This window comes from Malus domestica, chromosome 05, assembly GCF_042453785.1.
Source record: "Malus domestica chromosome 05, GDT2T_hap1".
Lineage (NCBI taxonomy): Eukaryota > Viridiplantae > Streptophyta > Magnoliopsida > Rosales > Rosaceae > Malus > Malus domestica.
Genome location: NC_091665.1, coordinates 41,635,650 through 41,700,221, shown reverse-complemented (window position 1 = coordinate 41,700,221; position 64,572 = coordinate 41,635,650). Strand labels below are relative to the sequence as shown.

At 38.6% G+C, this 64,572-nt stretch overlaps 9 protein-coding genes across 11 annotated transcripts; 4 read left to right on the top strand and 5 right to left on the bottom strand.

Moving 5' to 3' along the window:
- The first annotated feature begins 5,578 nt into the window (after positions 1 to 5,578).
- LOC103419700 (protein STICHEL-like 3) lies at positions 5,579 to 11,790 on the top strand. The gene is made up of 7 exons (XM_008357795.4): positions 5,579 to 5,922; positions 6,092 to 8,621; positions 9,070 to 9,289; positions 9,603 to 10,130; positions 10,639 to 11,113; positions 11,231 to 11,294; positions 11,551 to 11,790. Exons 2-7 carry the CDS (start codon positions 6,546 to 6,548, stop codon positions 11,647 to 11,649), a joined length of 3,462 nt encoding a protein of 1,153 aa, XP_008356017.2. The 5' UTR covers positions 5,579 to 5,922; positions 6,092 to 6,545; the 3' UTR covers positions 11,650 to 11,790.
- Positions 11,791 to 16,459: 4,669 nt separating this feature from the next.
- Positions 16,460 to 19,601, top strand: LOC103434916 (U-box domain-containing protein 17-like). The gene has a single exon (XM_008373288.4). The coding sequence runs from the start codon at positions 17,017 to 17,019 to the stop codon at positions 19,174 to 19,176; it is 2,160 nt and encodes a 719-aa protein (XP_008371510.2). The 5' UTR covers positions 16,460 to 17,016; the 3' UTR covers positions 19,177 to 19,601.
- Positions 19,602 to 23,066: 3,465 nt separating this feature from the next.
- Positions 23,067 to 25,750, bottom strand: LOC103434914 (uncharacterized). Of its 2 annotated transcripts, XM_017332200.3 has the most exons (5): positions 25,639 to 25,750; positions 25,267 to 25,455; positions 24,439 to 25,058; positions 23,737 to 24,252; positions 23,067 to 23,565 (listed from the first exon to the last, which is right to left on the bottom strand). In XM_017332200.3, the coding sequence occupies exons 2-5, from the start codon at positions 25,397 to 25,399 to the stop codon at positions 23,437 to 23,439; spliced, it is 1,398 nt and encodes a 465-aa protein (XP_017187689.2). In that variant the 5' UTR covers positions 25,400 to 25,455; positions 25,639 to 25,750; the 3' UTR covers positions 23,067 to 23,436. The 2 variants fall into 2 exon arrangements, with proteins under 2 accessions (XP_017187689.2, XP_008371509.2); XM_008373287.4 differs by having other exon boundaries at positions 25,267 to 25,748.
- Positions 25,751 to 29,043: 3,293 nt separating this feature from the next.
- Positions 29,044 to 30,705, top strand: LOC103427906 (transcription repressor OFP5). The gene has a single exon (XM_008365992.3). The coding sequence runs from the start codon at positions 29,298 to 29,300 to the stop codon at positions 30,501 to 30,503; it is 1,206 nt and encodes a 401-aa protein (XP_008364214.2). The 5' UTR covers positions 29,044 to 29,297; the 3' UTR covers positions 30,504 to 30,705.
- LOC103427868 (heat stress transcription factor A-4c-like) lies at positions 30,658 to 34,221 on the bottom strand. 2 transcript variants are annotated; one of them, XM_008365949.4, is made up of 3 exons: positions 32,946 to 34,221; positions 31,726 to 32,803; positions 30,658 to 31,081 (listed from the first exon to the last, which is right to left on the bottom strand). In XM_008365949.4, the coding sequence occupies exons 1-2, from the start codon at positions 33,159 to 33,161 to the stop codon at positions 31,757 to 31,759; spliced, it is 1,263 nt and encodes a 420-aa protein (XP_008364171.2). In that variant the 5' UTR covers positions 33,162 to 34,221; the 3' UTR covers positions 30,658 to 31,081; positions 31,726 to 31,756. The 2 variants fall into 2 exon arrangements, with proteins under 2 accessions (XP_008364171.2, NP_001315815.1); NM_001328886.1 differs by lacking the exon at positions 30,658 to 31,081 and having other exon boundaries at positions 31,606 to 32,803; positions 32,946 to 33,507.
- A 12,523-nt stretch (positions 34,222 to 46,744) lies between these two features.
- LOC103434918 (BES1/BZR1 homolog protein 3-like) lies at positions 46,745 to 50,391 on the top strand. The gene is made up of 2 exons (XM_008373290.4): positions 46,745 to 47,370; positions 49,349 to 50,391. Exons 1-2 carry the CDS (start codon positions 47,152 to 47,154, stop codon positions 50,123 to 50,125), a joined length of 996 nt encoding a protein of 331 aa, XP_008371512.1. The 5' UTR covers positions 46,745 to 47,151; the 3' UTR covers positions 50,126 to 50,391.
- A 777-nt stretch (positions 50,392 to 51,168) lies between these two features.
- On the bottom strand, positions 51,169 to 54,886 carry LOC103434917 (uncharacterized). The gene is made up of 5 exons (XM_008373289.4): positions 54,123 to 54,886; positions 52,826 to 53,677; positions 52,355 to 52,555; positions 51,909 to 52,104; positions 51,169 to 51,680 (listed from the first exon to the last, which is right to left on the bottom strand). The coding sequence occupies exons 1-5, from the start codon at positions 54,234 to 54,236 to the stop codon at positions 51,478 to 51,480; spliced, it is 1,566 nt and encodes a 521-aa protein (XP_008371511.1). The 5' UTR covers positions 54,237 to 54,886; the 3' UTR covers positions 51,169 to 51,477.
- A 2,880-nt stretch (positions 54,887 to 57,766) lies between these two features.
- On the bottom strand, positions 57,767 to 58,960 carry LOC103434919 (uncharacterized). The gene has a single exon (XM_008373292.4). The coding sequence runs from the start codon at positions 58,840 to 58,842 to the stop codon at positions 57,976 to 57,978; it is 867 nt and encodes a 288-aa protein (XP_008371514.1). The 5' UTR covers positions 58,843 to 58,960; the 3' UTR covers positions 57,767 to 57,975.
- Positions 58,961 to 60,715: 1,755 nt separating this feature from the next.
- Positions 60,716 to 61,853, bottom strand: LOC103435115 (uncharacterized). The gene has a single exon (XM_008373505.4). It carries the CDS (start codon positions 61,801 to 61,803, stop codon positions 60,763 to 60,765), a length of 1,041 nt encoding a protein of 346 aa, XP_008371727.3. The 5' UTR covers positions 61,804 to 61,853; the 3' UTR covers positions 60,716 to 60,762.
- Between the last annotated feature and the right edge of the window lie 2,719 nt (positions 61,854 to 64,572).

Below are 64,572 nucleotides of genomic sequence, written 5' to 3'. Positions count from 1 at the left end.
TGAGATTTTCTCTTTGTCAAACAAAACATGAAAGTTTGGATTTCATTAGCCTTCCTTATGTTTTTCCTCCTCTTAGTCAAACAAGGACTAAAGCCCGTGTTTGACTTGTGGTTGAACTTTGATATCCAATGACTCTAGTCCTTGTTTGACTAAATGACAGAAAATTAGTTTGTAAACTTAGTGTTTTTTTAATAAATACATGGAATTTTCATATTAGGAAAAAGTGGAGTGGGGACAACTGCTCCCTATGGGCACAAACTACCTCCGTCCATGGTGGGAGGGGCGTGTAGAAAGTGTGAATTCTATATTAGGAAATTAATATGAAAAAAAATCTTCATAAAATTTATAAGGAGTTGAGTCACTATTTTTATTATCAATTAGTTTGATTGTAAAACTAAAATTCTATCCCAACGTAAGGACAAAAGAGAACAACTAGTTCAACTTAATTCTCATTTAGTTAAATTTGTTCACTCGTAAAAAAATATGCGTGGGACAAAATTTTCAACCCAAATTAGATGATCCACCGATATGTATGGGCCTGGTGTGTTACCTTACCTTCACAATTTTTACTTTTATTTTGTTTTTACAGATTATTTTGAACTTGTTTGAAAGTGTTTTTAAGATGGCTAAAAGCGCTTTTGATGAAAGTTTATTTGGGATCGAAAAACACTCAAAGTGGTTCCTACAAGATGCACAATTATGTGCTTCTTGCAGGAAGCACTTCAAGTGTTTTTGCAGGATTCACTTGCATTTTTAATAAGGATCGGTTACAAAAACACCCTTATCAATACACTTTCAATCATTTTAAAGGTATTTCCAAACAAGTCCTTAGTGATAAGGGCAGAACTAGAACTTAAAACAAAAATCTTGGTTTTGGGTGTCCAAAGAAAATTCAAGGGGTGTTTGGGTGTCCAACAAAAAGAACACTCTTTCTTCACTCCATATCTTGATGAGGTAATAAACTAGCAAAAAAACAAAAAAACAAAAAAATCTTTTCAGATTCATACCAAACGTGTGGCTACTTGCACATATACAATGTTGCGTTAATCATTAGTTTCTAAATTATTTTCGCTATCTAAAATAAAATGTTTAGTATCAAACTCAATATTCAGCCTTTAGCCGCCCCTATTAACTTTACAAAATAAAAATAAAAGAGTGCGAACTAGCCGTCGCAAAGATTCACTTTGGCATGCAATTAACTAATCATTACTCAAAACAAATTTTGAGGAACTAGTTTTTGCATAGATTAGAGATTGCATCACTCCCTAAACCAAAAAAATATGAAGGCTTGGAACACATGACGATACTGTTGTCCCTCCGGAACTAGACATACAAGGAGCTTTTCCGATGGATAAAAATGATGCTCTCCACCCTTTTCTTCCCCCAATGGAAAACAAAAATAAAAGGTCAGGAAGGCTTTTAGCAAAGTCAGCTGCATGCACTTGATAAACTGCTTTGGTCAAGATTAAATATTGGGCCCTATATATGTTAGCCATGTAACGACAATTTTGCTCTTGCTTTCTATAACGTTTGTGTATTATTTGCCCACCTAATCATTTGCTTTGGAAGATAACAAAGTAATTAAATTGTTTAATTACTTGAATTGTAGTCAAGCACTTTCACTTTGGTCTCATCAAATTGATTTTAAGTTGGTCTAAGTTTTTATTGAGGTTTGAAGAGGATCTGTAGTTTAGTCCTTAAAGCATCAGTCAAAGATTTGTTGAGAAATAAAGAAAGGATGCTTTCAGAAGGAAAATGTCAGGAGACACCGTTAAGTAATCTATGAATTTTCTCATCTTTTTTTTTTTTTTTTTATGTATGTTATAGTAGAAATATTGGGTACAGACGACATCATATCCAAAAAAATGAGATCATCGAAATTATCTTTGTAATTGTACTACCGACCGCACCTCAAAATTTCACCGCTTATATAGGTGAGAGGTGTTAAGAATTTGCCCTTTTCTTTCCTTCTTTTTCCATAATCTTTTCAAGGGGCTGGTGGTTGAAACAAGAACCAGATTAATGTCCACCCCCCAATACAAATATGGTGTGAATTAGGTCACCAAACAAAAAGGCCATATGGACATGGACTTCATGTTGCCCTTCAACTGCTTAAAACCCCACCTCTCTCTGCCTTTAAAACTTGCTTCCTGCTGCTTCTTTATTTCTGCTATATATTCTGCATTGATATATACATGTGTGTGTGTGTATACACAAATATATTCTTGGCTGTCTGCAAGCACCACATTATGTGGTCCTGCCCTCCTGTTTTATTTTATTTTCACCAATGAGAATCCAAGAAATATCACATGGAATGACCGCCGCACCGATTATTTAACCAAATACTGAAAATATATCCCAAGTCTTTGGTATGAGATAATTCACCAAGTATTAAACCATGCACCATCCTTACTAAATTCCTTTGTCCCCTTCACTACATATATCTCACTGACCACAATGGGGCCTTATGTCATGTAACCTCATAACAACTTCACCAATGTCTCTAATCCATTATTTGCAGCCAAAGTTTCAAGTTTGATCTCTCTCTCTTTTAATTGTTGCTTTAATTTAATCAAAACTTCTTACTGATTTGTATATATTTGCACCTGAGATTATGAGTTCTATTTACCCGTCTCATTATCGCTTGTATAAAAAATCAATACCTATTATGACATGAAAACATGTATAATGCATTTACCCTTTTCACGTATACAATTTTTTTTTTTGTATTGGCAGCACTAATAAAACAAGCATATGGTCCCCTCCCCAACCATTATTATATAATCTCAGTGGCCACTTAGTAGGATGGGGACTTGGATTTTGTTCATAAGAACTTCACAGCCCTGGGGCCTACCTCTTGTGCTGCTGACTGGGTAATATTATGGGTCTCTGGGTTTTGCTGGCTACAAACCAACATGTGTTTTGATGAGTACTTCTGTGCATTGTAAATTCTTGGCCTGTACTCCTGTTTAATACAAGGATAGTGCTAGAAGAACTAAATTTGTAGCAAAATTTTGTAAGCTAAATGATATAGAAGTTGATAATTGGATTATTACTTAAACGTTAATAAACGTACTCGTTCTTATTAGTGACATATTATTTAGTTTACATATTTTGTCTACAAATTTAGTCTCACTAACATTACTTTTAATACAATTATTAAAATCCAGCTAACAATATTTTGATTTTATTTTCTGTGCTTTTATACATTAAACTAATAACCAACAAAGAACAAGAAAACAAAAAAGAAACACATTTGAATTATGTTTGTACCGAAGGGAAATCTGTCTTCAACAGACAGGCTTCATCAAACATCCCACAGTAAGCCGTCATGAGCTTCATGAGGCATCGCCTACACCATCCACTATTTGGTCAGCCCCTCCATCAATTGCGACGGAGCATGGTCCGTCCAAGGAACCCGGGCAGCTTCGGAAGGTGGAAGTCCGGGCAGCTTTGGAAGGATTATATATCATATATGTTTGGATAGAATCAACTTGCAAGGAGGAAGTTGTGGTTCGGGTCTCTGAGTAGCAGACGACCAACTTCCCTGGTTTTCATTTTTTCTTCAAGACGGCTTACCATGTCCTCCATCTGACATGGAACACAGTTGGTTTGTCTGTGGGAGTGGGTCTGATCTAAGTGCCGCTTTGACTGTTGAATGAAATAAGTCCTTGAATCGACTCACGTTGATTATCTGGCTGTACAAATAATACTCTTGGTTTTGGAGTCCCGTAATGTTTAATGAAGTCAAAATGATGGCTTACCTTATCCTCTCTAATTTCTTGTAATCAGGAGTGAAGGAGGCGACATTTAGCATTTGTTGCAGCGTCCTGTACCTCTGTACCCTCCTTCATTATCTTATTTATGTCTTTAGTTTTCCTCTTACTTACCTCTCTGTGGGCTTCCTTTGAACTCTTGGCTTTTGCTCTGGTTATGAAAATCTTCAGTTCACCCCAAAAAAAAAAAAAAAAAAAAAACTGTCATTTTGTACTACGGTTTAGTAGTATTTCTCTTCACTTTTAAGTGAGAGGTCTTAGATTGAATTTTCGTCAAAGATAAATTTAAACTATATTATTACTAGCTCATTATAAGGCTTAATTCGTTTTCCTACCCGGTAGTGTAAATAAATGAAGTCAAACCTTGATTAGGAGCCTAATACAGTATTACAGTTTGTCCACTGCAAATTACAGTTTGTCTTGCGTCAAAAGATTCCCTGGAATAACAAAGTGGCAGATAATCCTAGATAATTTACCCTTATAAAAATAAAAATAAATGAAATAAAAATAAATAAAAATTCTGTCAGGTTATCCTTGTTATCCTTAACAGAAGGCATCATTTCTACTTGTTAAGAATCAGAGACATCAGCCTCATCATTCATGATTTGAATCTAAGACATCACCCTCTCATCATTCATGATTTGAAGGGTGCACGTGACGTCGGCATTGATAGTTTCCTTTTCTACAAGCCCCCTCCGGCAACTACCACAGCTACTATCCCATAGCCAAGCTAATTGAGCATCTCTAACCAATCTTAACAAGAATATCAGCAACGAAATTTGCTTCACAAAAAACATGTTTAAATTCCATGTCATGAAATCGACAAGCGATCTTTTAAATGCTCTTGATAATGGTATTGAGATAGTTGGTCATTTGCTGTAACGAGTTCTTCTATTAAAGTTAAAAAAAATAAAAAATAGCATGAGATACATTTTTTTTTCCTTATGATTTTATGTGACTACATGAGAAGTTTTTAGATTTTCGATAACTAGATCACATAACTGTTTAGCATATGACACTTACTAAAAAGTATGTGGGATCGAAAAACATAGAAGGTGGAGTGTCTTGTGTCTACGGCCAGACAACCATGTGATCCGATATCATTTAGATTTCAGAATTTCTCCTACTCATGACATCACACATTTTGCCTATTGGAACGTAGGGATTGTGGCTGTGTCACAATATCACAAAGGAGTTAATTGAACAACTGCAAAATTATTACTTAAATTAAGCATAGTGCATCTCCAAGCGATAAATCAGGGTTTATTTCAAAATTAAATAACGTATCATTCCACTATGGTGAGTCTGCTTGATTGTAATCATGTGCTGGGTAAAATTCTCCTTAACCTCTTCAAGTTCGGAAAAAGTGGATAACCGAGGCTTGCCAAATTTACCATATGATCGATTTTAAATGTCTTGTGATTGTTATATTTAGATAGTTTTGTTAACGTCAAATTACCTAATAGAAAGTCATTAAGAAATGTAGAAAAATAAATATTTCATTAATATGACTTAAAAAAATCCCTTTAAATTAGGTTCAATAATTGGAAGCCAAATTGAGAACACTAACACACACGCATATGATATAATAAATTATTGATTGGTAGATAAAATGGTTAAGCGTGAAGTTTTTGCACTCAAATTTAAAATGTCAACCTTAAATTATATAAATTTTAAGGTAAATGCCAAATTAAGGTCTCTGCAATTTTCAATGGAACGGAGTTCTTAATTTATTTAATTTTTTTTAAAGAACATAAAAAGGAAATTTAAGTAATAAAAAGTTGGTCTGCACCCTGCATGCTCAAACAAACGGATTCACCGCTTTATTTGCGATGTGTTCTCTGTTTGCAGAGGTGTCTCTCTGTGTCCGTCTGTAACAGATCTCACCAATCTCTCTCTCTCTACACTCTCAGATTCTCTCTCTCTACTCTCACTCTCACTCTCTTGTTTTTCTCACTACCCTCTTGCTGCTGAACTCTCTTTCTCTCTCTCTCTCTCTCTCTCTCTCTCTCTCTAACCTTCTCTCTCACTCTAAAGGTGGTTGGTTTGAAGGGGAAGAGGCCTCGTGAAGTTCATGTGAAGCTCGGTGGGAGATCTGGGTGGGGGACTTAATGTGCAAACGGGTCACTGGCTTTTCTGATTTCAGGTGATTGGAGTGCTTCCTTCTTTCCCTTTCATCTTTTCCCTTCCTTTTTTTTTCATCTTTCATGTTCTTTCTATCTCAGCCTTATGTTTATTCTCTCCCGTTTTCCCCCAAAAGTTAGCCTTTGGTTGTAAGTTTTGGGTTTTTGTTTAATTGATGCATTGAATCTCAGCTGTGTTTTTTGGTGGCTGTTTCTGCTTCTTTGGGGTTCCATTTGGGTGAAATGCTTTCAAGATTATGTCTTTAATGCTGTTTTGATGAGCTGAGGGGATCACTGTGTCGTTCTTCGCGTTGTTGCGGTTGGGTCCATTGCCTTTCAGTGAGAAATTATGTGTTTTGAGGGGTTTGTTGTGTGTGGAGCGGATGGCGGAGGGATCATTAGAAATGGTGTCGTTTAATTTGAAATCGAATGTTGTTGTCTTGTTGGAGGATCTTTGATTGCTTGAGTTTTGGCGGCTTTGCCGAACGACCAGTGGGGGGATAGCATTGGGGGTCATTGAGGGAATTTTGTTGCTTTTATGCTGCCGTTGTTCCGGAGATTCAGGTGTTACTAAGTAATCATGCGAACGTGTTTGTTTCATTAATTCAAAAGAGATTCTGCCATTGGACACGTTGACGGTCTGATCATGACCAGGGCTGTTCGCAATAGGATACTCAAGGATGCGAATGGTGATACTAGTGATCATCTGCGCAACCACATTCATTTGACAAATTGCATTCACTTGAAGAACCATATGCACAAGCAAAGCCCCATATTGGCGGACAGGTCACTTATGAGGGACCTTGTCGTCCTTCAGAGGTCGCGATCTCTCAGGGACCCTTCTGCCAGTCCGCCCTCATGGCATTCGCCTTCCATTCTTGATATGCTTTCCAGAAGAGGTGAAAATGATGCCTTGGTGCGTGAGGGGAGAAGGTCAGTAGGAAGTGAGTATCGAAGGGATGCCAGGAGGCTATCAGCAGGTTCTCCACCTTTGGCAAGTTTAGCGACACCAAAAGTTGCTCAACGTGAGGCTAATGCGGGAAATGATGGTGTGGCCGGAACCAGTGAACATGGAAGCAAGAGTGGAGTTAGGGATGGTGGGAAAATTAGGAGAGAAGAATCTAGTCAGAAGAGTAATAGAAGTGAAAGTTTGGGTGGCAATGAGGAGCCTCCGCTAGACCAGAATGGTAACGATTTGACTCATGACGCTCTTTCTGGGAATTCAGAATCCAAAATTAGAAGAAGTAAACAAAAGGGAAAGCACACCCAAGGTGCTCAAATGAAGACTCTCTCAGAGCAATTGAATGATGTTAGGATGGATACTGATGATGTAGCGTCCTCTAATATCCACCTGCCTGGAAGACGGTCCAGGCAGGGAAGAATCTCTGAGGAACAGGAGGTCAGCGCTCGGGGCTATTGCAGCGGACTAAGTAGGGTAAAAAGGCGGAGATTTCGAGGTGCAAGAAGAAGCCGTGCTTCTGTAGCGTCCAGAGACTTTGGAGCTCAGCATGGTTTATCTGTAGCTTCTAATTCTATAGCTCAAGGGTCAGCTCACCGAAAGTATCACATGGAACAGGGAGCGGATGAGTATGGTGAGCAAAATGTCACAAGGGCTCCTAGAAACGGGTGTGGGATTCCCTGGAATTGGTCGAGAATCCATCATAGAGGTAAAACATTCCTTGACATTGCTGGAAGGAGCATTTCTTGTGGTTTATCTGATTCAAGGTTTAAGAAGGGTGATCTGGCTGCCCATGGTAGAGATATTTCTGACATGCCCATGGCAACTGATAACTCGAGCGTTTCTACTAAATCTGAACCTGAGGCACTTCCTTTACTAGTTGAAGCATCTGGATCACAGGCAAGCTCTGACAATGCTGGTTGGGTACATGACTATTCTGGTGAACTTGGTATTTATGCAGATAATTTATTCAAGCATGATGTCGGTTCCGACTATGCTTCTGAAGCTAGATCTGGTGATCAACGCAAATTGAGGGGACACCGCCGTCGTAGGCACCAAAATCTGACGCAAAAATACATGCCGAGAACCTTTAGAGATCTTGTGGGGCAGAATTTGGTGGCACAAGCTCTTTCAAATGCTGTCATGAAAAAGAAAGTTGGGTTGCTATACGTGTTCTATGGTCCTCATGGCACAGGGAAAACATCATGTGCTCGCATATTTTCTAGAGCTCTAAATTGCCAGTCTCTGGATCATCCCAAGCCTTGTGGCTTTTGCAATTCTTGCATTGCACATGATATGGGCAACAGTAGAAATATAAAGGAAGTTGGGCCTGTTAGTAACTTCGACTTCGATAGCATTATGGACCTACTTGACAATATGAGTATTTCCCAACTGCCATCACAGTGCAGAGTGTTTATCTTTGATGATTGTGAAACATTGTCCCCTGAGTGCTGGAGTGCCTTATCGAAGGTCATTGATCGAGCACCCAGACATGTGGTTTTTGTCCTTGTCTGTTCAAGTCTTGATGTTTTGCCTCACATAATCATATCCAGGTGTCAAAAGTTCTTTTTCCCTAAGCTAAAGGATGCAGATATTATTTACAGTTTGCAATGGATAGCAGCCAAAGAAGATATAGAAATTGACAAGGATGCACTGAAACTTATTTCGTCAAGGTCGGATGGTTCATTGAGGGATGCTGAGATGACTCTAGAGCAACTGAGTTTGCTTGGCCAGAGAATCTCAGTTCCTCTTGTTCAGGAACTGGTAAGTTCTTCCCTGTTCTTTACTGATCCACCAGAATGAGAATTGCTAATGGTTTTCCCGTGTATATATATTGCCTTGAAAAATGATGATTATTAGAAATAATGAGGATCCCTACTTCCTCTCGTTCTGTTTCAAGCTGTTTATTTATCTCTGTGATTTCTTGAAATGGGACGTTTTAAATTTTCTTCTTTTATCCATTTGCGATATAAATATTAAGGTAACGTATTTTCTGCACCTCTTTGCCTCATGTTTTTTTATTACAGTTTCTCTTAGCAAATTCCTTTTGGATTCCTTCCTATTTTTGCTTCGTGTTTGATGTTACAAGTATTATATTATTTCCATATAAAGATATCGGAATGCTTTGAAACCAGCATGGTCTTGTAAGACAATTATCTTTGCTCTTGTTACTTTAGATGAACTACCTGAAGATTTTGACTTCGTTTTGCAGGTTGGGCTTATATCTGATGAGAAATTGATAGATCTTCTTGATTTAGCATTATCTGCAGACACAGTTAATACTGTGAAGAATTTGAGAATGATAATGGAAACTGGAGTTGAGCCATTAACTTTGATGTCACAACTTGCAACAGTAATTACAGATATACTTGCTGGCAGCTATGATTATAGAAAAGAAAGGCGTAGAAGGAAGTTCTTTCGGAACCAACCATGTGAGTCCAAAAGTTTAGTAGAGAAATCGAATAGTCCATTTTTTTCAATAATAATTTATTTCAGTGATTCTCATATTCGGTTCCAAATATATACTTATCATAGAATCATTTATGTTCTCTTCGGTTTTCACCATAGAAATATTTAGCATGCTTGAACTACTCTTGGTTGCGCGTAATGCCCTAATGGAAACCTCCTTAAGTAGACATTGAAAACCCTTGCCGTTTGAAATTCAATGGTTGATTCCTGTAAACTTATATCCTTTTTTGTGTTAGTATTTTTCAGTAAACTAAAAAACAAATTAATTGGTTGCAGTATCAAAAGAAGACATGGAGAAGTTGCGTCAAGCTTTGAAAACTTTATCTGAGGCCGAGAAACAATTGAGGATGTCAAATGACAAGTTAACATGGCTAACCGCTGCACTTCTCCAACTTGCTCCTGATCAACAGTATATGTTGCCTAGTTCTTCTGGAGGCACAAGTTTCCATCAGAGTCCGTTGGCCTTAAATAATGTGAGCGCAAGGGATGCGGTCAGGAGAGATAGTGAACAAGATGAGATGCCAAATTATGAGAAAGGCTTGCCAGCAAATGCTCGAAATTCTGTAAGTTCTGGAAAAGGTATGAGTTTAGATAGAAAACGTCATGCTGGGATGGCTATGGCTTCTCAGCAGATGGCTACAAGCTCCGCTGAAATAACCAGGGTAAATGGGAGGCAAATCCATGGCAAAAGCCACAAAGGAATTGAAGAAATTTGGTTGGAGGTGCTTGAGAAAATTCCGTATAATCGTGTAAAAGAATTTTTGTACCAAGAAGGGAAGCTGACCTCGGTTAGTTTCGGTGCAGGTAAGCAATAACTGCTCTTTTATGAATGCCCTTTCCATTTAATCCTTATAAACATGTGCATACACACATTTATCCTTCCGCGAAATATGTCAATCGACTATGCAATTACTGGTAGCGGTGGTTTGTAGGTTTTGAAAATATATTTTGGGAAAATAGTTGTTTGTAGGGTTTTTGGATTATGATCCTGAGACATGGATGCAAAGTTGACTTAATTACATGACATTTTACATTTCATAAACTTGCTAAGAACTCTCAGTTTGCTCTGTTTCACAATGAGATAATCATACGCTTCTCGTTCAAATTTTTCATCCTTGTTTTATTACCTTATATTCGATTCATGTTTCAAGAAATCTGAAAGCAAATTGGCTTGTAGTTAATGTCTAACATTTCAGATTTGTATGCCTAAAATAAGCCCCTTATTCTGCCACATGCCAAATTTGATCATAACTATTCAAATCAAATATCAACACAGCATTATTTCCTTTAACATGTTTCCTTCCTTTTGCAGCACCCACTGCGCAGTTGATGTTCTCTTCGCATATGACCAAATCTACCGCAGAGAAGTTCAGAGCGCAGATTTTGCAGGCATTTGAGATTGTTCTAGGGTCTCCCCTGACAATTGAGATTAGATGTGAATCAAAAAGAAATAGTAAAGAATGGGCCCAGATGCCTATTATTATACCAGCTTCAAAGGATGGTTCATCCCAGATTAGAGATGAAAATACGTTCAGCGCCCGTGAAGTGGGGACGAGTGAAATTGTTGAAGTAGCTGCTTCTCCTAGGGAAAGCAAAGGTAGTGGTCAAATGCATAACCAAAAGAAACCAACCATGGCGATAATTCCAGAAAAACAACAAAGCCAGAGTCAAAGCATTGTTAGGAGCAAGGTGTCCCTTGCACATGTACTTCAGCACTCGGAGTTGCAACGTGGATGGTCACAACGTAAAGCAGTTTCTATTGCTGAAAAGCTCGAACAAGATAATTTGTAAGTAATGCAATTCCATCGACTTCATCTTTTCGTTTCAAAAAACTTGTATTTCATATCTTATGTTCTTGATTAATTGTTTCATATGAAATGGCACTGATTCTTTCTAAATCACAGGAGACTGGAATCTCGATCGAGAAGTTTGCTTTGCTGGAAAGCGTCTAGAGTAACTCGTCGAAGGGTAAGTCGTTTGAATCTCGTTATCCTTTCTTGCAATGAAATTCCTGAGCAGTCTGGCGTGCCTTGCGACATAATATGCAGGCCCTGGCCTTACTCCTCGTTTTTAAACCTAAGTTTACTCCTCATGCCATAGTACTTAGATATACAATTTCTAGCTGAACGCTACTTGTATAATGCTCGGGTCTATCGTTGCATCCTTGTTGATTGTCATGCCGGTCAGTTTGAAGATGAAACTTACGAATGCATTTCACATGCAGCTTTCGCGGTTGAAGATAAGGGCACGAAGACCGCATTCATTGCTGAAGCTCGTGTCCTGCGGAAAGTGTCTCTCTTCAAGGTCACCAAGGGCAGTATAAGAGAGACAGGTTTTGGCTATAGCTTTAAGGGTTTTGTACAACCTCATCTGTTATTTATTTCTTGTATTTAGCCAATTTCATTCAGTTTACTAGCTCAATTTATATCCTTTTACATTGAATAAAAATGATATTTCATGAAAACATGGTAGGGGAAATAAGTTTTAACTTCTGCAAGTTTCGGTTTACTGTTAACTTTTACTTCTCTTTTCTACAGCTATAACCATTCTTTCTTTTTACGCAAGCGATACGGGAGGAGGGTCGAGTTAAAACATTGGTACAGGGGTGAACGCTTTTGGCCAACTGATATTCTCATTTAAACAAACACGAAACTTGATTAAATTAAGTTGATTACCTACTTTTTGTTAACCACGATTTCGGAAAATGCCAAAAAGTTGAGGGCCATTTCTAAAAATATCATATCCAACCGATCCAGCCAGAGGATCATAGGGTCAAAAATAACCTAAAATGACACGAAAATTGTCTCCAACTGAGAGTTAGGCCAAAGGGTTTGTGGACCCCACTAGGCTAAAACCAACCAATTAGGCCAGCAGGCTGACCATCTCCAGCCAGCCCACTTTTTTTTTTTTAAATTATAATTTTTTTTCCTACACAATTTCTCACATACTTTTCACCATTTTATATTATCTTACTTCATTTCTAATAATCTTCCTATGTTCGAAAATCTTATGTTAATATAATAGTTTAATTTAATTAATTATATTAATTCAATTAAAATAATAAATTATATTTGGCTTATGGCCCTTTGGTCCTCTCGGTTGGAGATGGTTTTTTTTTCACAAGGTTATGTTTGGTCTATGGCCCTTTGGCCCTTTCGTTTGGAGATGGTATGAAATATGATATAACACTGTTCATTAAAATATAATTTATTGAAAGACTATAGGACCAAGGAGAATTTTCTGATATTCCTTAGATTGGAGATGACCTTAGTTGTTTTGAGTGAACCCTACTTTACTCCCAAAGCAATACGAAGAGGAAGAGGTGGTGTGTATTTTGTAGTTTTTGTCAAAGGTTCTGGTATGAATCCATGTACTCTCAAGTCGTAGTCGTTTTGTTTGGCATATATATATATATATATATATATATATATCTCTCTCTCTCTCTCTCTCTCTCTTAAACTAATACTTAAATGTTGACCTAATTGTCGTTTGGTCAAATAATGGGCAGTATTATCTTTCAGTCAGTCACACTTTCAAACTCCGTGGTCGGTTTCTTTGAATTTGGAAGGGAAAAGAGATGCCAGACAAGGGAACTCTTTCAATCTTTTTGCTTTTCAGGAATAAAACCCAAACCCTTTTCTCCCTTCCTTTTGGCCTTTTGTTTTTGTTGCTTCCTACGGAAATTATGGTTGTAAATCCGCTTCATTCCTACCACACGTTTTTATCACTTCAATACGATGATATTCTGAGTGATTTTTAAATCGAACTTATTTTACAGAATATACATATAATTTAACTAACTGACCTAACTCATAATATATTGTAGTCATCTTTCTTTTCCTCAAAGTGTGATTAAAATTTTACGTAATAAGGACAATCATTGGGTGGCATATGCAAAACATGTGATTTGATTTATTTATATATATCACAATTAGGGATGGGCAAATACCTATCAGTTATGGGTAACCACGGTTATCCGTCCATTTAAATTTCACGGTTACGTTTATGAGTAACCGTTTAGATAAATAAACGGTTATGGGTATAATCGTTTACCCACGAAATTTAAATTGGCGGTTATGGATATTAACTGCGGTTATAAACGGGTAATCATTTACCCATTTATTTTATATATGTAAAATTAACACAAACCATGTTCCCTATCGAACAAAACTTAGATCAATGCTATTGACTATAGTGCATGATTTCTATAGCTAATATAATATAACTTAACCACTTTAAATTTCATGGTCCATTATATATATTATGTTAATATTTTACATTCCGAGTTAAATAACCTAAGAATACTGCCTTTTAACAGTTTTCGTAACCCATGAATACTTAGCAAATTTTATATTACCTTCATTGCTAATAGTTAAAAATATCGTCTGTAAAATATTATTTCAATTATTGGAATGGTATAAGTAAGAACTTAAAAAATTAAAATGCGGAAATGTATGATGAATGTACCTATAACGGTGTTTAATTATTAGAAAAAGAAAATTATGACAAAATTTTCTTTTTTAATTTTCAAGTTATTAAAAAAACATGTAGACGGGTGAAAAATGAGTCAATGGTAAAAAAGAAAGGATAAACGGGTTTAAAAATGATAAATAGGTAACAGGTTACGGTTAAATGGGTACACGGTTATGGGTATGGTTAACCGTTTATAAACGGTTATGGGTATGGGTATAACCGTTTAGACAATTACCCAATGGGTAAACTTGTTAGATAAATAACCGCGGTTACCCGTCCGTCATAACCGTTGTCCATCCCTAATCACTATAAAGGCAGAAATTTTGGGGAACCCAATGCCTTCCTGCTTGCTTTACTTGGTGAAATTCAATTCGTCTTAAGAGAACCGGTAGGATTAAGGGTGCGTTTGTTTGTCATCACTAACGTTCATTAGGCTACACTTTTTGTTAGTGTAGTCCAATATTTATTATGTACAAAGATTAAGTTTAATGAAACTAGAGAGGACTCGCTTCGACTGACACCCTTCAATTGCCAAAACGCGTTATCTTGGATCGATTGGCCGATCTATCATGTTTAGGGTTTGATTATGGGCAGGATTCTTTGTCTGCTTCTTCAGTTGCGATTGAACTTACTCTTCTTTTCATATTAGTATTCAACTAGAGTCTAGAGTGATGGGGTATGGGGTAATTTATGTTGAAGTTTAACCGTCAAACTCACACGAACATTGTATACTTTCTTAGCAGTGAGAGTTAACAATAACGTTCTTATAATATTAATAAATGCATACAAGTATTGCAACATGAACCAAACAATAATACCATGCGACGATATTGTGAAGTTATTGTTTCGTTCTAATTGTATTCTTAAAATAATTGTGTAATGATTCAATTTTTGAAACTAAGTTTATACTAGCAAAATACAAGTATTTCGGTTAGTTAACATTATTCATACCTGCATTTGAAGTTTCGAGTTTGATGTCTCCTACTCGATTATCATTTGTATATTTTAAAAAAGGAAAAATAATTTAATACCTACATTATTGGATAAGTTATTAGGTGTTGGTTTTAGAATGGTCAAAATTATTAAATATGCCACAAAATTATAGTTGAAATCCTAATCCAATGCTCCAACATTTTGACCCAAAATGAAAGCGAAAAGCATGAAACATATGTTTCAGTTTTATTATTAGATTTTTCTAAATCCTCCAAAGATATTCATCTATTGTTTAGAAAATACCACCAACTAAGGGTGGCAAATTAATTGTGTTTGTGTATGTTATGTCGACTTACACTTTTATTTAATTTCGGTCTTTGTTTTGTTTGATTTATTTAATTTGATAATTATAAATAAATAGGAATTTGTGAGAACTTAAAACGCAAGTGCTTTTAGGTCAAGCTAATAATATTAATATTAATGTTGTCTAAATAAATAAAAAATTAGTGTGTTCGAAACACCAAATGATATAATGCACGTCATTAGATAAGTAAAAAAAAGTTTCATATCTCAAGCGTTTCTCAATTTGTATAATGATGTGTATGTATCACCACATGTTTAGACACGTTGAAAAATCTCTCGTTCAAATTTCAATGCGCGTAAAAGCTGCGTGGCCCCCACAGTTTTATGTAGTCAACCCTTGAATCAACAAATCCGAAGCCAAAATGCTTGCTTAGTTTACACCTACCTTTACTTTGAGCAAAGCAATCATGAAAATACTATTTTCTCTTCGCCCCTCCTCCGTAACAGGTGCTTTTTGGCTACCGAAGAATTAACTTCCTTGTGACCTAGACTTGTGGAGTGTACATCACTCATCGTATTGCATGACAAATGAGGGGGGGAATATATATATATATATCTACAACGAAGTGTACATCACTCATCGTATTGCATGACAAATGAGGGGGGGAATATATATATATATATATATATATCTACAACGAACATTTCATGTTTGAAAATTAATCTTTTTTAATCATTTGAACGAGATGTTCAATTACATCAAGATACACTCATTTAAAACTTACGACTAAGGATTTGACATATTTAGACCGTGTACATGCTACAATGGCAAATTTACGTGCACTTGGAAGAACACCTAAGAACCACATAAACAGTTGGGTGATGTGATGTGATAGGGGAATTTAGGGTGATAGCAAAAACTGTGGGCTTAAACGATGGCAGTTTGAGGGAAGGGATTCCCAAAAGTGGCAACCAAAGTGAATGACAAGTTAACTTCTTCACGTAAATATCCAGATCAAGAACATAGCAGGATTAATTTTGGAAAACACGTACGTGTTCTGCACTTCAGGAGAATGACGTTTATGATTCGGTGTATTACCACCGTGGTATTTGGTTTCAACAATACAATACATAACGTAGTTTCTAGAGTCCTATGACCCGAAAAAATTGTTGTCAACTCTCGTTTGTCTTAATTCAACATTGGAAGAAAAAAACTATTTATTCAATTTTTGTTGTTTTACTTTATTGTCTGTCACTGCTCGTTAGATTGATTGAACCATGGATAAATATATTTTCTTAGAGTAATGCTATTCACACAGTATTTTTTACTTTACATGCATTGTTGTTAAGTTTTGTTCATTAAACTTCTTCACTTCATTTAATCTAACAGCTAAAAATTGAAAATGATGCATGAGAGATAAAATAAATGTGTGAATAGCATCATTTTTTCTTAAATCATAAATTCTTAACCGAACGAGAAATGATATTATTGACACGAAACGTAACTGGAAAAATATACATGTGAGGTAGACATTCATCTCCCACCTTCCCCCGTTAATGGTGTATGACTTCATTAAGGATCCAAAGTCCAAAGGCGTAAGTAAAGTGGAAGAAAATGCGCGTCCTTTTTAGTCACGGAAAGCAGCTGCAGCGGCAAGAAGACGAGGAAATGTGGACATTGGGAAGCTGCCGCTGCTACATCATTGAACGCTGCACAGCAACCTCTACAAAATATTAACTCGTATATTTGCAATTCAATCGAATCCTCGCTCTCCTCTCTCTTTCTCGCAAAACCTCTCCTTCACCGAGTCGTCCGAGTCGCCCGAGTCCGATTTCGCAACTCGGAATCGTCACCCACCATTAAAACAATTTCGCGATTCATTTCCTTGGAAGATTCAAAAACCCACCAATCAAAGCGAGAGGCTTTGGATTCCTTGGGAAATTTTGACTGTGCCCAGTTGGTTGTTTCTTCTAAAGTTTCATGGCTTCGGCGGCGATATTCTCATCGATGCGGAGGCGGAGGTCACCTTCTCTGGAGGCATTTTTAGCTCCGGTTGACCTTTCCGACGTCGCCCTTGTACAGACCCTTGTCTCCGTCGCTGCCGACATAGTTTCCTCCTTCTCAGACAAGTTCTTATCCATCCAGCGGCGGAATTCGAGGTCCCTGGTGCGGAAAGTTGAGATCTTTCTCGTGCTCTTGGAGTATCTGAGGGACTCCGACGCTGCCCTGCCGTGTACGGCGGTCATCTGCCTGAAAGAGCTATACTTGCTGTTGTACAGATCCAAAATACTCCTCGATTATTGCGCACAATCCAGTAAGTTGTGGCTTTTGCTTCAGAACCATCCAATTTCCGGCCATTTTCACGATATGAATCAGGAAATTTCGACCCTTTTGGACGTTTTTCCGATGGAGGACGTCGGATTGGGGGAGGACGTGAGGGAGCAGATTGAGCTCCTGCAGCTACAGGCCAGGAGGGCGAGGCTGTTCATCGACGAAGGAGACGAGGAGCTGAGGGTTCAGTTCTTTTCGTTCCTTGACGAATTCGAGAAGGGCCGGGTTCCTGACTCGGCCGATTTGTGGTTGTTTTTGGTTGAAAGATTGGGGATTCGAGACGCCAAGAGTTGTAGGCACGAAATCGAGTTCTTGGAGGAGCAGATTGTGAACCACGAAGGTGACGTTGAGCCCACCGCTTCTGTGCTCAATGGGTTTGTGGCCTTCACTCGGTATTGCAGGTTTTTGCTTTTCGGTTTTGAAGAAGACGAGGTTGAATCGGGGATTGGGAACAATCAGAGGAAGCCCCGAAGACGAAGAGGTTTGCTTACTCAGGAGATTGCCGAGACTTTTATAACGATTCCGAAGGACTTTTGCTGCCCCATATCATTGGATTTGATGAGGGAGCCGGTGATCATTTCGACAGGACAGACGTATGATCGGAGTTCGATTTCGAGGTGGTGGGAAGAAGGGCATTGTACTTGCCCGAAAACAGGACAAATGCTGCCCAGCACTCGCCTTGTTCCGAATCGGGCTTTGAGGAATTTGATCATGCAGTGGTGCACTGCTTATGGAATTCCGTATGACCCTCCAGAGTTTGCAGATGCATCAGCAGACAGCTTTGCGGCTGTTTCTCCCTCTAAGGCTGCACTTGCAGCCAATAAAGCGACCGCGGGGCTTCTAATCCAACGGCTGGAGGATGGATCACCATGTGCACAAACTATAGCTGCTCGCGAACTTCGGTTGCTGGCAAAAACAGGAAGAGAAAACCGTGCTTTCATTGCGGAAGCCGGGGCAATTCCCCACCTTTGCAAGTTACTCTCGTCTCCAAACTCTGTTACCCAAGAGAATTCTGTAACTGCAATGCTCAACTTATCGATATATGAAAAAAACAAAAGCCGAATTGTGGACGAAGAAGGGTGTTTGGGGTCCATTGTTAATGTTCTGAGGTTTGGTCACACGACTGAGGCGAGGGAGAATGCTGCAGCAACTTTATTTAGTCTCTCTGCAGTTCATGACTATAAGAAGAGAATAGCAGACGAGGAAGGGGGAATCGAAGCTTTGGCAGAACTGTTGAGAGAGGGTACCCCAAGAGGAAAGAAGGACGCCGTGACAGCTTTGTTTAACCTGTCGACTCACACCGAAAATTGCATGAGAATGATAGAGGCTGGGGCTGTTACAGCGCTTGTAAGCGCATTGGGAAACGAAGGGGTTGCTGAGGAAGCAGCTGGTGCATTGGCATTGGTTGTCAGGCAACCTATTGGGGCTAAAGAGGTGGCAAAAGAGGACATTGCAGTGGCAGGTTTGATAGGGATGATGCGTTGCGGGACTCCAAGGGGTAAAGAAAATGCAGTTGCAGCTTTGCTCGAGCTGTGCCGATGCGGTGGAGCTGCTGCAACTGAGAGGGTGGTTAAGGCACCAGCTTTGGCGGGGTTACTTCAGATGTTGCTTTTTACCGGTACAAAGCGGGCAAGAAGAAAGGCAGCTTCTCTTGCTAGAGTGTTCCAAAGGTGTGAGAATGCTGCAGCAATGCATTTTGGTGGTCCCGGCGTGGGATATGCACTTGCAGGTAACTCGACTGCAAATAGGGATTCGAGTTTCGTAGGTGATGTTTCAGTGCCGATGCCCATTTCCGTGCATGTTTTATAGTGGTAACATCCCTCCCAGATTCATAGTATGCCTTGCTCATATATATTTTCATTTTTGCTGAACATATTTACACATTCTTTCATTGAAATTGGAGGTCATAAAGAAGTTACAGGAGCATCTTATCTAGCGAGCTTTAAGAGAATGCTTTCTGTTGTCGAGCTTCTAGTGTAAGATTCGTATACACTGTAATGTCCAGTGATTTGGAAAACGAAACCAGAAACTGTTCAGAAAATTTGCAAGACCGTTGCAAATTGATAAACTGCATTTTCAGGGGGATGTTTCTCATTTTTTTTTCCTTCGTAAAATATGCTTCTGATGCAGAAATTTAGATTGCTTTCGATGTTCTGTACTGAAGAATACTCTGTGTGGCCCGATTCTTGGAAATCTTATGAACTAGCATAATAAAAACTTAAGTCTTATATTCAGTTTAAGCGCTCACTGGCATTAAAAAACGCTTCTGATCATGTTTGTTACAAAAACTTAAAAAGTGCTATATGGTGATAGTAGCGTTTTTATGTCACAAGCGTCTTCTGTTACTTTAAAGATTTAGAGCCCGTTTGGAAGTATTTATAAAATAACTGAAGATACCTTTGATGGAAATGTTTTTGAAACTAATTCTTAGTAAAAAAACAAGTAAATTCTGGAAATGCACTTAAAGTGCTTCTTGGAAGCAGCATATGATTGGTGCATCTTGCAGAAAGTGCTTTTGGAACCCAAATTTTTTTTCTCCAAAAGCATTTTTAGTCATTTTAAATCCGTTTTCAAACGTGCCCTTGATATTTTAGAAGAGCTAGAAACCTGTCCTTGTTAAAAAGTCCGAAGAATTTACTTTTATGAAAGAGTGTAGAAGGAAGGGGATGAAGACATTTTCTGGAGACTAGAAATAGTGGTTAGTTGTGTGACTTGTGAGTGACGTAATATTGGACATAATTTTCTTCTTTTGACCAAATGCCAAGTTTGGTGAGGTGACCCAACCTGTTTCATCCACGCCGTAGATTCTTATCAGCCAAGCATTAGTCTGACAGTCTGAGTCACGTCATTATTTTGGTACTCTCTTTATTATTTCGGGTAGCCATTTTGTCAATCTGAGGCGTGTGGCTATCGACATTCACGATTACGAATCGACTGTTGAAAGTAAACCAGGAACACCAAAATCTCTATAATCTTATCGCTTTCATTGAGTTGATTGGAGCATCTTGGGTGAGATAAAGCTTGGAAGATAGTCATTGGCTTCTTCTTTTTTAACCAATCTTTTAGAAGAATGTGTTTGGATGGGCGTTAGGCAACCACTAAATTCTGTTGGAAAATTCCACTTGGAAGCAGAATCTTGTTTGCAATCGAGAGCTTTCGTAATGGCAACTGTGTGTAGTGGAGGAGGAAGCATGCCTTTCACTAACCCAATCCCATCTACTTGTTACTATCAGATTGAAAGGAGGGGAACCTACTCAAAGTTGATGCACCAAAAGACTCCATTTACTTAAATTATATTTGGAGACTGAGATCAAAGACATGTTTTCTGGTTAGAGAATAAGGTATTAACATGGTTGCTTGATTAGGTCAATTCTTACACCGAGTCAAATTCAACAAGACCAAAATATAGAGAATTTTATATTTTTGTGAAAAGTACTTACAGATGACGTGGTAAGACATCTCTCGTAGTAAAGCTTAAAATCCTAGGCCCCTATTTATTCATCATACTGGCTTGCTTCACATACAAACTAAGGTTCTAATCTCTCTCTCCCTCCCTCCCTCCCTCTCCCTTTTGAACGGCTCAAATTTTTGGTCCACAGGCTCCGGAGTTGGAGGAGAGAATCTCGAATCATATATTTGAAGCCAAATCACAGCAGTTGGAGTAGTAATGATGGTTTCTAATGATAATAGCACACCATCCATATTGGTTACAGCTTATAACCCATTTTCTTGGTCCTCTTTCTTGACCTATAATAAACAACTAATAAAAAACGATGGGCTATGTTTTAAGGGAGTTGCTCAACTTGAACTTTCTTGGGTCCCAAATAATGATTTCAAAGATCAACTCATTGTTTAGGAGTGGTGTTTCATTGGGCTGAAAACACAGTTCGGTATATAAAGTCTCATAACACAAATAGTTGAATGCCTGAAAGAAATTTCAACCACTTAGTATATCAGCCATGTTTCTAGCACACTGAAAAATTTCTCCTTAGTTAGAACCACTCTTTATCTCCAAATCACATTTTTTTGGTTCAATATCTCTAAATTACATTATGGCAAATATAAAAAGTAGTTGGATAAAACCCTAAAAAATTCATTACGTTGTAGATGTGGCTTCGGTTAATTGACCGGGATAGTACTTGTTTTGTTATATTCAAGTTTGATTTCTTTATGTGTAACTTCATATTAGAGTAATGTTTATGCACACGTTAAACTGTGATTTGCCTGCATGAAAAAAGCAACATTCTATTTGCCATTTGGTAATAGCAAGAGGAATATCACTTTGTGTGCTTGTTCTCCATCCATGGGGGGAGGAATTCTCTTCTTCACCTTCAAACACGCCAACCCTCATGGCACGCCTCTCTGGTTTTGTTCAATTTGTTCATAATTTGTACTGCCTGGACGGCAAGAAAAGTCTTGTACTTTTAGTACAATTTAATACGTTGCCTTCAAGGCAGGACGTTTCGGTCGGTTGAGTCATAAATTCTTAACGTTGTAGTTGGATTAGTGCATTTTTTATTATATATAATTAGGTTATTTTAAGAACGTTAATTCCTCATTGAATTAATGCCCTTCTTTGTAGCCGGGCATCGGATGAAGATGGTTGGGTGTAAAAATGAGGCATATTATAATATTACATGGTTGAAACTTGAATGTTGAACTTTCAGCCCAGCAAAAGTAATCAATCTAGAGATCTGCCCATCACGGTAGGAACAGGACAGACAGAAGAGGGTGTGACCGTACGTAATGCCGTCACGTTCGTTGTGTTATTAATTCAGTGTTACAATTGTATATGTGATCGACGAGTTTGTATTTTATAGTACTTCATTATTAAATAAAACCAGTGTTATAACATAGATGAATTGTAATATGACGTGACTGTGTGATGATCATACCAAATAAAGGGGTTTATAATGCTTCGAGTAGTGTTTGACCATTCCAAAAATCAAGGACCTGGCAATACAATAACAATTCTACGGCAGGAAACAACAATTCTAGACGAGAGTAGTGTTGTAGTAGTCTTGGTCTTATTAGGCTTTATCAAGGTATTCTTGTTGGATTTAATACTAACAACTTTAAAAATGAGACCTTGGGTATCAGAAAATTTGTTGACACGGTCCTAACTAGGAGAAAAACTTACATGCAATCGAGTGATGAGATATTTGTAGTGTAGTCACGTAATGAGAATTGTAGGATGTAGGAACATATGCCCTGTCACAAGTTAGTATCTTGACCATCAACATGGTCAGGCACTATCACAAGGAGTGTGACCCGTGCATAGAGATTGTTCTTAAGTGAGGTCGAATGGCACATGAATACATAGTTTGTTCACTTGTAATAGTGCAAACCGACGATTTTCTCCCAAATGAGGAGAAGACCTTATGTGTGGCAGGCAGCCCCGCATATAGCAATAAGTAATGTCGGTCTGCTCTTTAGTGATCAAATACCAGGAACCTCGCTTTGTGACCGAGAAGATAAGAGTAACGCAGAGTTGGGTGAGACAAAATACAAAGAGTCGTAAGAGATGAGTCAAAACTTGCATGTAGGATTTTCGAAATTTCAAGTCTTTTTTCTTTTTTCTTTTTTCTGCTTCCTTCGGATACCTATTATAACCTAAGGTTTTAAATATACTAACTGCATCACCATATGAGAAAGTCCAACTAAAAATTGAATAGTGGATCAGAATGAACCATAAAATGTAATTTGAAGCCCATTTGGCATGTTTTAGACTGGAAGTTGTACATTTTTCAAGCAAAACATGGATGCTTCATTTCACATTTCTTAGATTGCCATGAGCAACAAACTTGGACTGAGCTCATTTCATTTTAATTTCCATACTGGAAAAAACAAAAATGAAGCTACAAATCACCTCAGCCTTTAGCATTTGTCCAAAAAAATAATTAAACATCAAAATCGGATGTCCGAGGATTTCGAAATTTCCAAAATTGATTGGAATTTTTTTGTTTTTTTGTTTTTGTTTTTACAAAGGTAGCCTGTGTGCCGAAAAATTCCATTGGATTCAAGCTCAAGCTATAGCTGGTGTCTGCTTATGCCTCCAAAAATATGCGTTCATTGTTTAGGGACAAGGATGTCAAAGTCGCTGACAGTCCACTCAGCAACTTGATCTGGATCTTTGAAAATTTCAGTCCCCAAATCTATGGACATCCATTGCCTTCTAGCTGGTGGAGTTCCTGGATCCTGCAAATATCACCAACTTAACTTAGCAACTAATTGTACAAATGTGGAACACGATGAAATTGTCGACATTATAATACAAAATCCGTCCTTTAACAAAGAACGGATGTCCTGCACAGAAAATTTATATATGTAAAAAATTTAAAATTTTCACAAGGGTAAACATTATCAAACCTGGTAAAAATGAAGTGATTGTGACAACCTCCCAACATCGAGCTCCCATGTTTTTGGATCCCCAATCCAACCCTCCCCTTGCTTTGTAGGGTATCCGTACTCACCCCAAACCGGGTGTGGCAAGATCTGCATTATCTCCTGAGGCTGAGGATTGCTATAAGGATCACATAAACTAAAAGGAGGCTCGAGATACTCCGCATTCCCCGGCGAGCAGTACAAGTGGTAGGCGGCGTAAGGGAAGCCGGCGGTGTCATTGCGATGAATCCGAGTGCCGTTAGGGAATGTGTGGTAAGGCGGGCACACGTTGAGGTTGTTTGGTTGGCACCATGAAGTTATGTTAGGGTTTATGATCATTTCACTGTATCTAGTAACATCTGAAGTCACATCGCCATCACAAGGCTTCCCACTGTTCTTCCAACAGCTCCCAATGTCCATGAGATAAAATTGACTGCTAGGACCCCCACCTTTGATCACATTTAAATCGAACCTCACTTTAAAATTTGGCGATTCCGGAATCTGCATTGCAATCGAAAATGTGGATTGTGGAGTGAGATAGGTATCTTCATCCCCAAGAAATGTTTTGCTTGCAAGAAAAAGCTTTCGGAAGGAAAAAAGTATGCTTTTCTTAAGGATGCCACAAAGATTGACTAGTAGAAACGTTTTCTTAGGTAGAGCTCAAGAAATATGAAAAGGGTTACTCACAATTTTGGACATCCCTCTTGTAGGGTAATGGTATCCACCGGAAAGTCCACGGGTGGCGTCCGATCTGAAGTAAAGCATCAGCCAAGGATACTTTGCTGAAGTCCTCAAGACATGGTGGAAAACCCAACTCCCCTCTCCAAGTTTCTTTTCCCAAGTGACAGAATGGTAAGAAATGTTTCCAACCATCCCTTGGCTCAAATCTGCATCCTTATCCCACGACCCGTAAAACCTTCCCTTTAGAGTCAAATTAGGCACCTTCAAATTGGTGTAGTCATGATAAATAGAAGGCTGGTTCATGCATCCATGTCCGAAGCAAGGAAAACCGCTTCCTTCGGGTTTAAAGGGTCCAACTTTGTGACCATTTTTGGGGCATTTGGCTGCGTAAGTGTCCATGTTGCCGCTCTTGAGCATGATCATCCAAAACTGCCATGGATTTGGGGTGTCTTCAACTTGGCATTTAGATCCCAAATAAAGCTCCTTATCCACCGCGTAAAGATCTACGTTGAACTGAGCCTTTTGCTGCAGACCAAGAAAAGGCTCTCCCATCTTCAACTTGTTGTCTCGCTCTGTGACTCTGTGGACTAATGCGTACGGCATCTTGTTGCAAGAGCATGATTCCCCTGCCACATATAAAAATTCATACAAAAGAAACAAATTTTAAGAATAATTCATGCTGAGAAAATCAGCATTTTCATTGGTGGTATTGTACTTCTCACCCCATTCAGGATCGAGGGTGGATGCTTGCATCCTGTGACCTTCGCTGAGGAGCTAATCTCGCATAATCTTCTATTTATTAAAATAAATAAATATGAAGAGTGTTAAACATACCTTCTGGCTGTGGAGAAGCTCTGTATATGTCAAAGCAATCAGCAGCTCTTGGGCTGCCAGTTCGAGGTTCTTCTCCAACCTCATTGCACTGATTCCACGACTCGATCGCCAACCGGAGATTGTCCCGTCTCATTCCTGAATCGCCCACCGCCGATACATACTCATTCTTCGCCGCCACGGACAAAAACCCTTCACAGAAAACCAGAACAAGAAGAAGAAGAAAACAAAATGGGATTTTTCTGTGAGCCATTTGATAAAAATTGAGCTATGAATGTTTATTTGCTGTACATTTTATATACCAAAAAGCTACTACTAAAGGGTTGATGAAATTGGATGATTTGGAGAGTTTTTAGTGTGATTAGAGGGAATTACTTTGTGATCAAGATTTTAGATTTGCAGTTTGCATGGATCATACTCATTCTTGTTAATAAATGCTTTGTCTAGTTAAGCTGATAACTAAAAACTTTAGGAGGTTTAGTAGTACTGTGCGGCACTCATTCTCATAAAAAGCCTTACTTTTATATCATCTGTGTCAGAGGTGGATTGTGTGCCCTCTCATTTCCATACTCTTCTCATCCCCTCTTGTTTTGTGTGGTCATAGTTAAACCACGTCAACGTTTTATATTCCTATTATTTTTTGTTTTATTATTTTTATAAAAAAATCAATATAAAATGTTGACGTGGCTTAACCGTGACCATACAAACAGGAGGGGATAGGAAGAGTATGGAAATGGGAGGGCAGACAATCCACCTCCATCTGTGTCACGTTGATAATACAGATTGGATAATGCTGGGAGACTAGTTTGTCAAATCAAATTTGTAAATTATGTGATGTGTCGTCAGTAGGAAATAAGCATGTTAATTAACGCTAAGTAATGATTCAATCGTCAACAACCATATCCTATGCTTTATAAAATTTGGTTTAAATAGATGATCTCCCATCATTACTCATACGGGATTCAATATGTAGGGGCTTAAATTTTAAAATTTATATGGAATTCCCTAGCATTACTTATACGGGATAAAAAAAAATAGAGTAATGCTAGCGGAAAAAAATTATGTAGGGGCTTTCAGACCATTTTTAAAAAATAAAAAAAGAAATTTTGGTATAAACAAGGACTAGAGAATTATGCGAGTAGAACTACACATCAAAGACAATTAATCATGCATTCATACTACTACTGCAGCCTACCCTGTCCTCTGTCCTCATACACCATACCCACGAAAATTTATACCAAAACACATCATTCGTGAAAAAAGTTCTTATAAAATCATGAATTTTTTTGTTTTTCGTCTCATCCGACTCTACGCTGATTTTACCCGATTTAAAAACCACCATAATAAGAAAGTCCTAGGCAAAATGTTGTTTGGCAAAACGAGATGTATCCATCTGCCAGACTGCCACATGATCAATTTTGTTAATTAAGAAAAGGCAGAGTTTTTCTTTGTTAGATTATCGTCAGTAGTGACTAGTTTGGTGCACATTCTCTTTCATACCTGAAAACTTACTTTCCCAACCGACACAAACAAACAAATCCAGTCTCCTCATTTTCTTTGGAAAGTTTTTAGGATGTAACTCTTCTACTAATTTATTTGAACTAACTAACTACCCTCTTAAATTTCATTTAACTAAAATTTGGAGCTAACTACTAACTTAGGACCAAGTAATGTTCAAGCCCATTTCCACTCATCCTTTTTAAGGCTGGTTATAAATTAGTCAAGAGAAGGGACCAACTTCATACACTGTGTGTTGTTGTTTTGAAACAACAGACAAATAAATGTTCGGGGTTTTATTTTTTCACGTCAAACGTGAGACTTACACGCAACCAAGATGTTAAGGTGGCAGTGTTTCAAATTTATTATGTGTCGCCATGAGTTTGAATTTTCTTACATAGCGTAACGTGATTGATTTAAAATATTGTCACATTGGCGTCCCCGTTATATATTGATTCATCTCTGGAAACAAGTAGGACAACCTTGGATTGGACCAGTTTAAGATGGGGAAATCTATACGTTTTACCAGCTTTAACCTTTAGCTATCAGATGTTGGTGCAAATATAAGTAATACAAGTTACTTGATGAGCAAGATTTTGAGAGGTGGAGGAAGAACACCATCCGGTTAGGAGGGTCAGATAATCATTGGGCCACATATGGGATGGGACTATAACTTGTGAGCCACCCAACCAGAAACCTAGATCACATACCTTTCTTCGTACACAAGCCTCTTACAACACATAATTAAAAATTTAAACAAAATTAATTGACTAGAAAACACATAATTGCAACTTTTAAGTTTCCAAATTACTTGTATCACTCTTTTGTATGACCAACTCAAGCCTCCGAAATTTCTCTCCTAATTGTTGTTGATTGCCCACAATCTTCTCCTTCAACTTAGATCCAACTCGATCGACTCTCCATCAACTCTTGATTACTTTCACAGTTCCATCAATGTCCGTCGTGCCTAATTACCTATTGTACAACTTAATTTTCTCTGTTATTGTATTGCATTCTGAATTAGCAATTGTACGTCTGTAAGATCAACTGAACCCTAAAACCTAAAAATTTGTACATGTCTTGTTTGGCTTTTTAATGAAAGGAAAACTAATAAAATGGCTTGAAAATTTTGAGTTTTAACGATAAGAACAAAATAAAGGGTAAAGTGAATAGTATCAGGATAGATTTTTTTAGTGTAAAAATGTGATTTTTCGTTAAAATGAACAGTATCGGAAATTTTTCGTTAAAGTTCCCTTTAATGAATGTACTGTGCACAGAGAAAAATCCTAAACCTTTGTACAAACTAATTCATATGCAAATCCAATTTGGGCAAAGACCCAGTTCAGGAGCCCAATCCAGATGTGGGTCAGCAATTATCATGTTTGGTACCCTCCTGAATTTCAGAGCAATCCAGTCCAATCCAATTCGGAGCCCTTTTTGCATTCAACTAATCTTTTTGACCAAAGTGGAAGAGAAAGATACAAAATTCAGGACCAAAGACAAAGCAATAAAGCACAAAGGACCAAAAAGGAGAGGTTACCGAATAAACGGAGAAAGCCTGTATTATAGTCAGTTGAATATAATCACACATTTATCTAGTCATATGACAAGTGAAATACACAGATAATTATATAACTAGTGATACTTAAGAATCTTATCAAAGTATGCTCCGTCATCAAAGTAAGCTTCACCTGCACTCATAATATCGTTGTTTAGCTCCGTCATCAAAGTGAGCTACACCCCTACTCATAATATCCTTGTTTACACTACATAGTCGACCAAAAGAGAAACGTTTGTCTGACTATGACAACTCTCACACATTGTAAGGTTTAGGAGTCGTGTAAGACCAACAAAATACAAGGAACGCTCTATTTATTTAGAGTAGTTCAACAGTATACGTGATCCGACTGCCCTATATAATTTTTTGCTCGTAACTTGCTTCGAGTTACAAGAGTGAATTAATTTCTAATAAGTTGTAATAAATGAAGTAGGACATTTTTGTTCTGTAGCAAATCAAATTCAAGGTGTAGTTTTCATGCATTAATGAATGTGGAGCTACTCGAATTTGTGCTGGGCTAATGCTAATATGGTATGATGGGCAGACACAGCGAATATTTTTTATCACCACCTTATTTATTACAGTTAAATAAGTTTAAATTTTGAGATATATGTGGTGGATAGACACGATCTTAAAAATTAAAATTACCCAATGATGATAAATATATGATGGTGACCATTGCTACTACTTAAGTGCGGTGAACAAAAATGCACCCGGCAGACACACACATAGCTGTTTATTGTTTCAATAAGAAGGCACAAAAGTAGGGAAAAAGTGGGTGAGTGGTCACAAGATTTAGGGCGGGGCTTTCTTTTGAAAAACAAAACCAGTAATACACTACCCACACCCACGTTCCTATTAACCGTCCTTCCTCATCCTTTAGCTCCTTCAAACCTACAACTTCATCAGTCTTCCTTCTCTGCAACTCCGAACCATCCAAATTCCCTTTTGGATTGCAGAACTTCAGTGGAATTTAATCATGAAATGGGGTAGCAAAAAGAAAAAGCATCTACCTACTTCTTCAACTTCTTCTTCTTCTTCTGCCTCAAAGGCTTCTTTGATCTCTCATGTCTTTCCAAGTTCATGGCTTTCCAAGTTCAAGCACAAGAGTGAGAGCTCGGAACCAAAACCCGGTGAGGGAAACCGGAAAGGGAAGCAGAATTCTCCGCCTTTAGATTTGCCAAGGTGTGGTAGTCATGGGGGTGGAAGGTTCTATGGCGTAGATGATGACGAGGACGATGCGTTTTGGAGGCTGTCTTTTGGGGAAGATAGTGCTCAAGGGAAGAACGACAGGGGGGTTTTGAGGTCGGTTCGGTACGATTCGGACGATGAGTTTGACGTTCAGAAATCCATTTGTGGAGGGTTTCAAAAGAGCGGTAGAAAGGTGGAGGGAAGAGAAGGGTCTCAGAAGTTGAAGGGCATGCATAAAACTCGGAATGACAGAGACTGGAGAATGAGGAAGGAAAACGGAGAAGTTTTCGGAAAGAAGCGGGTGGAATTGGAAAGAGAAGTGCATAGGAAAGAAGAAGAGATATCAACGGGTTCAGTGCGAAATGATGTACTAGAACTGTTAGCAGCAAGAAAACATCAGGATTTATCCTTGTGGAATTCGAGAAGTTCCGGTCTGGAAACAATTGAGGAAGAATCTTTGAACTTGGAGACTGAAGACGAAGAAGAACTGGTTTCAGATTGGCAAAAACTGAAAGAAAGGAAGACACAAGAGGTGAAGTCGAAGATCGATAAACACAGGAAGTCACTCTACATCAGCAGGGAACTGCAGAGGAGAAGAACGAGGAGGAGTTGCAAAGTCAGAATTTGTTCTCCGCGGACAGCTTCAAGGGTCGAAATCTGCAAAGTGAATGCTCTCGAAGACATGACGAAAGCCAAACTGAAGACAAAAAAGGAGGCTGAGGAGAGAGCGGTGCAGCAGGTACGAACAGGGTTGAACAGTTTTGCAGTGGTGAAGTGCTCATTCGACCCACAGAAGGACTTCCGAGACTCCATGGTTGAGATGGTTGTGGAGAAAAAGATAACCCAGCCGGAGGATCTGGAAGAGCTCTTGGCTTGTTACCTGACCTTGAATTCCGACGAATACCATGATCTCATTATCAAGGTGTTCCGGCAGGTATGGTTTGACTTGAATCAGACCTGTTTCGGTACTGAACTACAGAATGCACAACGATAGAAAAACTTGCAGCCAAATTGTAAAATAGATAACATTACTACTTTTCTATTTCTCTGCAGTCTGCACATCTAGTTTGGCTCTTCATGCTTCAAAATTTGTGAAAGTTCACTAAGCAATGCAAATGTAGAATTGCAATGTGTGTAAGATGCACAAATGTGGGGAAGTTTATGGTGGTCAATCTATAAACCCTGTAAATATTTCATACGGTTCTTCAAACCAAAGTTAAAAACGCTACTTATCGAGAGGAACCTACAACCACAGAGAACTTAGTCAAAATAGGAGATGCATAATAAGGCTGCAAACAGTCATTTCATATGAGTTCAGAATTATATAATTTTCCACAAATAGTCGCGTGATGCTTTGCCAGAGGTCGCACTTGGTGCGATGGCAAGTGCCTTCGTCCATGAGCGGTAGGTCTCGGGTTCGAGACTTGGGAGCAGCCTCTCCATAAATGGGGGTAAGGCTAGCCGACATTCACCTCTCCCAGACCCTGCGTAAAGCGGGAGCCTTGTGCACTGGGTACGACCTTTTTTTTAGTCGCGTGATGCTTTGCCAAATTAAGGACCTAAGTCTCGGTGCTGCCATACCACAACACCATATTAATCTCACATGCAGATCTCCTCAACAATGAATTTAAATTCTAAAAAAAAGCAATTACTCGAGCTGAAGACCTTCGTTCAACTATCAAGTATCAACCAAACACCAGATGCAAGTGGTCAACAGATTCATTAGCACAACCATAAGCGAGTGCAGTCACAGTACATGGCGAATCTTAGATGCAGTTCTGGATTTGCAAAACACAACTGGGATGATATTTAGTACATATGGGGGATGATAATCAGTCAACTGAAGAATGTTAGGAGAAAAGACGGACGTAGATGGAGGGCGGGTTTTAATAGTGAAAGTGTACTAGCAAAGGGGTTGCATACTGCAAAGAAACACACTCAATCAAACAAATACATCAAAATGCTATGTTTTTAATCTGAAAATCCATGTCTGATAACAAAAGTTACTGTGGATGCAAGGCTATGAATTGTTGATTAACATACAAGGTCATCATAAGGAGAATGAGATCAAAAGCACGTAAATTGGGACATAAAAATATTAAGTGATATTATTTAGTTTATAGGTATAAGAACAGTAATCAAAATATAAAGATGACCAAGAAGAAAATTAACACAAACACAGAATATCTATGAATGCCAGAACAAAATATTCATACCTAAATTTATACCAGAATAAAGTAACTAGTATCAGGTTTTCTCTACTGGAGTGAGATGCCCCATCTGTTCTGTAAGGTTATTTACATTCCTCATATTGCACCACAACCTGCCATGATCACCAGGTTTGCTGTCATTACTTCTACCATCGGAATCCTTTCCTTCCAACGGAACTTTCTGTGCTTCTGACGTGCCAGGATTCTCTGTCAAGAACTGTTCCCAAAATCCGTCATTGACCCCGGTGGGTGCAGAAGTGCTGGTTCCAGCTGGTTTTTCGTTAGACGGTTGTTGTATCAAGGTGGTGGTGGGTGCAGAAGCAGCAATTCCAGCTGTTTTTTCTATAGAGGATTGCGATGCAGCAGGCTCGGGAGCAACGAATGCAGCGGGCTCAGAATTCATGTCAATTTTAGGGGATTTGGACTGAATGTCAACATTCAATTGTATGGACGATACGGCTGTGCTTTCGTTACCACTTGTAGATTCATCCACAAGTGGAATGTTATTGTGACCAACATCATGAATGGTATCTTCCCAAAATGTTAGGAATGACTCCAACTGCTCCAACTTTTCCAAACCCCCGTTTTCTCTAATAACAGCTTCTGAACTAACCATCTGATTATTTCCATTGTTAGCATCATCGAAAGGCCAACTGGTTCTTGGCAACCTTCTCTTTCGCTCACGGACTTCCAATTGCGGAACAGGATTAGAGGCAATCTCCGGTTTCTGCAAAACCCTAGCCACAAAAGCCGCCATGGTTTGCTGCTGCCCTTCCATGTGTTGCAAACGGTCCTTCAAGAACTGCATTTGCAACTCCAATCCATGCCGCTCCTGTTCATGCCTCTGTAACTCCACAGCAAGGCGTTCTTTCTCATGTTTAAGCCTCTTGATTTCATCCTTCATACTCTGCCGTTCAGCTTCGGACAATGAAGTCCCTTGCCCTTGGCCTTGGACTTGAAGATTCTGCAAAGAGTGGCTGTGCACCGGCTTTCGCCTATGGATGTTCTTCATAAGGTGTGGCTGACCTCTTATAAAATCGTCATTGGCGAATTCCCATTGCTCCGGATCAATTTTTCTAAAACCCTAATGTAACAATTCAAATCAAATTAAGCAACCAAAACTACAAACGTACCATAAATGCATATATACCAAGGTCAAACAACTGAAGCAAAAGAAAGCAAGCTGAAACTGAAACGGAATTAAGTTGGAAACTCGGTTGACTTACGTAGGTATTGAGCTGCCTGATGAAGCTAGAGAAATTGTTGTGCTTGAAGAACTTTGGCAGCAAATCTCTAGCAAACTCCGGCGGGTTCCAAACAATGAAGCTCTTATTACTGGCACTCCATGACACAATTGAATCTATTGAAGCATCATCTACCATCTCATATGTCTTGCAAAGGAAAGGAGGCAACGAACTCGTGCCGCCTTGAGCTTCCTCCATCCTAATCAATCCCCCACAACCCAAATCAAAACCCAGAACTAAATCATCAACCCCATCTCAGAAACTCTAAAATCCAAGAAAATTCACCAGGACCAAAACTCCTATTCGAAAACCTCGAATTTACAGTCTTTCAACCCGAAAAACGAAGCTTTCCAAGGAATTAAGGGCACCCAAAACCCAGAAATAAATGATCAACCACTCCTCATTGCTCAAAGCTCTAAAATCCCGGAAAAAACCAAATCCTTCAAGCTCACTTGTATATGCAGGACCAAAATATCGATTCGAAAACCTCAAATTTACATTTTCAACCCCAAAAAAAAGAGCCTATGCAATGAATCAAGAAAACCCAAAAGCCCCACAAAAAAAACTCGATCCGAAAACCTCAAATTTATATCCTCTCAACTCCAAGAACGGAACTTTCCAAGAAATCAATGGAACCTAAAAAGCCCAGCTGAAAACTCTTCGAAAGAGAACCTTCCAAGACCCCAACTTTCCAAAGAATCAGAAGGACCCAATTGAAAATCGCATTGAATTTTCAACTGGGGACTCCAAATTCAACCCGATAGAAATACCCAAATGGAAGCCGACTGGAACTTCTAGATAATTACCACAAGTCGCAGTTCAGTCAACCCCCGAATGAAAAGGAAACAAGAATCCAGCAATTGACCAAAATCAAACCTCTCGGATAAGTTTTCAACTCTGATAAATTGAAAACAAAATCCACCGCAACAATCGAAGCGCCTCCGGACAGAGGAACAGTTGGAAGTTACCGCAATATAATGCCCACAAAAACTAAATACATATTTGTTTATTTAGTTGGAGAATTTCGAAACAAAATCGCAGCTTTGGCGAGTCGTATTGCAGATCGTTGGAACAGTTTGAAACGAAAAAGGTTCGAAAAATATTGAAAAAAAAAAAATTAATGGAACGGAAAGCTTGGAGCAAAAGCAACAAGAAGTTGATAAGAATAGTGGGGGCAGCAGTAGGAAGTTGCTGGGAGAAGAGGCCGCGACTGCGAAAGCCCGAAACGATTCGTATCGGCCGGATACTTGGGGGTCCTTGTTTTCGAAACGCGTAAAGAATTTTAAAAGTAAAATATACATAAGAAATAATACAAGAAAATGTTACGATACATTTTAAGTGCGATTTTTTTATATCGGAATTTGTACTCGGCTTTATCATACTTCTTTTGTTTTCTAAGAAGATTTGATCATTAAAAAAAAGAGTTTATAACTTAGCTTCTTTCTTTTTTATATTGAGCTTCTATTGTTTGCTGGGTCGATACGTTAATGGATACACGAAAGTAATGAATGTACAAGATTTGTTTTTTTAATCATACTCATGCATCACGCGTTGTATTGAATGCAATATGATATTTTAAATTTTTTCGATTTGTTTTATGGATTTTTTATTTAATAAAATGAGACAAGTTGATAAGATGCGATGCGAGTGTCTTTTGTCAAAATAGTTTCACAAATACACCAATAAATGATGTTTGGTGCCAGAATAATGTATCTACCTTTTTCATTTGTCTTTTCTTATTCACTTTATGTACTCGTCACTTGATATGTTTATTCCACAAACAAGTTAAATTGCATAATTAATGCATGAATATCATAAATTCTAATTTTCCATCTTAACAGTATGAAGTATGTAGGTTAATTTGTTTCTAGCAAAGTTCTAAAAAACACTATGCACTAGTCGGGCGGGGGTCTAGACGAGTGTCTAGGCAGCCTAGGCAGATTTAGGTAAATTTCTTGTATATCTTGTAAATAAGTGCATATTGACACTTACAAAAAATTATACTTGTATGAAATTCATGGATAAGATAATAGAATAATGATAAAATGCAAAAAGAGTATCCAAGAAGTCCAAATTTAAAAAACACATTAAGCATATATGCCATATAACCATATTGATGAGTATTGTAGGATGACACATGTACAATAAATTCACAATTTAAAACCACATAAAATGCAAAATAGGAGGAAAATAAGGAAATATAGTAATGTAGATAGGATTTTTTTTCCAAAAAAAAAAAACCCACCTAGTGCCTAGAGCTCAGCCAATTTTTCCAACCGATTTGCAAGAAAACGCCTTGGGTCACCACTGCCTAGGCCCTTTTTTAGAACACTGGTTACTAGAGCACACATGTCAACTGATGGTTGGAAAAGATAGACAAGAAAAGGCAAACGAAAGAGGTAAATTGCCCATTTTTTAAGGCTTATTATATTAACACCTCACAAATTGTTGAATAAACCCTACATACTTAATACATCTCACATTTGCTTTTTCAATGAAAAATTATCTTCATACACCCCACTTACTTTTCCATAATACTCTTACACCCCACATTCTTAATATACACCTTACATTTTCTATATGCACCCAATATTCTTTATCCCACATTTCTCAAATCTTATAAAGCTTTTAATTTGGACAAATAATGTCGACTAAAATTTTGACAGAAGATGCCGCCTGGGATTTAAAGCATATGTAAGTTGTTTTCAATTCCACCATTAAAACCTATGTCGTCTATTTTTAATATTTGATGGTAATTTTAGGTGTTTAATTCTTCATGTAATCAATGTGATCCCTAAAAGATGAATACGAACATAGAAGCTTGAATAACGCATCAAAAGCAAGATTAAATAATTATCGATGTCGTCAAAATCACTAAAACAATAAATAATATGAAGTCTTATCTCATGTGAAACTTCCAAAACATCGATTTCGTGTTTCATTCGTCAAAAATAATTTTTCTCAATCAACATGTATGTAGTTTTATTGGTTAGAGTTTTGTTCAACAATGGAGGATCGGAGGGGTTTTGATAGTTGAAGAAGATAAATAATATGTTAAAAGTGATTTGGGGTGTATATAGCTTTTTTTTTTTTTGTAAACCTTATAAGGTCAAAATTGTCATTGCATAGTAAGATAAATAAGTTAGTTAATATTAAATTTTAATGTGTGATGCATTCAATATTTTGTGAGGTGCTAATATATAAAGCCTTTTTTAAAAGTTTAGTTCCTCAATTTACCAAAAGACAGTTTATAGGGTCGATTTCTACAATAATGATAGTTTAGGAAGGTCAAATGGCTATTTGCCTTTTAATTTGGCACATTTATATTTTGTTATCTTCATTATATGTGACAATTATATGTGACAATTAGATAGTAATTATACTAAATACATGTAAATATTAAATACAAAATTTTTTCTTGCACTTGTAAGAATGGACTGACGCCAAGAGAAATTATTCAGAGTCGGAGTGTTATTAAATAAATATGACGAGAGACAGCATTGCTATTGTGTCGTTTTGTCTCAACAAGGGGAGCTGACATATGTGCTTTGGTGGCGTAGCTCTATGTACAAGGGATTTGCAGCCAATATGCAAGGTCGTGTTTGTTTAATAAAAAAATGAATTTTGAAAGGACTTAAAATAACATATTAAGAACAGGTTTTCCAAAGAAAAGGCAAGCATCTTTGAACGTCCACCGTACACATGGCTTGACGATACGCCATTACACATTGGCTAGATAAGTATAAATACGTGTATTTGTTACGGTCTATTTTATCTGAAAATGAGAGAGAGGGCCGGCGGCAAGGAGAAGAGAGAAAAGATGTGTTTGTAGAATTGTAGGGGAATATATGTGTTGTTATCCCTCCTACATTGTGCCTTTATTTATAGTAGTAAAATGAGATAAGATATTTCTTCTTCCCCAAGGAATACAAGATACAATAGGAAAGGATAACTAGAATCAAATCTAATCTAGGATTTACACAATCACACTTAAACTAGGAATGTTTATAACACTCCTCCTTGAGTGTGTAAATACTCAAGGTAGATTTAGCATCATGCAAAAGTTAAGGAAGTCGACTCATCAACATTGATTCTAAGGAACAACGTTTATTCTCAATAAGGTAGGAATTTGCATAAGTAATAAGTCTCACTAAAAAACCCTAAGGCTATGGCAAAAACCCGATGAGGGACAAAATCCATAGTCTAGGAAAAATGCGTGAGAAATACAAAGTCAAAAGAAACGTCTACGGGATGTCATCAGGGATATGACCAGACCAAGGTGGGTGCCTCCTAGTTAGGTAGCAAAAACCCAGTGGGAAAAATGCTGATAATTGTAGGGAAAAAGAGTACATTACGATCAAGCAAATATCTACAGGATACTCCCCATAAGTTTGACATAATTACAAAGAGAAATAACAAAGTTATAACCCATAAAGTTTACGCATACCAATTACATGAACAAGCTTCTAAAATATCGTCTTCGGCAGTGATTTGGTGAAGAGGTCGGCCAGATTGTCTTGTGAACGGATTTGCGTGACTTCAATCTTCTGATGCTCTTATTGTTGATGTGAAAAGAAAAACTTCAGCCCAATGTGTTTGGTGTTGTCTCCTTTGATGTAACCTTTCTTGAGTTGTCCGATGCATGCTGCGTTGTCTTAAAAGATCGTCATCGAGACATCAACGACGGGATAAAGATTGCATGAGCTTTGAATATGGCCTATTACTGCTCTCAACCAAAAGCATTCCCGAGTTGCTTCATGTAAGACGAGAATTTTAGCATGGTTAGACGAAGTGGCAACTAAGGTTTGTTTAGTTGACCTCAAAGAGATTACGGTGCTTCCAACGGTAAAGACATAACTCGTTTGAGAACGCGCATTGTGCGAATCAGACAAGTATCCTGCATCGACATATCCAACAAGGTGAGAATCAGCTCGAGGACCATAGAGTGCGGCATCATTCAAGGAGTCATAGGGATCAAACAAGCCCAAATCCGTAGTACCCTTAAGGTAACGGAAGACATCTTTCACGCTAGTCCAGTGTATGCGTGTAGGTGCATTACTATATCTTGCCAAAAGATTAACAACGAAGGAGATGTCGGGTCTAGTGCATTGAGCTAAGTACAATAAAGTGCTTGTCGCACTTAGATAAGGAACTTCAGGCTCCAAAATCTCTTCATCATTCTTCTTCGGACGGAAAGGATCTCATTTTGCATCTAGCGATCGAACGACCATAGGAGTATTCTAAGGCTTCACTTTATCCTCATTAAATCGACGCAACACCTTCTGGGTAATATGATTGATGTACTAAGATTCCATCCGAACAATGATCTATCTCGAGACCGAGACAGTATCGAGTCTTACCTAAATTTTTCATCTCAAATTCTGACCTCAGGTGCACGGCAGTTCTCGTGAGCTCTTCAGAAGTTCCGATGAGATTCATGTCATTGACATATACTGCAACAATCGCAAATCCGGAATGTGGCTTCTTAATGAACACACAAGGACATTCATTGTTCACATATCTTTGACTAGTCAAATATTCACTCATACGGTCATACCACATTCTTCCGAATTGTTTCAAACCGTAGAGTGAACACCTCAACAAAATTGAGATTGTGTTCCGGGGTTTGGAAATATTTGAACCAGTCAATGCAAGTCCTTCGGGAACTTTCATATAAATTTTCATATCAAGATCCTCATAGAGATACGCGGTTACTACATCCATTAGCTACATATCCAGTTTTTTGAAAACTACCAAAATGATAAGGTAGCGAAAAGTAATCACACTCATGCATCACACGTTGTATTGAATGCAATATGATATTTAAAAAAAAATTCGATTTGTTTTATGGATTTTTTATTTAATAAAATGAGATAAGTTGATTGGATGCGATGCGATGCGAGTGTCTTTTGTGAAAATAGCCTCACAAATAAACCAATAAATGATATTTGGTACCGGAATATTGTATCTACCTTTTTTATTTGTCTTTTCTTTATCTACTCGTCACTAGATATATTTATTCCACAAACAAGTTAAACTGCATAATTAATGCATGAATATCATAAATTCTAATTTTCCACCTTAAAAGTATGAAGTATGTAGTTTAATTTGTTACTAGCAAGGTTCTCAAAAGCACTAGGCGCTAGTCGGGCGGTGCCTAGGCTGATTTAGGTAAAATTTTTGTATATTTTGTAAATAAGTGCATATTAACAATTACAAAAAATTATATTTGTATGAAATTCATGGATAAGATAATAAAATAATGATAAAATGCAAAAATAGTATCAAACAAGTCCAAAATTTTAAAACACATCAAGCATATATGCCATATAACTATAGTGAGGAATATTGTAGGATGACACATGTACAATAAGGTACCGTTTGGTATGTGAGACGGGACGGAACGGAGTGGGACGAGGAGTTCCGTCCCACGTTTGGTGCGCCTAAAACGGGTGGAATGTGATATCCCACAGGACGAATTTTGATTGAATTTTCGTTCTGCCTCACCCCTCTAGAACGACTCGCTCCACATCTGTGGAATACAAAATTATAACATCTCCGTCTTCTCCTTCTTCCTCCTTGTTTCCATCTGATGGCATTTTTGCTCCCTCTCCGTTCCATCTTGTCCCGTCCTGTCCCGTCTGCATACCAAACGATACCTAAGTTCACAATTTAAAACCACATAAAATGCAAAATAGGAGGAAAATAAGGAAATATAGTAATGTAAATAGGATTTTTTTTAAATTTCAAAAAAAAAAAAAAAACAAAAAAAAACCTACCTAGCACCTAGCCCGCCCGAGCCCTTTTTTAGAACACTGGTTACTAGAGCACACGTGTCAAGTGACAGTTGGAAAAGATAGATAAGAAAAGGCAAATGAAAGAGGTAAATTGCCCATTTTAAAAAAGTTTAGTTCCTCAATTTACCAAAAAAACAGTTTATATGGTGGATTTCAACTAGAATGTTGTTTAGGAAGGTCAAACGGAAATTTGCCCTTTAATTTGACACATTTATATTTTGTTATCTTCGTGACAATCAAATAATAATTATATTAAATATATATAAATATTGTAATTACATACAAGATTTTTTCTTACACTTGTAAGAATGGACCGACGGACTAGGAGACAACATTACTATTGTGTCGTTTTGTCTTATCAAGAGGAGCTGACATATGTGCTTTGGTGGCGCAGCTCTATGTACAAAGGATTTGCAGCCAGTCAGAGCTACGCAATGGCATGTTTGTTTAATAAAAAATGAATTTTGGAAGGACTTAAAATAAAATATTAAGAAGACGGTTTTTCAAAGAGAGGTATTCATCAATTCTCCCTCTGAACTTGTGACCATTGGCCAATTTCTTTCCTCAACTTTAGTTTTGGCCAATTTCCCCTCTCAACTCTCATAATTAGTCAATTTCCCATCTCAACTTTAATTTGGTCAATTTCCTCCCTCAACTCTCATAATTAGTCAATTTCCCCTCTCAACTTTAATTTGGTCAATTTCCTCCCTCAACTCTCATAATTAGTCAATTTGCACCCTACTGTTAATTTTTTTATATTTTCCATCTATTCTTTTATTTTCTTTCAATCTTTCTAATAACTTCTAACAAAGTACTAAAATTAATATAAACTCACCTGCATAATATAGGGTAAAATGTACAAAAACATAATACAATTAGTATGTGATATGGGTTGATTATAAGAAAAAGTTATGAATCGGGTTTAAAGCATGTAGAAGAAGAAATAATAATCCTAAACTCATGGATCAGACATATTTCAATAAAATGGGTTATTCTTAATAAGGAGTCGAAAATTATGAATTGACTAGTTTGCACTAAAACTCGATTCTCCACAATTTACTTGAACTTAGCTTTCACTCTTATAAAGAAAATTGTATTCACATACAAAAATGTACACATCAATCCTTTTCGTTATCAATTTTGTATAGTAAAAAATCAAATAAAATTACTCCATACTGATTTATTATGACTAATAATACTATCTATGTTAAATTGTAAAATTCTAAATTTTAATCTATTTGTAATAGGATAAAGACATAGGAAAATGATTAACATACATCTTATTTAGTTTCTTACACACACTTGTTTAATTATGATCAAATTAAAAAAATTAACAATAGGGTGCAAATTGACTAATTATGAGAGTTGAGGGGGGAAATTGGCCAAATTAAAGTTAAGGGGGAAATTGACTAATTATGAGAGTTGATGGGGGAAATTGGCCAAAATTAAAGTTGAGGGGGGAAATTGGCCAATAGTCACAAGTTCAGGGGAGAAATTGATGAATACCTCTTTCAAAGAAAAGGCAAGCATCTTTTAAACCGTACTCGTGGCTTAACGATACGCCACTATAAATAAGTGTATTTACTTAGGAAATTTTAACAAAAAACTTTCGGTACTGTTCATTTTAGCAAAAAAATCATATTTTTACACTAAAAAGTTAATCATGGTATTATTCACTTTACATTTTATTTTGTTCTTATAGTTAAAACTCAAAGTTTTCAAACTATTTTCATTAGTTTTCTTATTTATTTAATGCAACATTTTTAGTTAGGTAGTTCATCACTCTCTAATCACACCAGGATTAGTGGTGGTCGCTAATTAAGACTTTTGTAACTACGTTAATATTTCGTGATCAAGCCGCTCCATATAACTAATTATGCCTAATCTACAGTTTAAAACTAGGCTTGAACCTAGTTGGATAAAATGTTCACACCTCAAATAATTCTCTTTGTTTCAGAGGTTCACACCTTGTTGGTTTACGGCTCATTTGAAATTGTTTTTAAAATATGACTGAAAGCGTTTTTAGAAAAATTATTTTTGAGTTACAACAGAACTTGAAGTGCTTTCTATAGGACGCACTTCAAGTGCTTTTTCAGGATTCACTCGCATTTGTACTAAGGATTAGTTTCAAAAACCTTTTTGCCGAAATTGCTTTAAGCTATTTTAAAACCACTCTTGAGAGAGCGCTATTAACATTTATCTTATCATCATCCTAAACATATTTATGGAGAAGTAAACAGGACGATTGAATTTGTTAATTAATGACATAATTTTATACCAATCACTCTTTGAAAAAAAAGGAAAAACAGATTGGGCCATGAGGCATTGGTTTGGACATAATTTCAGCCCACCAATGGTTCCAATGTTATGGTTTGGGCTCAAGAACCCCAAGCAACGTTTTGGCGCGCGGCCAACCACCACATTCCCGCGCAACCGCACGGATTTTGAGAACACAGATTTATAGTACACGACTGATTGCACATGTTAAACTGTCAGAGGCTGAGCAGGCCAGAAAAATTAAAAATGGTACGTACGTGGTAATATCTAACAACTTCACGATTAAGATTGATTTTTTTAGAATGAACCCGGATCTCGCTGAATCTTCTTTGCGAGGATTCTGAGAATTCATCAATTTTGTCTGTTCATCATATATTATGTGGTTAGAAATTATTGTAAATATTGTTATATAAAATTAAATACAAACAATACTTGACAAAAACTGACCTCATGACGATGTATGATGAACAAACACGATTAACGAATTCTCAGGATCCTCACCAAAAGGATCCGGAGATGATCCTTTTGGTTTGAGAATGACCTACTGTGCGTATTATTTGAGGGAAACATGCTTTTTCGACCGGGATAGAATGATTGTTGAGCCTTATCCTCTTTTCGCCCGCTGACTTATTGGGATAACACCAATCAGCCTTAATCGAAATCCCAATCGAAGACAAGTTGTTGTTGTGTAAGTCCATTACATGTCAAAATTGAAACAGTATATTACAACAAAGAGATAAAATATCTACTGTATTATTGTTTAGCTCTTTTTGTTGGGGTATACGAGAGCAAAAATAGCGTTGATCAATTGCCATTTTGTTACATGAGGCAGAGAAGAGACGCTTGCCTTGAGTATAGCTATTGTGGGACCAAATTGTTTCTCAAAAGTTCTCTTAGAGAGACAAGGGGTTGAATCTGCGAATGTAAATGGTCGTTAACTGTTAATTGTTGATAAGATAACCTTGTTTTTCTCATTAAATTTGTTACAAATAAGATAATACATCATGTTTTTGTAAAAAGTGGAGGGATGGTCGTTAACTATTAATTGTTGATAAGATAACCTTGTTTTTCTCATTAAATTTGTTAAAAATAAGATAATACATCATGGTTTTGTAAAAAGTGGAGGGCTTTCGTTTGCAAATTTGTATAAAACGACCCAAATACTTTGTAAAGAGAGCATAATGTGTGTTGTCGTTTTTAGGGAGAGAAGGTTGGTCAAATAAGCAGTGTATCTCCGGTGCCTCGTGGGTGGCTGACACATCGGGCATCACGTTGGGCCGCCGGTGGGATGGACATGATTAAGGTATATATAAAACGGTGGACCCCCACCACCACCACCACCATACGAGGTAGATCCCACAAATCCAGGTGGCATGCACCATGGGTGAATGGCAAAAAAGCTTTGGCGGACCCAACGCCGTGGGATCCAATCTGGTTTTGGTCCGATGGTGGAGTCCGCGGCGCACGTGCAGGTTGTTGAATTTTGGGGCGAATTGATACATGTAACATGAGCGACCCTCTAATTATTTTATTTTACACGTCTTATCTTATGAAAGTGATATATTATTGTCCAAATAGGAAGCTGCCAATTGACACTTGCATCTCGCTTCTTTATCTTTACAAACTCCTACGTATATTTTAAGTTGTCAATCACATCAAAACCTTAAAAACCTAACAAAATACGACTATTGTGATCACGTTATATTGTCGTTAATTAACGTCGTTTTTTGAGATTATCTTGTCGGTAATAAGATGCAAAATTATGCGTTAGGATTCTAAACTAGGTTGATAAATCTATACCTAGGTTGATTGTTGTCGAAAATTATAGTTTCATATTCGCAACATGACAATATCAATTTGAAAGGTAATTTCTGCACTGTCTTTTGATTCCGTTTGCACACGGTGAAACACGCTAATAAGAGGTTTGAAGAAATCACCCATTTATCCATACATGTTTAACAACATAACAATGGAAGAGTCATAATTTTATAACAATGAGGTCATAATTTTAGCAAAAACAACTTCATTGGATCATTTCGCCGAGCTACCTACCAAATTATATTGTATTCTCTCGATTTTTGTCAAAGCCTATCAAGTGAGGCATTTTATCGAATACTTGTTGTAGATCATATGGTCGCATGCAAGAAATAAGAGAAGAAAGACAAAAAAGAAGTAGCATGTTGTAGTTAAGTGTTTTTTTACTCATTTTTTCAATTTGTCGCAATTGTATATATGACTTATCTACAAACATAAATATGAATATGCATCGAGACTATGAAACTATTAGGGCCAACAAACAAACATATGAATATACATCAAGACTACGAAACTATATGAAACTATTAGGGTCATAAGTAATCAATGATCCCATTTTAGCTCCATCCCTGAACCCTAAACACTACCTAATTTACAAAGTAGCAGAAACCACCTGATCATCGACTAAGGTGATATGACACACGAGGCTGAGGGCCAGAGGGATGGCGAGCTGGGCCTGCATGACGGATCACGGACACTAGTCCCAAACATTTGTCACATGAACCTCCCAAACAGGACAAAGGACACTAATCCGATGCATGACGGATCACGGTTTATCCAGTGCACCCCATTCCAAAGTACCAACCAACACACATCACACATCACACACACACACACAGTGCTGACAAGAATTCGAATCCTTGTCAGATCTTCTTTGTGAGAATTTCGGAGATTTTTGAATTATATCCATTCATTATATATCATGCAATCGTAAATTATTTTAAATATTTTTATTTAAAATTAAATACAAACAGTACTTGATAAAAACTGATCGTATGATGTACGATGAACAGACACAATTTACTTATTTTCAGAATCCTCATCAAAAGATCCAGAGAGGATCTGTTGGTACTGACAAAAGACAAAAATGACAGCAGAGAGAGAGAGATTTTCCCACAGCCACCGCACGCCGGCACGCAATCCCGGCCCCGCCGCATTAAAATTGCCCCCCTCCCCACTGCCCTAATCAAATCATTCGATTTTCTCTCTTCATCTTTGACTATTATTATATGTACGCTGCGCTCCCAACCAACCTAGGCTAAGGTTAGAGTGGGCGTAGCTTACACTATTAGTTCTACTCGTGGTCTAATTAAAGCGCCGTTCCGAACCCTTTCCATTTCAGGTTATTAATTATTGCTTAGACGCTCAAATGCAAAAGTTCAATCATTTTCACCACTCAATAATTTACGTTCGGTCGTTAACGTATTGCGAAATTTGTGTAAATTAGGGATAGGCCATTCAAATCGAAAATCGAAATTGAAACACGAATCAAATCAGACTGTTTTGAGCGATTTGATTCTGCGGTTTTGAAACCGAACCTCAATGTAGAAAACGGTATGGTTTATGTTTTAGCTTTTGAAAACATCATCTAAATCGAAACCGCACCTTAATTAAATGTCATGTTTTAATTGGTTGTATGTTAGAATCTATACATTTAGTATGGATTCAACCACACTAAAATGTCATCATTTTCCTAATTTTTACCTTTGGTGCTTCCTTCGTTCTTTAGTATGAATTCAACCACACTAGAATGTCATCATTTTCTTAATTTTTATCTTTGGTGCTTCATTCGTTATGAATAAACCATCATTCTCCAACACTAGGTAAAAAAATTTAAAAAAAATTCCATGTCATAGTCACTGTTATTTTGATCTCCAGATTTTGAAAGATGGAAAAAGAAATACTACGTAAATGAATGGTGTACTAAACATTTAAAGAATTAAAGTATGTATACACTGAAAATTACATTGTGATCGCATGAAATAAGCACCTAGTTTTTGGTAAGATTAGATCCTTCACCCTTGCTGTTTTTGGAATTGTCTGCTAATGACAATTACTCGAATACAATCTACAAGTTTATTAATTTTGTAATGTGTGGAAAATGAGACCGTCTTATGTGTACGTATGTGTAAATTTTAAGTTGTATATTTTTTTCTCAAAAATCGAATCGAAACTGTTTGAAACCGTATTGAACCGAACCAAACTAAACGTTTTGATTTCATTTCGGTTTTGAAACCGTACGAACCGCATCACAGAAGTTTTGGTTTTGATTACAGTTTTACTCAAAACCCCATCGAACCGAACCGTGCCCACCCCTAATGTAAATCAACATTAACACATGCGCGTAAATAGCTGACAACAAAACATATCTTTAAATCAGAAATTCAAACTAAAGTGAGCTGATTCTTAAAACTAAAAGAAGAGAAAAAATAGTGAAATGAGCGTGAGAATAGTTAGCAAATTAATTTGCTTAATATCGTTTGGACATTTATTCACCGTTACTAACATTTTAGACAATCATCGTCACGATGCTACGCTATATTAATAATTCATTCGTAGCCTGCCCACTTGTGCATGTTGTTAAAAAGTGTTTAAACCCTAGACTCAACTCAGTTTGGCCTTGAAATATTGGTAGCTTGGTTCAATACTCCAATTAGCGCGACCCGGGAAAAGATTAGGGCCGGTCAATTGCAAGATTTGTCAAAATTAGGCGATCTGGTCAAGTGAATGTGACCGTTTGAAATTTTGTCACAATCATGACAAGCCTAATCATAACCTTATCCCCAATAGCCCCTCTCTCCCACTCAAATTCCCCATTTTGCCCATTCCTGTCTTTATCCCTAATCACTCCTGCTTGGCTTTGTTAGAACATCAAAATATAAATCAACAGGCAAAGCAATCATTTTAATGCTATCTATAAACCAAAACGACGCCGTGGTCACTCGTAGCTGCCGCAAAAGTCCGATGCTTCATGCTACAACCGCAACCTTTTCAAAAAGCCTAAACACGTGTTAAGCCCCGTGATTCCGGAGTCGGAACCCAAAAGCAAATCAAAACAAAATGAGTGGCACCTTCGTAATTATTTTCTTCATACAAGGGCAGTTACATTTACTCGTTGTATTTAGCTCGCCCTCCCCCAAACTCCCCCTCCCCCGCCTCACTTCCCTCTCTCTGTAATAAAACCACTCAGCCTCCACCAAAAAACCGCCAACTCCCGGTTCGCGCCACCGGTCCTCCCCGCTTTCCGGTAGATCCGTTTGGTTCGCCGAGAAAGTTAATCAGAAACGCCGCGCGACCGAATGATGACGTCGGGAACCAGAATGCCGACGTGGAAGGAGAGAGAGAACAACAAGAAGCGGGAGCGGCGGCGCCGTGCCATCGCTGCGAAGATCTACTCCGGGCTGAGGATGTACGGAAACTACAAGCTCCCTAAGCACTGCGACAACAACGAGGTCCTCAAAGCTCTCTGCAACGAAGCCGGATGGACCGTGGAGGAAGACGGCACCACTTACCGAAAGGTACACACACAATTCATCCCCACTCCCTCTATCACTCCCTCTATCTAAAATTCTCGAAGCATTTTCAGCTCGAATGCGCACGATAGCAAATCGGCTCCTGCGCCGTTAAATTGCGGCGGCGGTGCTCGAAATCTGTTCCCGATCCAAATTTTTTTCTGTGCGTTTTTGAAAACTCTTGGTTAAGGTAGCTTAAGCGGCGATTAGTCCGGTGCCGATTGCGGCGATCGACGGTTGGGATTCGTTTGATTTCTTAGTTAATTATGTTAGCTACCGGCGCACGTTAGCACGGAGCACGAGGTTCTTCGAGATTCGCTTCTGCAGCTGCTTTCCATTTTTTTTTACATGAACACGATGAACTCGAAGCTCAGAGACGACCAGTACCTTTTTGTGTTCCCAAAATACCCTGCCAGACGGGGGGAAATGACCTCCCCGCACACTCGATCCAGGTCGTCCATTCGAGTTTTCTGTCGAGGGCAGTTTCGTCATTTGGCTTATTTTACCCACCTCCATCTTTCACTCGGCTTTAATTCAACTGAATGTTCTTTCTATTTTATCAGTCTCTGGACCGTGACCTGCTTTAGACTTTTTCTTTTTTTACTTCTCGTGAGAATCTGTAGATTTCGCGTGAAAGTGAAAATACCTTTTACCGTGGCAAACTTATCGTTTCGTCTTTCCCAAAGTGCCGTTCCACCCGGCTTAACTCTCCGTTGGGCTGCGAGGGTAGTTTGGTCTTTATACAGCCAAAAGGGTGCGACGACCGATGAATTTTGTTTTAATTTATTTTTTTTGGTATTCTATGGCCTGTTTTCCGAGATTTGCGGGTAACAGTACTTTCCCGTTAGATTGAGAACATGGCAATGGCATATGATGGTTTGTGGGCCCGTGCTCTCTTCCTTTTTTTAATCTTGGTGTTTATTATAATAATTAGTTGTTAATTTAGAACGATTAAAATAATGTGCTATATTTTAGTCTCACATTTTGGATTCGATTTATATAACTGGTGAAAAAATGCTTTTTAGTCTTCCGACTCCTAAAATAATGGTTTGCCGTGACGAAACTACCATCTGATTTTTTTTTTTTTTTTTTTTTTATAAAAAGTGACATTAGTTTTGGTTTAGCAATATTTGTCTTCATTGAGTTTGACCCACGTAGGTGTTAGATCTTGATGCTTGTGTCGATGAGTTTGATACCTAATCTTAACTAGTAATGTTAATGTTGTGACAGGGTTTGGCCCAAAAGAGAGATTTATGTGAGAAAAGGGTGATTTTATTGATGGATTTGCCTTTTTTGGCCAAATTTGTAAATGCGAATCTGAGGCAGGAATGCGTGTGCGGTGGTGGGTTTGAGATTGTGATGGAGGGAACATGTTGGGGGATGGCGTGTCGTGGAGGGGCCGATAACCAACTAATAACATGCATGCATCCACTGTTTGACATTATTGCCCCCTCTTTTAATTGTGTCTTTCTTCTGTATTTAGGTGCAATTAGTCAAATTACATCTGTGTCACCATTCCTTGTTAATGTAACACTTGTCCCCTCGTTCATGTAACACTTGTTACGGGATTAGGTCACCTCGCGCGATGATTGCTGTAGGAACAAAGGATGTGAACCCGAGTGCATGCAAGTTTTTTCCCGCTACTCACTGAAAGGATTCTTTCGGGGAGAGTAGCCGGATTGCAGTTTCGTAAGACTTTTATCATTGGTTCAATGCTTTTTCGAACTTGCAACAACTATAGGAGTGATGATCGTAGAACTCTGCTCGTTTGTGTTATCCTTTGGTGCAGAAAACATGGTTGTAAAGAGTAATCGGTCAAGAACAAATCTTTCTGCTTCTATCAACTATTTTATCTGTTCAAATTTAGGAAAACAATTTTACGTCTGCTAGGAAATTGCGTTTCTTAATTCGTTAGACATAAAATGGTTAATCTGGCATATTATATTGGTTTGTCTCACCATATCTTATGTGTTCATTGTTGCAGGGATGCAAACCCGTGGATCGCATGGACATAATGGGGGGTTCTACATCAGCAAGTCCGTGTTCATCATACCAGCCAAGTCCGTGTGCGTCCTACAATCCAAGTCCCGGAGCATCCTACAATCCAAGTCCTGCCTCATCTTCCTTCCCAAGTCCTGCTCGCTACCCTGCAAATGGAAACGGTAATGCTGATGCCAATTCTCTGATCCCATGGCTTAAAACGCTCTCGTCAGGCTCATCATCCGCCACGTCCAAGCTCCCCCAACTCTTTGTTCAAGGGGGTTCCATAAGTGCTCCAGTTACCCCACCACTGAGCTCCCCAACATGTCGAACTCCTCGAACCAAGAGCGATTGGGACGAAGCAGTGGCTGGCTCAAACTGGGCAGGGCAGCATTATCCTTTCCTGCCTTCGTCCACCCCACCAAGCCCCGGTCGCCAGGTTCTGCCTGATTCAGGATGGCTTGCTGGACTGCAAATCCCCCAGAGTGGCCCATCATCGCCAACATTCAGCCTTGTCTCGAGAAACCCTTTTAACTTGAAGGAGGCTTTGTCAGGTGGAGGGTCTCGGATGTGGACTCCCGGGCAAAGTGGAACATGTTCCCCGGCAGTTGCTGCAAGTATTGATCACACCGGAGATGTTCCAATGTCCGACGGGATGGCAGCAGAGTTTGCATTTGGCAGTAACACAACAGGACTAGTAAAGCCATGGGAAGGTGAGAGGATTGAGGAATGCGTATCAGATGATCTCGAACTTACGCTCGGGAGCACTCGAACAAGGTAAGTTGGAGGAACCGATTAGAGGCGAAATGGATCCAGCGTTTGGAGAATTCCTCAACTTTACCGTCTTTAGTTGTGTGCGAGTCTCTTGATGGAGGTTCTTGCGTAGTTTCCACTTCATGTCTCCAGGGTGTTTCAGTTGATCAGTTACAAGTACAGTGAGTAGGAGCAGCTATTTTTTTTTTTCATTTTTTGTCTTTTATTTTTTTCCTTAACAAAAAAGGACTAAAAATTAAATTATAAATAGTTCATGGTCTTGTGTTAAATTCATTCATCCGATTTTATTCTTCTTTGTCAATTTTTTTCTTTTTTCCACTTATCATTTGGAAGGATTGATGCATTAATTTACCTTGATCGCTCGTTTGTTTGTTTTTTTTTATTTTCGATCGAATCATCGAGTCGGGTTTCCATCGATCACTTGATATGAAATAATTGAACCATTTTTTTTAAGGAAAACTAACGAAAAATAAAAAAAAAACTTCATTTTTAATGAAAAGTCATTTTTAAAGTATAGTGAATGGTAACAGGAAAATGTATAAATATGATTTTTTGTTAAAAATGAATAGTACCAGGAGTGTTTTGTTAAAACTTATTTATTTATTTATGGTTCGATTTGCTGAATTATAAGTGAATCCGCAGGTGGAAGAAAATTTAAATGAAACGGGAAAACTTGGAAAATAACTAGGGGATGTGGTGCATTATTCCGGCAAGGGCAGAGGAAGGCTGCTGGCGAGGACGGTACTTTTAGATTAAAACTCGACAATTCGTTTTTAGAACGAAATTTGTTCATAATATTGTCGCAAATCGTCATCGTCATAGGGATTCTAAGCCTTATCATCATTCTAGGGATTCTAGGTGCACTCCTCCAGATTAAAGCAACAACAACTAAGCCTTATCATCATCATAGGGATTCTAGGTGCAAACAGAGTGTCCGCTATTGATTACCTGATGCCCACCCCCTCCTTTATCCAGCCTTGGAAGTTGAAACCGACAGCGTAAGATAAACTTACATAAGCGGAGTTAAACATCTCAAGAACAGCGACAACAAAACACCGACTTTTCTGATTTTGTTTTTTGTTAAGAAATACTTTTTCGGTAAGTTTCTGGTTTTCCCCAGAATAAATGTATAATTTACAGATAGAAAACGAGAAGGAATGATTATATACAGTGGCTCCAATAAGGAACATTTTCCCCCTTCCCTTGCGGTGGTCGCCATGTACACGATAAGTCCCAGAAAGTTTTTCACGGGCAAAGAATGGCAGCAACGAACCTTAGACAATTGAAAAGCTTCAAAGCATATATGCATAGAATGTACAAACTTCAACGATTTGTTTCCCCATGATCGCCTAGAAATCTTCAGTGAAGGATTTGGGGACACTGCTCGATCTTCTGATATAGATCTGCAAGAGCACGATAGAGCGTAGAAGCAGCAGGGGGTCGAGGCAACGAGCCAAGAAGAACTTCTGATGCAGTTATTGACTGGCTGCCATAAAATCGAGAATTCACTTTCGTGCGGGTGGTTACAATGCTACCTTCAAGTGAGCATCCAACAAATGCACCTGCAAATGCAATGTTTGGTGAAGTTGTGTGGTATCTCAATAAGGAAACTATGCAACAAATGCAGGACAAATGATGAAAATATGAAAGAAATTACAGATATAACATCACGATGCCAAACGTATGCTAACTTGCTAAAGTGGACATTTCTGATGGTATAAGGTGAGACATCAAAAAGGCATATGTGAAGGGTATAAGGTGAGACATAAAAAAAGGCTTATGAGAAGCACCTTTACTACAGCTGTATGTATAACAAGCAGCGTAACCGCCATCACCGGCTCGAACATCAGCTTCAACTGCCCTTCCAACAACGCCAACTGCTGCACTCAAGCCGGCTCCTACTGATAGATGCACATTACCACTGAATGTCTTTACAGCTTCACTTGTCCTCAAAATAATAATAAAGTCTGTCAACTCCCCTCCAGCCTGCAACAATAAAAAACAGGCATGAGAACAGAGTTTTGAAATCCTTAGAAAATGACGAAACACGTGGTGATTTAATATCACTATTCAAACAAGGATTCAATTTAAAATAATATAGAAAGCACAAAATTTCTAAATTTGGTACATTTGATTAAACCTGAACACAGGTATGCACTGGCTATCTTGGTCATAGTGGTCGAAAATTGTCAGACCGGAAATTATAGTCAAAGTTGTTACAGTGAAAATATCATACCTGCATTCCCCAACCTAAACCAAATGTAGAAACAGCAGACGGTGGAGACCAAGAGCCATCTTCTCTACGAGCTATCACAACACCTGTACCGATATGGTAGGTAACCATAGCTCCAACTTTCACAGCAGTGATTATTGCAAGGCCTTTTGCTTGTCTCAGAATGGTATCTGGAATTGACTTCTCGGGCTTTAGTGAACACACCTGAGGCAATTATTTCCATGAGCAGCATTTAGAAAAAGAAACTCGAGAAAGTTGGAAAGATAATCTCATTCAGAAATTAAGGGTACATTTTAATATCATACAAACAACAATATTCATGAATTCTTCTCCCACCACACATTTATTTAAGTCGGACAACCAAATTCTCAAGCCTAAGCAAACAGTCATAGTAAAATCACAGCTCACTGGATATTAAAACAGCAAGCATCAATAATATATTTGTTCAACAATTCTGCCACTTAAGACTCTTACCTTCTTATAAGCACGAATTGCATTTGCCGCCTTGTATATCTCATACTCCATGCACTGTCCCCAAGGAATATTAACCCATGACCTCAAAGTACTAAGGTCTGTAAGATCTTGGGTTGGCACCTGGGCTGCATGGCTTACTTGGTCCATTAAGTACGGCTGGACAGACTCTAGTCGTACACAGCATACATCACAGACTCGTTGGGGATCTGCAACACGAAACTTAGCCGGCATCAAACTCCTTCCCTTAGAGCAGTCGCCACAAAATATTCCTCCACAAAACCGACAGTGATGCCTAGAACACATGATTGGATGAAAATGCACACCACACAGCATACAAGCAGATGCAGAACTATCGGCCAACCATTTTGGGGGATCAGCTTCAATGAGTTCTCTTACATTAGCAAAATTTGCATCAGTGAGTGTTTGGGCCATTTCTTTCCATGCTTGATCAAGGAGATTATCAGACATCCACGAAAGTTTACATCCGTATGTATCAGCTGAAGCTAATGAACTTACTTTCCCACGGGCTGCAAGCAACATTTCTACCATCACATCCCACATGGTCAGCTCCTTTTCATCCCCAATATACTGGCCCCAACCCATGTCACTCTCAGGCAAGTATCCTCCATTAGAGTAGAAACCTTTTACCCACCCATCATGCTCAGCTTCCCACATAGGTGGAACAGAAACAGGTATCCAAACCCCGGTTTCTTCAGAAACGGGAGCATCATAATAAAAGTATTTCTTTTGCTCCCCATTCTCCTTCCCGTGATTCCCAGCATCACATTCTCTAGATTCTGTCATTATTTGATCATCGTTATGCTTCCGCTCTCCATTAACAACTCCATCATTCTGTGATCCACAAAACAGAACCGGTTAGTGTTTCAAATATCCAACTTCGAAAAGACTCAAACTTCCAATTCAATAAGTAGAAAGCCCCAAGCACAAAGCAACACGGCAGCAAAATCAAAACCTAAATCAATCAGAAAGACCTAAATCACTATCTTATTTTTAGAGAAACCCTAATTTTGAAACCACGAAAAACCACCGAAAGACTGTAACTTTCCCATCTCTCCAAATTGAGTTTTACTTCCGAACCACGAAAAGAAACCCTAAATCCTAATTGTTCTCGTAGCCGAGGCAATACCAATTAAATTTTGGGACTTAATCAAGAACAATAAACACAAAGCATAAGATAAGATCAAATTCCAAAATTCAACTGAAAACTTAAACACACGCAATAAAAAAAAAATCACAAAATCCCAATTCAAATAAAGCAATAGAGGATTGAAATTACCAGGGAAGAATGGAAATTCGAGTGGGAGGTGTCGCCGCGAAGTGAAAAATCCGAAACCCTAGAAGCCAAATCCTCCGCCTCAACGTCAGAATTGAGTTTATGGGGGCCCTCCATTAGTATAACCAAATCAAGCTTCGCCCTTTAATCTTTATGTTCTTCGTCGGCATATACTGATCATCAATCAAGGAACTGAATTTTGCGAGCGACGAAGAAATTAGGAGGAAGAGAAGTCGAAAAATTACAAAATTATTAAAGCATAGAAAAAAAAAAGGATCGATATGGTTAAAGGAGTAGAGGAAGGAGCTGTAATGTCGTGTGTGTCGGTCTTCGTCTCTTAAACGATTCCTCTCTATCGATTAATATTATTGTTTCCGGGTTTTATTTATTTACTTCTATTCAATTTAAATTATCTATCAACTTTATAAGAAATTTAATTTTTTCCCTACTTTTTGGAAAATAAAACTCAATGAGTCTGCAAATGATAATATTAGAAGAAAAAAAACGTTGGATGATATGTTGATACGAAAATTGATGTTAAATATTAATATGGTAGAAAGACTATCGAGAATTGTTCTCTTCTCCCCACCCTTCGTTCACACAATTCTCAAAGGACAGGAGGAGGTGTGGGCAGCAGGTACCAGGAGCTCTTTGTCCCACATATCTATCCAAAAGCAAGGGTAGTTCATCGGTTCCATCGAACAATAATATCTCTCGGCAAAGATTGTGTGAGTGTGCAATTATGCTTATGATGCATCGCCATAAAATAGATCGACATGTTCTTGTTCTTTTCGATCCACTCGCTTTATATTTCCGACATACAAAGAAGGATGCTGTGGGATTTAAAAAAAAAGTCTTTTTAGCACTTTCCATTATTAAATGATCAAGGTTCTACTATATATTTAAGGGAATTTTAACGAAAAGTTTCCGGTACTATTTACGTTAACGAAAAATCATATTTTTACACTAAAAAGTCAATTCTGGTACTATTCACTTTATCTTTTATTTTGTCATTATCGTTAAAACTCAAAGTTTTCAAGCTCTTTTAATTAATTTTCCTTATATCCAACTGCATAAAAATAAATGCGTATAACCACTTTAATTACAGACTCTAAACTTTTAGATAAGGTCTTAATAAGAGTACATGTAAATAATACAAATAATAATTTTGAAAGAAGTTAAAATTTCAACACAAAACTAAAAGCAATATAAAAAGTAGTTTTAACTGTTTATAGTATTGTATTATAAAGAATAATTAGAAGGATTGTATCAAAATCGGAACCTTATTATATATAAATAAAACACATATTACGTTCATTCTTTTTTTGACGTAAAACAACTTTCATCTAACCACAAGGTTAATAAACAGTGAATATTTTTTTAGTTCCTTTTTTTATTTATTTATATCATATTTTGTGTTCCAACTACCACTTTCGAGCCTTAGTCTTGAATAAATTACTCATAGCTGGCCAAGTCAGCATTCGAACATCCCCGCGACAGAACCGGCAGAGACGAACCGCCTTGTCTGAAAAGCCGTCAATGGCAACCGAGTCCCCTAGTCCGAGTTCTAAAGCAGCAACCTTGATCCTCGTCCTGCTACTCTTAGCTACTCTCTACAGCTCCTGCCACGGATCGGACTCTCGGATCCGTCCGGATCGCGACCTGTCGGGCACCCAAAGGAGGAACAGCGGCGGCAATCAGAGTCAGATCCAGAACTGCAACGACATGTGTTCGGAATCGCAGTGCTCCCGCAACCCCAAGTGCCGGTGGTGCCGCAGCGACGTCCTCAACGACATGTGCTTCCCCAAGCTCGAGGCTTTGCGGCTGCCACTTCAGGTCTTCACTTGCAAAATTGACTACTCCCGACTTGGCAGAAATCGTCAGTAAGCTTTGAGTTGATTGATTGAAGTGTCTGCGGCTTTTCATATCCTTTCGGCTTTAATCTAATAGTTTCATTTGTTGAGTTGAGTACTGAATCGTGCAACTGCATCTTGTGATTTGTAAACGTTGTGTTTGTGGAATGAAATTGCTTCTGTTCTTCGATTGAAGATCTGAATCTTGATGGGATGTGATTGAAATTGACAAATTGTGATTGTTGTGGATTACAAGATTGTGGTTTTGCTCGCTAAAGAATTAGGATTGGTGGCGATTTTCGCACTCTCATTTTATCGATTTGCACTCGTCCATCGTGTTTTTACGCTTTGGTAATTGAGTAAACGAAAGGAGAATCAAAGCGTAAAGACAAGGGGACGAGTGCAAACGGAGAAAATGTGAGTGTGGAAGTCGCTACTCTTCGGATAATAAGGAAGATTTAGTGGTAAGATAACGTTACACTTAGAAAGAGATTGAGACACATTTTGCAGATTAGGAAGATAAATTACTCAAGGACTTTGCTAAACAAAAGACCCCTTCAAGTGTAGGGCAATCAGGTTTCGGAACCTTAGGTTTTCACTTTTCACAGCTCCCCGCCCGGAGATGATGTTTGAGGGTTATTTATCTTAGCTTTGTTTGCTTGTCATCAGTAGTTTGGCTTCTGGTTGTAGAGCTGCATCCTAAGAACAAGGAGAACAAAAAACGAGTAGAGATTCGTTTGCTCGAACGAAGCTTATTAGATCCTATGCTTTGGCCCTTACCCTCAAAGACATTATCTTCTGTTATACCAAATCATTGCAACGAGAGAACAGTGAAGGATTTTGCTACCAAAACACTGCGGGAAATGCGTTAGCCCGAAACACACGAAGGGGATTCCTATCGGAGAAATACTTCAACTCAAAACTTGCCATTTGTATAGGTTTTTGACAGCTGAGTTAGGAATGCCGCCGTCTCTGATTTTCTACCGTCGCCGCTGGCGTTGTTTTATTTGAAGTGTCCTTATTACGATCAGGCGTAGGAATTGAAGACGTCCCAGTCTGCCAGAGGAAGACAAAGAGGAGGGCTTTAAACGACGCATGAGAGGTGAACGAGGTGGACGCGGGAATTTTTATGGCGTAGGGAGGGAAATTAGTGAGTCCAACGGAGGAAGACGACGCGGAGGCCGAGTTCGGCTAAGCCAATGCTGTAAGAATATAACTTTAACAAGGATAAAGATTCAATCAATTGAATCACAATTCTCAAACACCATAGCCACTTCTATTCCATACTCGTAATCTTACAGATGCTTCAGTGGTGTTTGCACCTTTCTTGACGCTCGCTTTCTCGGCTTTCAGAGTGTTGAAACCGGCACGACTCCATTTTTGTAGATGAACGATTTTTTTTGTACCCAGTGCACAAGGCTCCCGCTTTACGCAGGGTCTGGGAGAGGTGAATGTCGGCTAGCCATGGAGGTGAACGATTGCTGGATGTTAATGGTGCATATTAATTTTTGAAGGAGGAGATCATTTTCTGATGACATTGGAGGTGATTTTTCAGGGGGAAGGCAGCCATGGAAATCGATGGCAGGGAGTGAAGTAGCTGGTGGGGAATTGAGGCTTTGGCGAACAGAAAAAAAAAAGCTTTTAAATTCAAACTGAAAAAAGTTTTAAATTCAGCTGCGAACAACTGCATACACGTCAAAATTTGAACGGAAATATCACCGGCTGACGTGGTAATAATGTAGCATCTAATAATTTATTGTTATAGTTATACGATGAGTTTATGAAAAGAACAACTGAAACCAAATCAAGCTACATATAATTAATTGAGCAACTGAACTGAGAGCTGAGTTTACAAATCAAATCAAATCAAATCTGGTGAAATAAGAAGAGCCTCTTTTTTCACTTTCCCTTAGAATTCCAAAAAAAATTGAACATTGACTGTTCAACTTCAACACAACCAACTAAACAGGAAAAAAAAAAAATCCCATTGAGCCAACTGAAAATCACACTGCTTCGCCGTCTTTTGATCCACCGCCGTCGCCTCCGCCGCCGCAGCCAACAAATTTCTTCACAGCGTCCCTCATGTCCTCACAATCCAACCCTTCAAAGAACTCCACCAACGTGCCCAGCTCCCGGTCCGCCATGTCATCCACAAACGGTCGGACCGGAACAGCATTCTCCGGTTGAAAGAGGTACGAATTGGGATTGTCGTCCACAATCACCACCCGGCTCAAGTCCCTCCCCAGCCCGGACAAGTCCTTCACGAACTTCCCGTCCACTTCTTTACACGCGTCCCGATAGAGCCGGTGCGAAATCGCCCGTTTCCGGTCCAACCGGTCCAGCACCAGCGACGCGTACTCTCTCAACCCTGCCGTGAACACCACCACCTCGTACATCGCCCCTAACTTCTCCAACAACTCGTCCACTCCGGGCCGCTTAAGAACATAAAAATTCATCTCGATTCCGTCGATCTTCGGCCGCACTATGAAATCGAACTTCTCCGGAGGCGGGTCGGCCTGTGCGTGCACCAAGGTCTCATCCAGATCGAGAATCACCGTCATCGTCTCCGGATAGAAAAGCGGCGGAAGCGGCGGCTCGAACGAGAGCTTGCGGCAGAGTGGGTTTCCCGATCCGGGTTCGGATTCCGGCTCCGCCTCATGGACTTGGGCTTTCTTGAGGATCTTGAAGCCCTTGTGGCGGTTCGGGGTGCCAATTCGCGCAAGTTTCGCGAAAAGCTTGACGAGGCGGCGCGGGCAAGTGAAGAGGGAGGCCAACACGGCGGAGGAGACCTCGACTGCAGCCTTCTTGGCGGAGGACTTTCCGCGATTGCGTCGCCTGTTGGCGCTCTTCTTCACAATCTTGGACACCATTTCCTCAAAATTCAATTTCTTGCTTTCCCAATTGCTTCTTTGAAATCTTGATCAGAGAAATCAAGAGAGAGAGAAACAGAAATATACACAGAGAGAGAGAGAGATTGGAGGTTTGAAATAAAACGGTGGTTTGGGGGAGTTTTTTAAACTTTAGCTTCGGTGTAACGGTCGTCAAGTGTAGGTTCGGATCCGAAGCTGAGGCTAAGTCTGTTTGTTTTGAGTGGGAGTGGCGGTTGTTGGTTTGGTTCGGGGGGATCGGCTGGCTGCCAGGTTTCTTCTTATTGCACTAAGGAAAGTGTACTTAGCTTCACAATAGACTAACAATAATGTAGTTCAAATTCATCTTTTGATGATAATTGAACCTATAACTTCTCACTTATAAATGAAGAGGAATACTACTAGACTGTTGTACTGAGTAGCCCTTGAGAACCTTCTTATTTGTTCTTGTTTTTGAAGAGGAAGCTTCTGTAGTTGTTGGGTGATAATGTATTGCAATTATCCTTTTTTTTTACTAGCATTATAATTAATGTATACGTACAAATCAAAAGAAAATTAATTCGACTTGCATGGATATACCGTATACTAAAAGCGCATTAGACATGCATTTTTGAGCAATTATCACTTGCGGTCCATTATATTCAAGTAATCTCCTCGAAAGTGAAGCACCGCTGCAACAAGGTGGCTGCTTATGTTTTCAAAGAGAAAGGTGTATCTCATTGGGGTTGATTGAGAACCAATATGGGTTTTCAATACTCTCGCCGATGATACTAATGTATCTAATTTTAGACATCGAAATTTTAATAAAATAAATGTTCACCAACGAATTAAATTTTGACTTGCTAGGGCCGGATTATGTGGCACACACTATGGGTCTTGCCAAATTTCACATATTGCATGTGACTCATCAAAGCCATATGTGTCATCAAGAGTGACACATATTGGCATCTAAGGCATCCGTTAAACAAATCAAAATAAGTAAAAAAAGAGGGCAAATTAACGCTACTTGATCAAATCTCTTAATTATGGTTTAATTCCTTAAACTACTCATTTTAATTTAATTAGTGATAACATTAAATCAATTAGTCTATAAACTAAATTAAATCAAATTCAAGAAGGGACTAATTAACTCTACTTTGACAAATTATATCAATTATGGTTTAATTTCCTAAATTAAAGATTATGATTTAATTAAATAATTAGCTCAAATTAAATCAAATCAGGAAATCAATTCCACAAATTACGGATTGGGATTGGGATTGAAATTCTAAACTAGACTCAATCGCTCACCTCTAAATACTAGGCTCATTTTCAAGAAACAAGACATAAGAGAAACAGAACAAGACCAAACCTTTGGAGAAAACCAAAAAGCTCTCTAGCCAAAGCAAATACCAACCACCCAAACACTCATGTTCTTCATCAAACTCGTGGAGAATCAACAAGCACAACAAAGATACGTGCAGTTCATCCATACTAAGGCCTAAGACCACCCACCACGTGAAATTGCTCGTGGTCTTGTTTTGTCCAAGATCAAGCATTGGCGACCCTTGATAAAATATCGTCATGATTCAAGATCAATTGCATGATCAAATCTCAATACTAGCTAGAGATCGAACCAGAGAAATAGTCTTATAAAGAATAACCACCCAAACTCATTAACACAAATTCATTATTATGTAGACGTATTCTTGTTTCATTTGTTGCAGAAAACTCATGCTTACAAAAATATTCGTCTATCGTTTGAAAAAAATCATGGAGTATTTTAGTCTTTTTATAATTTTTGGCGTTAGGATTTTGTTCAATATATTTTCCTCAACACATTGATGAAGCGATTCAAACTTAAATGTAAAAGACGGAGTCCACGGTTCAATATATATTAGAAACAAAACTAAAAGAAGCTCTTGTTAAATTTCAATACTACTACTAGAAAAAAGTGTGAACTGATTCCGTGCGAAAGCACATTACATGAAGAAGTAGCAGAAACAAACAGAACATCACCACCATCCTCGTCCGAAACCCTAAAATAGGTATCCCAAACTGGTGAAATTCACGTCGACTCATGATTTCCCGCGCTTTTGATGAAACCATCAGCACCGGGAGCTTACACTTGGTATCCATCATCTCCTCCAACTCCAACGCCACCTCCAACCCATCGTCGTCGTCGTCTGATGACGTTATCGACTCGTCATCCCCAACAAACCGCCTCACAGCGTCCCTAATGTCGTCGCAGCAGCGAGCATCCTCGTCCTCGAAGAACTCCAGCACCCTCCTCAGCTCCCGGTCGGCCACGTCGTCCACAAACGGCAGGATTGAGATTGCGTTCTCCGGCTGGAAGCTGTACGCGTTGGGGTTGTCGTCGACAATCACCAGCCGGCTCAGGTCCCTCCCCTGAATTGCCAGGTCCTTCACGAACCTCCCATTCACCTCCGTACACGTGTCCCTGAATAGCCGGTGCGAAATCACCCGCTTCCGGTCCAGCCGGTCGAGCACCAGCGTCGCGTACTCGCGCAACCCGGCCGTGAACACTACCACCTCGTACTTGTTTCCTAATTTCTCCAAAAACTCGTCCACGCCAGGACGTTTCACGACGTAGAAAGTCATTACTTTGCCGCGAATCATCGGCCGTACGACGAAGTCAAATCTCTTGGGCGGCGGGCCCGTTACGGAATGGACCAGTGTCTCATCGAGATCGAGAAACACGGTCCGCTTCTCCGGCGAAGTCAGGGGCGGGAGCGGACGGCGTTCCCGGGATAATTCGGATTCAGGTTCACCCTCTCGGGTTTGGGTTTTTTGAACGATCTTAAATCCTTTGGAGCCAATGCGGGTGAGCACGATAGAGGAGGCAGCAGCTGCGGCCTTTATAACGGAGCAGTTGCGGCGGTGGCGCTGCCTTATGCCACGACACCCCTTGGTGGACATGGGATTTTTGTCGAATGCGGTTTTCTTCAAAATCTTGGACACCATTTTCTTTTGTTTTCTAGACCTCGGATGTTAGGTTAAACGTACGCTGTTTTCTTTTCCGGAATTGGTTGCTTGAGTCTTTGTTCAAGATTAGAATTTGAAATGAAGTGTTGGAGAAGTTGAATTTGGTAAGAAATGTTGGGGGAGTGGAGAGATTTTTAAAATGTTTGGTTCGGTGTAACGATCGATAGTGAAGGTTAGAACCGAAGCCTAAGTGAGGTTTGAGTTTGTTTTAGCTGCGGTTATTTTGTTCGGAGATAATTGGTTTTGTATTAAGTTAAGACAATTTTGCATGCGAGGTTTGGTTATTACAGTTAACTGTTAATTAGCTAGGGTTTTAGTTTCGTAGTGAACCACTGGACCTATCACTACCAAGTCTACCAAATTGAGTACCAAGACGTCATCCCAATTCGCCTTTCATAATTGTTTTTCTTCTCTCGTAAGAGGGGAAAATTTTTTAGTTGCGAGGGAACACAAGTGGTACATCACTTGTCATCAAACAAATGGTGGAGAATTTTATTTTTTAAGTTATTAACTTTTTAGCACACATATTCCACTATTTGTTTAGTGACACGTGATGTACCACTCCGTGTACCAGTTACACTGAAAAATCTCTCAAAAGAGAGACCAGCGGATAGCTTTGACATGGCAATCTGATTGGACAACAATTAAAAAATAATGAAAATGGGAGTTGGTAGCTTGGTAGCTTGGGAAATGGAAAAAGAGAATCATTTTCTCTTTCTTCTTCGTTGGAATTAGGTCCAAGGACATCATTACTATGGTGATCTTCTATGTGTTTCTCTCGTTTGAAATTATATATTTCTTCTTAGTTTAAAGTTTCTGTTGTAGGAATATCCCAAGAACCTAATAGCATGTATTAGGATTACAAAAGGAACAATATTCAAAAGAACAATATGCAGCCAATCCTGCATACGCACACTGCATGGCATTATCGACATGCATGCATACGAATGTGAGAGACTTACCTGATGCCATAGCCGCTTCTGGTGCGTGATCGAAGACATCCTTCTACTTCCAATACCTCTTTTATGAACTCAACTAGCGAAATAGGTTTGTAGTGCTCTGAGACTCGGCGGTATGGTAGCAGGGATTGCTTCTTGATTATATACTTAGGGTTTCTATCAATTCCAACCTATTAACAGAAAGGATATTCACCCTAATCTTCTCTAATCAATCAGAGTCCTATCATGACTCATTTACCTTATTTCTCTTAATGAAAGGACCTTAAACTGACTGCAAGATGTTAGGACTCCAATATATTTACTTCTTTAAGGTTCCGAGAATCATGGAAGATTTCATCAACTTGATTGCCAAGTCAACTACTCTCTCAAGTACTCTCGGTATAAGTCATTGTCATTCACAAATGGTTTTACATTCTCTCACTTGAATGTCAATGAGAACTCCTCAATGAAATAAGTATATATGGTGATCACTAGAGTCCACTAAAGTTTGCAGTCATGCCCATTCGTAAGTAACCTGTCACTCTTGAGATTAAGTGCAGAACCAAGGAAATAAAAATACAAGTAAGACTGTATTTTTCCTCCATGATCACATACACACTTATCTCGAAAGTACTGCGTTACTAATGAGATCATGATGTTCAGAACTGGCAATCTAAATTCCAGTTCCTTACAATACAAACTGATTCATTCATCAGTACAAAATCATTTGTCAAAGAACTTCAATTATTAATTCTCAATGCAATTGTCAAATAACAATTCAAAATAACTTAAAGAAAAACATCTATCAATCAACTGAGTGCTTACTCCCACTCATTAACTGAATCAAAAGTCTCTCTAATTCCCATATTGTGAACATGCCGCTTAAAGACTCCCACTGATAAAACCTTTGTCATGGGATCAGCTATCATCATCTCAGTGTTGATGTGTTGTATGTCCACTATCCCTTTTCTCACCTCATCTCTAACTTTCAAATATTTTATGTCCATCAGTCTACAAGCCAAGGATCTTTTGTTGTTCTTCGAAAAGAATACTGACGCCTTGTTATCATAATATATCCTCAATGGTTTCTCAATGTTGTCGACAACCCTTAGTTCTTTCACCATATTTCTCAACCAAATAGCTTGTTGAGTTGCTGCATAACATCCAATGAATTCAGCTTCCATTGTGGAAGATGCAATAGAGCTTTGCTTTGCATTTTTCCACGAGACAGCTCCACCTGCAAGCAAGAAAATATAACCATTGGTTGATTTTCTATCATCCACACATCCAGCCAGATCCGAATCTGTGTATGCCACCAATTACAGATTATCAACATTGCTATAAGTTAGCATGTAGTCCCTTGTCCTCTTCAAATACCTGAGAACTTTCTTGGCCGCAATCCAATGAGCAGTGCCAGGATTTGATTGAAATCTTCCTAGCACGCTAACTGCAAATGCCAAGTCAGGCCTTGTACACACCTGAGCATACATCAAGCTGCCAACTAAGGATGCATAGGGCTTGTCCTTCATGCTTTCCTTTTCTAGCTCATTTTTGGGACTTTGTTCAGTACTCATTTTATCCCCTTTCCCAATAGGCAGTTCCCCACTAGAGCACTTCTCCATGTTGTATCTTTTGGTGACTCTATCAATGTACTGTTTTTGCGAAAGACCAAGTACTCTTTTGCTACGATCTCGTATTATTTTAATGCCAAGCACAAACTGAGCTTCTCCTAAATCTTTCATATCAAATTTTATGTCAACAGTTTCTTGGTTGCATGTAACAATGACATATCTGAGCTTGCCAACAATAT

What these genes read in the sequence shown, in the direction of transcription:
- LOC103419700 (XM_008357795.4), top strand. Translation starts at nt 6,546, where the DNA reads ATGACCAGGGCTGTTCGCAATAGGATACTCAAGGATGCGAATGGTGAT. An exon ending in AAGCTCGAACAAGATAATTT is followed by an intron (nt 11,114 to 11,230) that starts GTAAGTAATGCA and finishes TCTAAATCACAG; the next exon opens with GAGACTGGAATCTCGATCGA. An exon ending in CTAGAGTAACTCGTCGAAGG is followed by an intron (nt 11,295 to 11,550) that starts GTAAGTCGTTTG and finishes TTTCACATGCAG; the next exon opens with CTTTCGCGGTTGAAGATAAG.
- LOC103434916 (XM_008373288.4), top strand. Translation starts at nt 17,017, where the DNA reads ATGGCTTCGGCGGCGATATTCTCATCGATGCGGAGGCGGAGGTCACCT.
- LOC103434914 (XM_008373287.4), bottom strand. Translation starts at nt 25,516, where the DNA reads ATGGCTCACAGAAAAATCCCATTTTGTTTTCTTCTTCTTCTTGTTCTG. An exon ending in CAAGAGGGATGTCCAAAATT is followed by an intron (nt 24,253 to 24,438) that starts GTGAGTAACCCT and finishes ATTGCAATGCAG; the next exon opens with ATTCCGGAATCGCCAAATTT. An exon ending in AATCACTTCATTTTTACCAG is followed by an intron (nt 23,566 to 23,736) that starts GTTTGATAATGT and finishes TGATATTTGCAG; the next exon opens with GATCCAGGAACTCCACCAGC.
- LOC103427906 (XM_008365992.3), top strand. Translation starts at nt 29,298, where the DNA reads ATGAAATGGGGTAGCAAAAAGAAAAAGCATCTACCTACTTCTTCAACT.
- LOC103427868 (XM_008365949.4), bottom strand. Translation starts at nt 33,161, where the DNA reads ATGGAGGAAGCTCAAGGCGGCACGAGTTCGTTGCCTCCTTTCCTTTGC. An exon ending in TCAGGCAGCTCAATACCTAC is followed by an intron (nt 32,804 to 32,945) that starts GTAAGTCAACCG and finishes TTGTTACATTAG; the next exon opens with GGTTTTAGAAAAATTGATCC.
- LOC103434918 (XM_008373290.4), top strand. Translation starts at nt 47,152, where the DNA reads ATGATGACGTCGGGAACCAGAATGCCGACGTGGAAGGAGAGAGAGAAC. An exon ending in ACGGCACCACTTACCGAAAG is followed by an intron (nt 47,371 to 49,348) that starts GTACACACACAA and finishes TCATTGTTGCAG; the next exon opens with GGATGCAAACCCGTGGATCG.
- LOC103434917 (XM_008373289.4), bottom strand. Translation starts at nt 54,236, where the DNA reads ATGGAGGGCCCCCATAAACTCAATTCTGACGTTGAGGCGGAGGATTTG. An exon ending in CGAATTTCCATTCTTCCCTG is followed by an intron (nt 53,678 to 54,122) that starts GTAATTTCAATC and finishes TGTGGATCACAG; the next exon opens with AATGATGGAGTTGTTAATGG. An exon ending in GTTTAGGTTGGGGAATGCAG is followed by an intron (nt 52,105 to 52,354) that starts GTATGATATTTT and finishes TTATTGTTGCAG; the next exon opens with GCTGGAGGGGAGTTGACAGA.
- LOC103434919 (XM_008373292.4), bottom strand. Translation starts at nt 58,842, where the DNA reads ATGGTGTCCAAGATTGTGAAGAAGAGCGCCAACAGGCGACGCAATCGC.
- LOC103435115 (XM_008373505.4), bottom strand. Translation starts at nt 61,803, where the DNA reads ATGGTGTCCAAGATTTTGAAGAAAACCGCATTCGACAAAAATCCCATG.